The sequence below is a fragment of the Tenrec ecaudatus genome, chromosome 17 (genome assembly GCF_050624435.1).
Source record: "Tenrec ecaudatus isolate mTenEca1 chromosome 17, mTenEca1.hap1, whole genome shotgun sequence".
NCBI lineage: Eukaryota > Metazoa > Chordata > Mammalia > Afrosoricida > Tenrecidae > Tenrec > Tenrec ecaudatus.
In genome coordinates this window covers 86,010,809-86,082,588 of record NC_134546.1, presented here as the reverse complement: position 1 = coordinate 86,082,588, position 71,780 = coordinate 86,010,809, and the positions used below count along the sequence as shown (strand labels likewise).

The window sequence follows — 71,780 nt, the reverse complement described above, 5'->3', positions numbered from 1 at the left end:
TGTGAACACACACCAATGTCTATTGAAAGGAATCTTATTAGAAGGTCCTGGGTGTAGTGGAACAAATATGTGGAACAAAGCTCAGAATCATAAACAAGGCCAGATTTACTGATACGATAGGGATTGATGACCCCCCTGGAGACCTTGGTCCGTAGTTACCCTGCAGATCTAGAATGGAATCCACCCCAACAGCCTCATTTTCAGTCACACAATAGATGGATCAATCAGGAGAATAACAGCACTAGAGAGTTTGAATCGCTAGTGCCACCTTAGGACCCTCCACCACTTGAGATAAAATGGGAAGCATTTCTCTGAGGACAAAGTTCAGCAGGCTTAGGGAGGAAGGGCAAATGGACTGGGGAAACACAGGGGGAATCTCCGCCGGCGGGAGGACCATCAGTGACATGACACAGAATGTGTCTGAACTCTTGAACAGGAAGCTGATGGTCTACTTTGTAAACTGTCCCCCAATGAACAACCAGAAGGTTTACAAAGAAGGCCTGGGCTTCGAGGCTGTTGACTGCAGGCATGCCAATATCATGCATGAACTCCATGTCTCATCCATAGTTTCTGGACTCTGCTATGTGGGGACTTGGAAAGGTGCCCCTTTCCAAGCCCGTGAATCAATGGACCCAATGTCCTCTGGGGCCCCTGGGGCCTGTGCTGTTGCAGCATCAGGCACTAACCTGGTTCTGCCTCGTCTTTCTCACTTGTCCACCAGGGTCCCTGCACAGCTGCTGCGTGCCTGTGAGCACAGCTGGGGCCCCAGGATCATGGAGAGAGTTGCTGGGGTCATGCCATCAGCCCTGACTCCCCAGGCTGCTCGTACACTCTACCGGCTCACACAGTCCTAGGGGGTCCCTGTGGAGCTCCCTCCCCGGCCACTTGTTCCCGGCACCCAAGCTCTGCCCCTTGTCTGTCCTGGCAGTCAGCTACTACCCGAGTTCTGCCAGGAGCATCTCCAGACCTGCAGAGACACCCGCAGGGACACGCAGTGTGGACACACTCAGCGTGGACCTCTATAGGGACATCTGTACTGTCACAGACAGTGTCCTCTCTTTTACCTCTCTGGCCTCTAATGGTTACACAGATCTCACACACAAAATTCATGATTAGAGGGTTTATTAGGAAGATAACTTGTAAGGCCTGAAAGAAGTGCTTAGGGCTGACTTGCTTATTAGGGCAGGTTACAAAATTCTATCAATTGTGCTCATAAATGTCCAAAGGGCATATCACTGTGCTACAAACCGTAACCAAAGGCAGTCAGCTTGAGCTCAGTGGGTCAGCAAGCTCAGCTCCCTGAACCGTGTCCATGCCATTCCAGCAAGCCTCAGCCCAAGGGCACTCAACTGCTCTTCTCAGTGATCACCATTCAGGGCCCAGAAGAGCCCTCATCCCCAAAGCAGCGTCCTGCACAAAAGCAATCAGCGGGTTGGGAGGCCCTTCACTGTGCTCCATGCTCTGGCTCCTGGTGCCACTGCTGTCCTTCCGATGTTATAGTTGTCTCCTGGATCCAGGAGGTTCACTATGAAGGAATCTTGGGTGCAGAGGACACTCTGCACCCCTGGATCTTGCTGAAAATGAGAGCTCTGCTCCTGCTTCTCAGAGGGCCCAGTTTATACACAGCAGGATGTCGCTCCAGGGACTTCTCTTCCCAGTTATTCATAGGTAGACCCTCTCCGTCACTAGCCCCCTCTTCTTACCAGACCTGTGCAGGGAAACGTTTGTTGGAGGGAGTCAAGGGACTTTGGCTAGAAGAGTGACATTAACTAATTCACTGCCCATGGAGGCCACCCTCTGGCTTTTTAGCCATTGTTGTTTTCATACTGAGAGATTGAACTTTCCCCCATCCTTTTGTGTTTGTGTGTATGATTGAGAATACATTCATCGGAGCCTGGAACCTGACCACTTTTTGCCTTTATATCCCTCCTTTTAAAGTATCAAACTTCTAAATTACCTGTCCCCAAACAACTCAGTGCTGAAGCTCCAGGTGGTGAATCTTCATTTCTGCTAGAGCCTTTGGCCATCGACATGCAGATGCAAAGTTCAAGTTATAGAAGGCCAATGCCCACTGTGGACATCCATAGGGACACCTGGTGTGGACACACTCAGGGATATCTGTGTGGACACAGGGACATCTGTGTGGACACACTCAGGGACATCTGGTGTGGAACAGGGACAGCTGGTGTGGACACAGGGACATCTGATATGGACACAGGGACATCTGCGTGGACACACTCAGGGACATCAGTGTGGACACAGGGACATCTGATGTGGACACAGGGACATTTGTGTGGACACACTCAGGGATATGTGTGGACTCAGGGACATCTGTGTGGGAACACTTAGAGACATCTAGTGTGGACACACTCAGGGACATCTGTGTGGGCACACTCAGGGACATCCGTGTGGACACAGGGATATCTGTGTGGACACAATCAGGGATATGGTGTGGACACAGGGACATCTATGTGGACGCAGGGACATCTGTGTGGGCATCTGGTTGGACACATTCAGGGTCATCTGTGTGGACACACTCAAAGACATCTGGTTGGACACACTCAGGGACATCTGGTTGGACATACTCAGGAACATCCACAGGGACATTCCATACAGGCACTCTCACAGTCACCCAGTGTAGACATCCTGAGCGACATCCAGGTGGACACCCTCAGTGATACTTAGGGACCCCCAGGGTGGACATGCACAGGGACACCCAGAGTGGATATGCACAGGGATCCCAGGGTGGACATGCACAGGGATCCCAGGGTGGACATGCACAGGGATACCCAGAGTGGACATGCACAGGGATCCCAGGGTGGACATGCACAGGGATCCCAGAGTGGACATGCACAGTGATACCCAGAGTGGACATGCACAGGGACACCCAGAGTGGACATTCACAGGGATCCCAGGGTGGACATGGACAGGGATCCCAGGGTGGACCTGCACAGGGATCCCAGAGTGGACATGCACAGGGATCCCAGGGTGGACATGCACAGGGATCCCAGAGTGGACATGCACAGGGATCCCAGGGTGGACCTGCACAGGGACACCAGGGTGGATATACATAGGGAGAGCTGGCGTGGACACATTCAGGGACTGTAAGTGTGGACACATTCAAAGACAGCTGGTGTAGACAAACCTAGGCACACCAAGTGTGACCACCAAAGGAACACCCACATGAGTGGATATCCACATGAGAACTCACTCGGTATGGACAACCCAGGAACACCCAGCGTGGACACCCAGAGGTATATCCACAGGAACACTCGGTGTGGACATCCATATGGACACCCAGTGGGGACACACTCCAAGTTACAGGACTGCCCAGTGCTGACATTCACAGGATACTCAATGTGGACACTCTCAGGGCTGCTTGGAGCTGATGTGCTCCTTGAGACCACTACCATTACAGACAGGGAGCTGTGTCTTCTGGGTTTCTGGGCCATTTCCCACCCCCACCCCAGGGCAGGTGCAGGGCCGCTAGTCTGGTTTCTCCATCCAGACTCATTTTTGGCAAACTTGGCCCTTGGGGGCTCATGCAAATAGCTGTTTGTTCCACACCAAAAACCATGTTTCTCTCTCAGAGCTGTTTCCAGAATTAGCTTCGGCTGATACCCCACCTGCAGTCACAGCCCCACCCCTGCTCCTCAGCACAGCCAGGGTGCTTGGGAGCCCAGCATCCATGACCTTCCACTTCCCTAGGGCAGATCCCACCTGATCACCATTTGATTTATTGAATTAAAATGATGCCCAACTGTGTCCATCCAGGAGACCTGGGTCCCTCCAGGTCTGTTAAGCCACCTCTTCTGATGAGCCAGTCAGGGTGCAGGATAGCACCGATGAAACACACAACTATCCTCTAGTTCTTGATGCTTCCTTCCCCCCATTATTATGACATCAATTCTACCTTACAAATCAGATTAGACCAGAGCATGCATACTGCTACAGATAAGAGCCATCAACACAGGGAATCCAGGATAGATAAACCCCTCAGGGCCAACAAGGAGAGTACAGATAACAGTAGGATTAGGGGATGATGGGGGTGGGGGGAGAAATAGGGAATTTATCATAAGGATCAATCTAAAACCCCTTCCCAGGGGGCCAAATGACAGAAAAGTGGGTGAGGGGCGATGGAAGACGATGTAAGATATGGAAATAATAATCTATAACTTATCAAGGGTTCATGGGGGTTGGGTGGGGGAGGGAGGGTGAGGAAATGGGGAGGTGATATCAGGGTCTTAACTGGGAAGAGAATGCTTTGAAAATGATGATGGCAGCATATGTGTAAATGTGCTTGACATACTGGATGAATGTATGGATTGTGATAAGAGCCCCCAATAAAAGTATTAACACAACAAAACAAACAAACACAATAAAACAACAAAACAAACCCACTGATTCCTTTCCTGCCCTGGGATAGAGAATCCATTCTAAATATTGGTGGGGAAGGAAGGGATTTGAGGATTCAGGGAATAGCAGGAGTTGTTCTTGTGCTTTTTTTTTAAAGGAGTTTTATTAGCACTTTATCCACACGTCATACAATTCAATAGTTCAGTCATATCAAGAAGAGTTGAACAATTGTATATTCAATTCTAGAACATTCTCATCTTCCCTTTGTAGTCACTGTGATTCATGTAATTATTTTTCCTAATTGTGGCAAACCTATGCACAACAGGATATTCTCCAGTTCCACAGCTTCTGCCTTTGTGGGTAAGTGCCGTGGATTATACTCTCTGTGCTGGCAGCCTCTGTTGCCATCCTCTTCCAAATTATCCTACCACCCTTGACATCAACCAGTGCCCCTACAGGAGTTGGGGTTTCAGGATCATAGGCCCCTGAAGCCATTCTAGCACCCCCAGGAGCCCCAGGGCTGATGAGGGTAGAAGTGGACCTATAGACTCAGTGCCCAAGACCCTCAGCCACTGACAAGAGGCACAGCAGTAGCACCAAGGACCTCTTTGTTAAAAGGGTACAGCATAGGTCTCCAGTCTGCAGGGCTGGGTGGTCCCCCTATGCAGATAATGACACATCAGGGCTGTGGGGCTAGCCTGAGGCCACACAGGGATGGGCAGTGGAGACAGGGTTGCTCTAGGCAAAGGTCCATGGGTATGAAAGGACAGAAAAAGGGACAGGACAGGATACAAGCAGGGCCAACAATGAGGGCATGGCGCAGGCCAAGGATTGGGTTGGGGCAGAAAGCAGGAGAGGAGCAGAGAAGGACACCAACAGGAAGGGGACAAGCCATTGGGACAGGCAGTGGAGGCAAGGTCTCTCCGGGCACCTTCAGGTTTACAGTGCGGCGGGGAGGTGGGGGAGGTACCTGAGGCATGGCTGGCTCATCCCTGCCCAGCCCCCATCATGTTTGTGTCCATGCTGGTTCTCCTACCCAAACCCTTGGCCTTGCCCACATCTCCTGCCACTGCCCCTGCCCCTGCCCCTGCTTCCTAGACCATGCGCTTCATCTCTCTGGTGTCCCTGTCTCTGAACACCTGTGCCTTTACCTTTGCTGTCTCGTCCTGTGTCTCTTACTGTGTTTATCTTCATCTGCCCCAATGCCTCTTTCCCCTGCAAGTGCCTCTGCCCCTTAATGTCATTCCATTGTCCAGTCTCTTTCGGTGGTTTCCATGCCCTCTGCTCCAATTCTCCATCTCTGCCCATGCCTCTTATCATGGTCCCTCATTCAGCATGTGTATCTCTGTGAATGTCTGCATCTCTGTATCTCTCTCTCTGCCTGCTCATCCCCTCCAGCAAGGCACGCTGCTGTTTTTCCAGCACTGCTGAGTCTTTTCACAAACTCCCTCCCCCGCCCCCCCCCCCCCCCCCCCCGTCATGGCATCGGACTGTGTTTTCACTGTCTCTCCTTCTGCCTGTTGGTTTTTCTCTCTAGAGCAGTTTCCCAATTCAGCTTTCTGAATGCATTTATCATGTTACCAGTTTGATTGACGTCTACTTCACATATCATAGAGTTCAACGATGTTAATATTAAAGAGAGCTGTGCGGTCATCACTGCCACCAATTTCAGGACATCTCCTTCTTCTTTGCACTCCTTATTAACCCCTCCAACCCCCACCTCTCCTGCCATAACCCCAAGAAACCAAAATTCCAGTTACTTTCTTTCTTTTTTTTTTTTTTTAGTAAGTCCTCCCAGTCCTGTTGCTATCAATTTTCAGCTCCTGGCTAAAAAAACTCCAGCCAAATTTTCAAACATTGAGGGGTACTCACTTCAGGACAGGAATAGCATTCCCAAAAATCTGGATGTAAGGAATTTGTTCCTGAGAAGAATGTGTCAGTATGTAAACAATTTATTCTTAGGAAGAATGTATGACTGAATTGCTTGACCTATTGGCTAACGCCCACTCCCCACCCCACCCCCAGCCAAATGGCTGAATTTTAGATCTTTAAAGACTTATCAGGAGCCCTGCTGATGTAGTGGGCTGCTGCTAGTTGAACTGCTAACCACAAGGAAGGTTAGCAGTTCAACACTACCAGCTGTTCTTCTCTCCAGTTACTTTCTCTATAGCTGTCCCAATCCCAGATTTCAAAAGCAAAACCCCCTCAATAACAGTAACAAAATAAAACAGCAAGCATTAGTCGAGAGGATAACAGAAAATACAAACCAGAATAAGTTTAAAATAAGTCAGAAGGGAGAACAAGTGATAAGGTGTTACATTTTAACCCGCTGCATGAGCATTAGTCCACTTTCCAGTGTACTCTGTCTGACAGTCAGGCTATTCACTTCCCTGGACTAGGTATGGTGAGAGGAGATTCACTGGCTGTTTAGTTCATGTGGGGACCCTGCCAATGGATTTTGGGCTTTCACTGTCACCTGTTTCCTTCTGCAAACTGGGTATTCAGAATTTAAACTCTTAGTACCATTGCTTTCCTCCGACTTTGGATTTTATTATTGACAGTTCTTGAATCACACAGGCTGGTGTGATCACACAGAAGGTGTGCTTCTTCCACGTGTAGATTTAGCTTGTGTACTTGTTTTAAGAAAAACCCTTCAAGGCCCCAGACATTACTCTTTCTGATCGCTGTGCGCCATCTGCCCTCTTCATCACATTTTTCAATAGCACCCTCATCTTCAGTGATTTCTTCATGAGGGCAGATTTCGAGTAGGGCCATGTCATAGCACTAGTTGTTCAAGTGCGAGATCAAAATCCATTCATGTAGCTGTGGCTTATATATGTCCCTGATCCACTTTAGAGCCATCATTGTGCTTTTGCTGGGGAACATCACAAATGATCCCCATGGCACATATGGTCATTTTATTTATAGTATGATTAATTGAGTCAATGTTATAGAATCTAAAATATTGTTTAGGAAAGGACAGCCTTTTCGACCAAAAGAAATGGAGTGTTGATATAGATAGTTAAAGATAAAAATCTCAAGTGACTGATCTCTGTGTACACGCATAGTGAAAGTTAGAGATAGGGCAGCACTTTCAATGCCACTTGTTCACCAAGGCAGAACCATGCCTGCTAGATTCAGTCATCAAAAGCAAAGAGAACATGAACATAGCAAGGACATGGTCGTCCCGGGCCACCAGTCATTTGGCGTCCTTAAAGCAAGAGATCCAAAGTCGAGTGACTTCCAAATCTACCACCTTGGGATAGCAGTCATCTGTGTGGTCTCCCCCGAGGGTGTTTCAGGGAGTCTTTCAGATGAGCTTAGTGTAAAGTCCAGTTCGCCTAGTGGGGTTTCCACATCAGCACCTTCAAGTGTGGTCTATGAAGAACATTGTACACCTCCAAATGGCAGAGCCTCAAGTCCTGGTTGTCCACAGTATGCAGCCTGGCTCACCAAGTGCTGGAGAGAAACTAGGTCAAAGTGCCGGATGAGGAACCTAATAGCAGGCATAATCGCAAACACCATTTACATCATGCCGTTGATTGTCATCCCTTATCTATCCTTCCTGTGGTTCTCATTTCTAGTCACCGTTCTTTCCTACCCCTGCTGACCTTTGGCCGCAGACAAACGTTGTCCCTTTGATATCGAACAGTTGAGTACCCTAAGGTGTGTGTCCTTCCCTCTTGTTACTCTCCCCCATATAGACTGGAAATGGAGCCACTGGGATGGGGGTGAGGGGGGGAGGGCACGTTCACTTCCAGACCTGAAGGGTGACTGAGGGTCATAGTGTCAGGGGATCTACCAATCTCTATGGGACCAGTAACCTTGGACTCTTATATGATTTGGGGTTTGTTCCACATTTTTATTCTACTATACCCAGGGCTTTCTAATGTGACCTCTTTCAGAAACTAGCAGCTTTGGTGTCAGTGTGTGAGCTGGTCTGTGATGACTAAGTCAACCCCCTCCTCTTTCTTTGTTCCCCTCTCCCCCACCTTCTCCCAGCACCTGGGGGACAAAGTCAGTGATCTGACCCTGTGGCCCCCATGCCCAGTTAGGGCAAAGCCAGTGGCCCCCTTTCCAGTCCCACAGACCTTGCTACTCACAAGTCCTGTCACTCACTGTCCCCTCCCTGTCCACCACACCTCAAACCACCAATCTCTTCCCCGGCCAGGTGGCATAAGCCTTGGCTAGACCCAGGACATCCAGTGCCCACACAGGGCCCATCCCCAGTGCTGTAAGACTGCACCTTCCCAGTTCCCATCTCCTATGAGCTCTGGTAGCGTGTGAGGGCAGCCTGGTCAGCACAGCTTGGGAGTCCGGGCTGCAGCAGGGAGGATGCTGGGAGCCAGCACCAGGAGGGTGGACAGAGCAGCACCGTGCAATTCACAACCCAGAAAGATCCCCATGACACAACCTCCCTTTCCATGCTCCTGGGGCCGGCTGTGCTTCGCAGGCATCAGGGGGCTGTGGAGAAGTGTTTCTTCTGGAGGAAGAACCCCAGTATGAAAATTGAGGAGGGAAAGAGGGACTAAATGACTACTGTTTTCAACCCAAAAATGAGGGAGAAGCTGACCATTGTCCTAATCTGAAGCAGGGCACGATGAAGGGAGCCTGGAGGCTGCCGGACCCACTTGTGCCGAGGGTTAAGGGTGGGAGCAGCATTCTGAGTCCTGTGCCTGTGGTTGGAGACCATGGGTCAAGGCATGGTGACCACGTGGGATATTGACAGGTGGGCAGGCAGAGGAACCTCCTGACTTCTCTATATGCCTTGAACAATACCTGTGAGCTCAGAGTGAATCTTCACCGAGCAGCTCATCTGTTTTCCATTCAACAAGTACGCTCATTTGATTGATTGCCATCCACACTATGGGACATCGTTCTTCCCACTGCTTCCCCACGTCTCCTGGCCCCAGCCCGCCTGCTCTGCTAACCGGGCAGGGCGTTGTTCTCACACAAATGCTTCCCTTTGGAGCTCGTGGAGTTGATAATTCTCAGGTGTGTGGACCTCCCTAATGCTCCCCCAGATGGGATTGTGGTCCTTAGTGGAACACTGAGTTCCCCACTCTCAGCTGTGGATCCTTCCTGGGTGGTCTGCATTAGCTGAAGACCCGAGACCCCATGAATTGGGGCTGGGTGACTGAGGACCCCTGGGATGGCCAGGCCAGACCTCAGTGAGCACCGCTGATGCTGTGTCTGTCTCTGGACATGGACTCTCGCCTCTGTGGAGCCACCCTTGGCCACCTCTCCTGTCTGCATCTGGGCCTTCCCTGGGATGTACCCTGCAGGGCCTGCCCCACACTGCAGTCCCCTCCCCCAGATCCCCAGCCCGTGTCCAGCACCCAGTGGGAAAACCCCCTCCCAGGACGGGATGGGCATTGCCTCTGAGCAGTGGGTCCTCTGAGCAGGGCTGGGACTTGGAAGCTGCACCGGGCATGAAGCTCAGCCTCATGGAGATGTTGGGGGGAGAGCCTCAGGGTCAGCCCTGAGCCCAGGGGCTCTGAAGGGAGGATGTTTGTGTCAGTGAGTGTGTGTAGAAGTGTGTGTGAGTGCATATGGGAGTGTGAGGCCTGTTCAAGTATGTTCCATGTGTGTGAGCAGTCTAGCAACGGTGTGGCAGAGTTGTGTGTGTTCATTGGAGTATGTGGGCGGGGTGTGTGTTGGGTGTGCATGTGAGTGCATGAGCATTTGTGTGAGTGTAGATGTGTAAATGTTCTTGTGAGTGTGTGCACCTGTGTGTTCGCGCTCATATTAGTGTGTTGTGTGGGCGTGAGAGAGTGGATGCATGCGTGTGATGTGTCGGTGTTTTTGTGCGATAGTGTGTCTGTTGTCAATGTACGCGTGGTTTCGTGACGATAGAGGGTGGTCAGTGTGTGCGTAGAAGTGAATACGCATCTGTGTCCAGGGGTGTGCATACATGTCAGCACATGACTATGCATCTGTACATGTGCATGTATCTTAATCTGTAGAAGGTCCTGAGCATTGTGTCTGTGAGTGTGTTAGGCTGTGGGTGTAAATGTGGCTGAGATGTTTACGCGGCCTTGTGGGGCTTGTCTCTGTTCGAGAGAATTTCTAGAGTATGCCTGTGAATGAACGGGTGGCTGTGTGTTCCTCAGTGCGAATGTGACTGTGTCTGTTGGGTGTTTTCCCTGAATGTGTGATGGTGTGCGGCTGTCTCTGTGTGTGTGCATTCTTTTTTAAAAAATTTATTTATTTATTAAACATTTTATTAGGGGCTCATACAACTCTTATCACAATCCATACATATACATACATCAATTGTATAAAGCACATCCGCACATTCCCTGCCCCTATCATTCTCAAAGCATTTGCTCTCCACTTAAGCCCTTTGCATCAGGTCCTCTTTTTTTTCCCCTCCCTCCCCGCTCACCCCTCCCTCATGTGCCCTTGGTAATTTATACATTGTTATTTTGTCATTCCTTGCCCTATCCCGAGTCTCCCTTCCCCCTTTCTCTGACGTCCATCTCCCAGGGAGGAGGTCACATGTGGATCCTTGTAATCAGTTCCCCATTTCCAACCCACTCACCCTCCACTCTCCCAGCCTCGCCCCTCACACCCTTGGTCCTGAAGGTATCATCCACCCTGGATTCCCTGTGCCTCCAGCCCCCATATGCACCAGTGTACAACCTCTGCCCTATCCAGTCCTGCAAGGTAGAATTCGGATCCTGGTAGTTGGGGGGAGGAAGCATCCAGGATCTGGGGGAAAGCTGTGTTCTTTATCGGTACTACCTCGCACCCTGACTGACCCATCTCCTCTCCTAAACCCCTCTATGAGGGGATCTCCAGTGGCCGATACTTGAGCCTTGGGTCTCCACTCTGCTCTTCCTCCTTCATTCAATATGGTATATATATATATATATATATATATATATATATATATATATATATATATATATATATATATATATATATACACACACACACACACACACACACACACACATATATACATATACACATATATATATCTTTTTTTTTTTTGCATGATGCCTTATACCTGGTCCCTTTGGCACCTCGTGATCGCACTGGCTGGTGTGCTTCTTCCATGTGGGCTTTTTTGCTTCTGAGCTAGATGGCCGCTTGTTCACTTTCAAGCCTTTAAGACCCCAGACACTATCTCTTTTGATAGCCGGGCACCATCAGCTTTCTTCGCCACATTTGCTTTTGCACCCATTTGTCTTCAGCGATCCTATCATGGAGGTGTGCAGCCAATAATATGATTTTTTGTTCTTTGATGCCTGATAACTGATCCCTTCGGCACCACTCGATCACACAGGCTGGTGTGTTCTTCCATGTGGGCTTTGTTGCTTCTGAGCTAGATGGCCGCTTGTTTATCTTCAAGCCTTTAAGACCCCAGTCACTATCTCTTTTGATAGCCAGGCACCATCAGCTTTCTTCACCACATTTACTTGTTCACCTGCTTTAGCTTCAGCAGTTGTGTCGGGAGTGTGAGCATCATAAAATGCCAATTTAATAAAAGAAAGTATTCATGCATTGAGGGAGTGCTTGAGTAGAGGCCCAAGGTCCTTCCGCCACCTTAATACTAAACCTATAAATGTAGACACTTAGATCTATTTCCCCATCCTAATATATATGTTTGCATGTACATGCCTTTGTCTAGACCTCCATACATGCCCCTTGATTCCCAGCTCCTTCCTCCATCTCCCTTGACTTTCCTCCTGCCCCACTACCATGCTCCGTCCCCACCTGGGCTACAGCTATACCTCTTCTCTACGCAACCTTACCCTTGATCTTTCCCCACCAGGCCTGCCACTCCCCCCTCACTACCATTTTGGGTCCCATGTTATTCCCTTGTCCCTGTGTTTGTTAACACTACTTCCTTACCCCCCTACCCCTCCCCGTCCCCAAATCCCCCTGGACCTCTCTGTCCCATTGTTTTTCCTCCAGATAGTTCATCCAGCCTGTCCTATTCAGACAGACCTGTGGAGACAATAACATGCACGAAAACAAGACAGAGGAAAACAAAGCAACAGTATACAACCAGACAACAAAACAACAAAAACAAACCACTGACAAAGAACAAAACAAAACACTTCACAAAAGAAAAGCTTGTAGTTTGTTCAAGGATCGTTTGCTGGCCCTTAGGAGTGTTTTCCAGTCCAGTCTGTTGGGGCACCACGCCCTGGCCCCAAAGTCCTCTTTCAGCATTCCCTGGGGACCTTGCCACTCCATTCCCTTGCTGTTCCACTGCACTCCCCCAGTGCTTTGCCTCGGTGTGGTGGGATCAGGTCAGGTGCAATTCCCACACTGTGTCTCCGGTGCTGTCCCCTGTATCGCCCTGAGTCACTGAGGGGCATCATGTCTCATAGTAGGGCTAGGTGTGTGTGTATTCATCTGCGTAAATCCCTCTGTGAGTGTGCATGTGTGTCAGAGGCTGATTTCCCTGAGTGCGTGTATGTGCGGAGATCTATGTGTGTGTTTGACTCTGTGTGACAGTGTGTGGATGGATGTCTGTGTGTGTACATTTGAGTGTGTATTTAATCGGTGTGAGAGGACTTTGGACTGACTCTCTGTGCCTCCATTGCTGCCCATCTCAGACCCTGTTGACATCTATGTTGGTGCCCAGATCCCCTTGTTATTTCCCCTCTACCTCTGTGAGCATGTCTTCTCCCGTGTCTCTGTTGTTCTCCCTATCTCAGTATCCTCTAGTCCCATCTCTCTCAGTCTCTGACTCTCCTCATCTTTGTCTCATCTTTTTTAGTCTAATCTCTCTCCAACTCTCCTTTTGACCCCATTCTCTCATTCTTTGTTTCTCCCAGTAAATGTGTTTCTGTCACTCCTTAGCCCCATTTCTCTGTCCCTGTCTCCACTCATTTTTCTCTCTCTCATGTGGCCCCCTTTTCTTTTAGCCTGTCTCTCCCCAAGATTTTCTATGATTCCCCTGTGGATCCCAATTCTGTTTCTGTCTTCCTCTGTCTCTGTCTCTCCCATATTTCTCTGTCTCTGATTCTCTCCATTCTTGTCTCAGCCATTGTCTCTATTTCTGTCTCTGTGTCTGCTTCTGTCTCTCCTGCAGCCCCCTTTCATTTCAGTCTCTGTCTCTCCCTGTCATTATCACTGTCTCTTTTGTAGCCCCCACTTATGTCTCTGTCTTCCTTATTTCTGTCTGTCTTCCCTGAGGCTCCATTTCTCTCAATCGCCGACTCTTCCCATATTCTTCTTTGCCTGTCCCACTGTCGTTCCCCAAAATTGTTATTGTCTCTCCTGCAGCCTCTTTCTCATCCATCAGTCTCTGTTTCTTTCCATCTCCATCTCTGTCTGTCTCTGTCTCTCAGTGTCTGGTATTCCCTATCCTTGTCTCTTCTCGCCTCTTCTTCTGTCTCCCCCTATCTGCCTTTGTGTCCTGTGTGGCCCGATGTACCATAATTTCTCTTAGTTTCTGTCTCTTGCCATCCTTGTCTCTGCCTTGGTGCCCTGCTCCACCTCCCATCTCTCTCCCTGCCTCCTCTGCAATCACCTTTGCTACCAGTCTCTGTCTTGCCCCATCCTTAAGTCTGCTTTTGTCTCTCTCCATCTCTTCTGAACTGTCGCTCTCTCTTTGGCAGCCATATTTCACCCAGTTTCTGTGTATCCCCATCCTTGTCTCTGATTTTGTGTCCATTTCTGTCTCTCCCATTTCTGTCTGTCTCTCCTTAAGCCACATTTCTCTCAGTCTCTGTTACTCTCCATCCTTGTCTCTGCTTTTGTGTCTATCTCTGTCGCTCCCATCTCTATCTCTGTCTCTCCTGGGACCCCTTTCTCTCCCTTTCTGTTCCTCCCTTCCTCATCTCTCCTATGACTCCGATTTCTCTCATTGTCCCTGCCTTTCCCTAGCCCTGTCCTCTGTACTGCTCCCACAGCTCCTGTTTCTCCCATGCCTCTTTCTCTGACCCCATCCTACCCCTTTGTCTGTCTCTCTGACCCATCTGTGATTTCATCTTGGAGCTCCAGGGCCTGCATGCTGGTCCTGCTCTGAGATGATTCTGATTGACAGAGAAAACTCAGATGAATGCTTGTCCTGCCTGTGGCAGCAGGCTGGTGGAGAGTGAAATCCTTGGATCGTGCCCTGAATTCAGAACCACGTTGGGGGCCCAGGCCTAGAGCATCAAGGCAGGGGGTATGGGATGGGACACAGGGGTCTGCTCTCTGCATGCCAAACATCCTGGTTCTGGCTGAGGCCCCTCACAAATGGACTCTGGAATACTCCTGTGCACGTGTAGGGATGACACATGCAAGAATGCTGGACATAGCTGACCCTGGCAGACTTCGGCTGACCCTGGGCTAAGCGGGCCTACCCTGGGTGACTTGGCTAGAGCAGATGACCTTGACTGGCCCAAGCATGACCTTACATGGCCCTGTGTGACCCTGACTAGATGTGTTTGACCCTGGATGTCCTGGGTGACATTGGTTAACCCAGTTGATGTTGGTTGTGGCTGACCTTGACTGGCCCTGAGATGACCTTGGCTGACCTGGATGACCCAGGTTAGTGTGGAGTCAGGACTGAATCCTGCAGTGGGCTTGGGGACAGCTCCCTATGCTGGAAAGCCCCCACTGAGCCCTGGCCCCTCTCCCAGTCAGGTACAGGCCACCAGGCCCCATCTCAGTTTCAGATCATGATTCTCAGAAGGGTATGTGCCTTCTGCTCAGGACACCTGGACTGGGCTCACAATGACTCAGAGCAGCTATTTTGGGTGTTCCAACAGGTGACGGGGATGCAGATGGCTTGAGAGGAATAGAAAAACACGAGAATACAAACAACTTTGTTGACCTCTAGCCCCTCCAGTCTCCCACTCCCTAGACCCTCCACTACCACCTCTGAACCTGGAGACCCTCATAGCCTGATATGTGGTGGGAGTGCACGGATACTGTCTAAACTGGCCTGAGTTCTGATTCTGGTCTGTTCCAAGCCAAGTCTGCTTGGGTACTATGAGCAGGACAGGGGCCCCTGGTCAGGTCAGGGGCAGAATGACCAAGATAGGGGCCTGACCAGGCAAGGATAGGGGTCTAGAGGTAATGTTTTGACACCTGTGATCAGTAAAGGAGCCCAGTAATTAGGATAGGAGCTCATTGGTAGCGTTAGGGGTTGATAATGAAGATTGAGATCAAGGGTTCAGGACAGGGCTGTGGATTGAAATCAAGGGATCAGGCTGCGATTACAACAGGGGCCTAGTTAGGAGTGTGAACCAATGGTCGAGACTGGGGCACAGTTATCAGCACGGGAGTCCTGTGGTCGGGATAGGAGCTCAGTGTTTAGGTTTCCTGCTCAGGAGAGGTCCTGAGTGATAATAACAGGGGCCCATTGATCATGATTGAGGTTGAGGAACCAGGTCTGGGGTGCCCCTTTATTAACATAGAAGACATGTGGTCAGGACAGGGGCTCGGAGGCCATATTTGGGTACAGTGGTCTTGACAAGGTCCCAATGAACTGGAAAGGGGCCCATTGGTCAGGAGAGGGGTCCTGTGAACCTGATAGGGGCACATTGGTCATAACAGGGGCCTAGTGGGTAGGAAAGGAGATTAGGGAGTATATGATAAGGACAGAAGTCAAGGATCAGGACAGGAACAACTGTGATCATATGTACATGTATTTATATGTTAAGTATTATGGTAGCAGATGGATATTGGACCTCTACTCAAGTACTCCCTCAATGCAAGAACACTTTATTCTAATAACCCGGCATTCCGTGATGCTCATCTTCCCGACACGATCACCGAAAACAAAATGAGTGCATAAGCAAATGTGGTGAGGAAAGCTGATGGTGCCCAGCTATGAAAAGATATAGCTACTGAGGTCTTAAAGGATTAAAGATAAACAAGGAACCATCTAGCTGAGAAGCAACAAAGCCCACATGGAAGAAGTACACCAGCCTGTGTGATCATGAGGTATCGATGGGATCAAAGATCCAGAACAAAAGATAATGTTGATGGGAATGAAGGGAAGTGTGCAGTGGAGACCCAAAGCCCATCTGTAAACAATTGGACATCCCCTCAGAATGGTCTCAAGGAAGGGACGAGTCAGTCATGGTGCTGTATAGCATCGATGAAGTATACAACTCTCCTCTAGTTCTTTAATGCTTCTCTCCCCCCAACCCCCCACTATCATGACCCAAATTCTACTTTAAAAATCTGACCAGACCAGAACATGTACACTGGTACAAATAAGAGTTCACAACACAGAAAATCCAGGAAAGATAAATCCCTCAGGACCAATAATGAGAGTAGCAATACCAGGAGGGTAAGGGTAAAGTGGGGGAGAAAGGGAGAATTGATCATAATGATCTAAAACCCCTTCCCAGGGGGACAGACAGCAGAAAAATGGGTGAAGGGCGACAGCAGTCAGTGTAAGACATGAAAAAATAATAATAATTTGTAAATGATCAAGGGTTCTTCAGGGAGGGACAGTGGGGGAGGGAGAGGAAAAAATGAGCTGATACCAAGGGCTCAAGTAGAAAGAAAATGTTTTGAAAATGATGGTGGCAACAAATGTACAAAATGTGCTTGACACAATGGATGGATGGATGGATGGATGGATGGATGGATGGATGGATGGATGGATTGTGATAAGAGCTGTAAGAGCCCCCAATAAAATGATTAAAAACAAAAAAATGAAGGCTGAGTTTTCATGAATGTGTCCCAGTGGTCAGGACAGGGGCTCAGATATCAGTTCAGAGGTCCAAGGTGCAGGAAAAGGCCTATGCGATAACAGCAGGGGCCTACTGCTGAGGGCAGGGGCTGAGGAACCAGGCCCAAGAGTGAGGGCCCAGGAGAGGCTCCTTTGTTGTTGTTAGGTGCCATTGAGTTGGCTCTGACCTATAGCAACCCATGCCCAGCAGAAGGAAACACTGCCTGGTCCCATGCCATTCTCACAATTGCTCCTAGACCCCAGCCCATTGCTGCAGCCACAGGGTCAAGCCATCTCCTTTTTCTCCTTTGCTGCCCCCCTACATCACCAAGCATGATGTCCTTGTCCAAATCATGTAAGATGAAGTCTTGCCACCCTTGCCTAGCAGGAGCACTATGGCCACGCTTCTTCCAAGATAGACCCGTCCTTTAATCAGTCCATCGCACGTTCAGTCTCCTTCTCCAGCACCATAATTCAAATGCGTTCATTCTTCTTCAGTCTTCTTTATTCAGTATCCAACTTTCACCCACCTATGTGGCCATGGAAAATGTGTGTCCTGGATCAGGCACACCTTAGTTCTCAAAGTAGCACCCCTGCTTTTCAGTACCCTGAAGAGGTCTTGTGCAGGAGATTTACCTAATGCAGGATGACTTTTGTTCTCTCAGCTTCTCTTTCCATGAGCATCGACTGTGGATCCAAGCAAGACAAAAATCTTTGATAGCTTCAACGTTTCCTCCGCTGATGATGCTGACTCCTCCTGTGGTCCTCTTTATATTGAGCTGTGAGCCATACTGAAGGGTAGAAGCCTTGATCTTTGTCAGCAGGTGCTTCAGTTCATCCTTGCTTTCAACCAGCAAGGTTGTGTCATCTGCAGATCATAAGTTTTTTTGTGTTTTTTTAATCTTTTTATTGGGGCTCATAAGGCTCTTATCACAGTCTGTACATACACCAATTGAGCAAAGCACCCTTATACATTCGTTGCACTCGTCACTCTCATCATTCACCTTCCACTTGGGTTCCTGGAATCAGCTCGGGTTCCCTTTTGTTTCCCGTCCCCCTCCCTCCCCGATCCCACCCCTGGTCCCTTGATAGTTTATAAATAATTATTATATCTTATCTTACACTCCCCGGTGTCTCCCCTCACCCGCCTCCCCATTGCCCATCTCCCAGAGAGGAGGTTACACATAGATCTCCGAGATCGGTTCTCCCTTTCTACACCCCCTTCCCTCCTGGTGTCGCCACTCCCACCGCTGGTGTTGAGGGGTTCGTCTGTCCTAGATTCCCTGTGCCTCCAGGTCCCCACTGCACTGCTGTACATCCTCTGGTATAACCAGGTCCGCAAGGCAAGGTAGAATTGGGGTCATGATGATTCGGAGGGGAGGAAGCGTTCAGTGTGTAATAAGCTTTCCTCCCATCCTGATGCCACATTCTTCCTCATAGAAGCCCACTTCTCTGATTACTTACTTAGCACACAGATCGAGTGTATAGGGTGAGAAGATACAATCCTGACAGCCACCTTTCCTGATGGTAAACCATGCAGAATTCCCCTGTTCTCTCTACACAACTGCCTCTTTGGTGCATGCACAAGTTCCTCAGGAGCACAACGAAGTGTTCCGGAATTTCCCTTCTTCTCAGGGTTATCCATCGTTGGTTAAGGTGCACACAGTGGAGGCCTTGGCAGAGTCAGTACAGACTGTGCTCCTTTGACAAAATGAAACTACCATCGACAGGACATAGTCCCGATAGACATGTCTGGAACCTAGTGGTTAAACCAGGGGCCCAGTGCTCAAAGCAGGGGCCGAGTGAACAGAACAGGTCCCGGTGTACAGGAAAGGAGATCAGTAAATAGGACAGGGGCCCGATGACTAGGACAAGGGAATTGGTATCAGGTCAGGGTTGCACTAGTCATGCTGGGGCCCAGTTATCAGGACAAGGAGCAATGACCAGGATGCTGGGTACCATCGAGTCAGTTCCTACTGATAGGGACCCTGTCTGTGCACAATAGAAAGAAACACTGTCCGGTGCTGGGCCATGCTCACATTGTTCCTATATTTGAGCTCACTGTGGCAGCCATTGTGGCAGTTCATCTTGTCGAAGATCTTTCTCTTGTTTGGTTTTCTGCCTTTTTAGTTTATCAAGCATAATGCCTTCTGGGGACTGATCTCTCCTGACAAAATGGCCAAAGTTTGTGAGCATGTGAGATAAAGTCTCACGACCGTTGACTCTGGCGGTTCATGATCCTTTCAATCTTCTTCACCAGCACTATAATTCAAATGCACCAGGATGGGGGCCCAGTGATCGGGGACAGGGATCCAGTGACCAAGATCAGAGGCCAGTTATCAAGACAGGGCTTCCTTGATCATCTTTGGGGCCCAGTGATCAGGACAGGGAGCCAGTGACTAGCTTTGGGGCCCGCTTATGAGGACATGGTCCACTGGTCATGTTTGAGGCACAGTGATCAGGGCAGAGGCTCAATGATCAGGAGAGACAGCCAGTGATCAGGACAGGGTCACAGGTATCAGGACAGTGTCTACTGGCCATGTTTGGGGCCCAGGGAGAAAGTGAGAGAGTCAGTGAGCAGGAGAGGGGCCTCATTATTAGGCGAGTGTCCACTAATGTGTAAGGACAGAGGCCCAATGGTTTGCACAAGGAGTCAGTGATCAGGACAGGAACCTAGTGGTTGAGACAGGAGCCCAATAGTAGTAAGAATAGGAGCCTAGTTACTAATAAAGATGCCGCATGCACAGGAAAAGGCCTGAGTAGTAGCAATAGGGGCCTAGTTGTCAGGCATGATGAGACTTGAGGAACCAGGTCTGAGACTGAGTGCCTAGGAGATGCTCCTTTAAAAGACAGAAGCTCAGTGGTTGGGACAGGGGCCCAGTGATCAGAGCAGGGGTTCAGTGGTCAGGAAAGGGGCCCAGTGGTCATGTAAAGGTTCTCTTGGTCAGGGGAGGGGCGCAGTGATGAGAACAGAGGCTCAGTGATGAGGACAGCAGCTGGCATTTAGGGCAGGTTGAGTGGTCAGGACAGGGACATGAAGTTGTGGGACACTGGCACAGTGGTTACACGTTGGGCTGTGATTTTCATGGCTGGCATTTCGAAACTGCCAGCATCTCCTTGGGAGAAAGACTGGGCTTTCTACTCCCGTCAACAGTTACCGTCTTGGAAACCCACAGGGGGTGGGTCGCTGTGTGTCAGCACAGACTTGATGGCAGTGAGAGCGTGAGTCTTGTGCGCAGGACCAACCACAGCCCTTGGTCTGGTTGGGTTATTCTCTTGGCTTCCTCATCATTTCCTCTAAATGGACTTGGCCACATCTATACTTCCATCTGAATACCCACAGGCATGCGTCTCTGACACTGAATCCCAGTCAGGGACTGAGTATCCAGTAAGCAAGAGAAGCATAGCCTTACTTGTGTCGACTCATTGTTGTGCAGTGAATGGCTTCACATGTGTTTCACTACAGTGAGCACCAGGAAGCCCATGCTCAATCTTAACCACGGTGGAACTCTACCCTTGTCAGGGATTGTAAGTGCGAAACGAAACTTTGATTCTCTAGGAAGGTGCTGTGGGGTTGAGAGAGAGGCAGGTGCCAGCAGTATCAACAACCAGAATCTTTAACATGTGTGTGTGCACGCACATGCGCAATTGTTCACTACAGATCTGTGAGTAAGCACAGCTTGTTTATTGGCAAATAGGGCCTCCATTTCAGCCCTCTCCCCACTGGGAGCTGTTTGTTGCCCAGGGCAGATTCTCTGAGAGCGGTGGGGCTGCAGAGCAGAGCTGATTTCTGGCTTCTCCAGGACTCCATGGTGCTTCCCCCTGTGGACAAAGAGGCAGCTGCTAGTGTCTGTGCAGGGAAGGTACCGAGAATGAGCAGAGTCCTGCTAATGGCCATTCTACCCCCATTCTGCCTCCAACTCCAGGGAGCGCTTCCTGAAGGAGTCCTGTTGTTACTGCTCTGGGAAGCATACGTCTTGTCCCTGACTGGATGGCATTGGTGCTGACCTCGGCATCTGCCCATGCCCTCAGTGACTGTGATGGGACCACCTCTGAACACAGCAGGATCAGCCCCAGGACTATGCCACCGCCCTTCCAAGACCTTCCTCTCTGCTTTCCCGGGCCCAAGACACACCTGAACCTGCAGGTCCGGTCAGTACTGGGGACCCTCCTTGCTGCCCTGTGGGCTCCAGATGCTGGTCACAGTCAACACTGTGCTGTAGACAAGGCTGAGCAAGAAGAGTGTGAGCAGGGTGACCGTGGTGGGCCATAGACTGTCCCCGGGTGCCTCCTCCTCCAGGCTGTCCTGCAGCAGGTCCAGCACAAGCCATGGGTGTGGCTCTCTCCAACCTACAAGACAGGTGGAGTCTGACAAGGTCAGAGTTGAGTGGGCAGGGGCCCATGCCCAGGCACATCCTGCATCAACCCCTGTGGTGGCAAGGCCTCCATTTCAGATTGGAGACTTGTCTCAGCAAGGACCAGGCAAGACGTCTCTAAGGAAGGGGCTGGTAGAATTACTTTCATGGGGTGGGAGGGCAGGCAAGCTTTGAAGTCCCAAGCAGGGTCACAGGGTCTCAGCCTCGCCTACTCAGCAAGCACTTCCCTGGGCTCTGCTGCAGAGCCGTGGGCCTCAGGTGCCACAGAGAACCGAGACACAGTCAGTCCTCAAGTCCCCAAGGAGCTCCAGATCGGAGTGTGCCATTTGGTGTGCCAAGGGGCATGCCCATAAGCCCTCATTACCCTACCAGCGTATGTGTAGGGAAGACCAGGTGAAGTCCACTCATACTGCATGTCTTCAGGTACCAGGGCATGAGCCACTGGTGTCCAATGGGGTTTGGACCTACTAGTCATATGCTGTTATCTCCAATCCTTTATCTGTCCAACTGCCAACCATCCATCCATCTATCCACTCATGACGCATCCATCTGTCTGGATGGATTCATCCATACATTCACTACTCATCTGCTCTCCAATCCACCTATAAACCCACCTAGTCCATCCATCCATCCATCCATCCAACCATCCATCCATCCATCATCCATTTATTGACCCATCCATACATCCATTTACTCACTGATCCTACCTTTTATCCATCCTATCACCATCCCCTCCTCAGTCTGTCCATAAGTCTGTCCATCCATCCATCTATCAATCTGTCCACATGTTCACCTACCCATCCATTTATCCATCCAATCACTATCCTCTTCCCAGTCTGTCCATAAATTCATCCACCTATTCATCTATCCATCCATCCATCCATCCATCCATCCACATGTTTACCTACCCATCCCTTTGTCCATCCAAACACTATCCTCTCCCCAGTATGTCTATAAATCCATCCATCCATCCATCCATCCATCCATCCATCCATCCATCCATCCATCCATCCACCGACCCATCTATCTGTCCACATGCTCACCTACCCATCTATTTATCCATCCAATCACTATCCTCTCCCCAGTCTGTCCATAAATCCATTCATCCATCCATCCATCCATCCATCCATCCATCCATCCATCCGACTGCCCACCTACTCACTCACCCATCCATTTATCCATCCAAACACCACCCACTCCCCATTTCTTTCATAAAGCCTTCGATCCATCCACCCATCCATGTAACCCTTCACTATGCATCCTCCATTTATCCACTCATAAATCTATCCTTCTATCCATCAGTTCACCCACCCACCGCTCATCCATTGCCCCATCCCCCCCAGACAGCTATCCATCTACACATGCACCATCTGTCTGCCAACCTAGATATCCATTGTAAATGCTATTGTCATCCTATTATGTGCTTGCTGCGTACCTGCTGGCCAAGCCTCACTAGCAAGTCTCCTCTTCGCCCCTTGTGGAAAGCCCCACTGTTAGTTCACATCCTTTCGCTGGCCCCCAAGGGTGCCTGACATGCCTTCTCCATGGCAGGGCTTTCCTGCTTGACCTGCCACTCTCTAGTGACCAGGGTGGGAAGGGGGCTCCCACCCTACTTGGCCCTGGGAGTGGAGAGAGGCAGTTCCCTTGGAGAGACCAGGAAGATTCTCAAACAAGAGCAGGAGCCCCACTGCCCCCTTGTGGGAGGGATGGTCCCAGGTGTCTGCATTTCAGTCTAGGGCTGCCCTCTCTGCGTGGTGCCTCACCAGGTGCCCTTTCTATGGAGAACCCCAGAAGCCTTGGCCCAGCTGAGGGCATGGGTTAGGAGTGCTCTCTGACCCGTTCTGACCCCTTGCCCACCCCTGTGCCCTACTCTGTCTGTTATTTGGGCCATGTTTTAGCTCAGGACGGATTGAACATTGGAGTCTCGGGGCCCAGGAAGAACCAGACACAGCCTAGGAGGCATGTGTGGAAAAGACCCTGCACAAAGGGACGCACAGAAGGGGGCCCAGGAAGGGCCTTATGCAGTGGGCTAAGCCTCAAACCTCAGACTCTGTGGCAAGACAGGGAACAAACCTGCTGTGACATTTGCTGGGCACTCCCCTTATCTTCCTGGAGCTGACGGCTGGCCTGTGAACTTCCTATACCTGCAGGAGTTGCATGTGTGCACATATATGCATACATGTTCATATGTGCATGTGCAGCCATGTATTTTTGTGTAACTGAGTTCATGTGAGATGTGTTCACATGAGCTCATGTGTGTAACCATGTGTGCACATGTGACATGTGTGGACACATAGATCTATGTGTGCGTGCACACAATCTATTCATCTGTGCATCAACATGTGCAACCAAGCACACACACACACTAGTTACATGTATATGTATGTAAGCATGTGTGTAGCAGCCATGTCTCTGCATATGTGGGTGGGTGTGGACACAGGTAGTTACATGCACATGTGTGTGCACACAGCCATGTGTTTGTGCATGTGTGCATGGGAGAGTGCATATGAGAATATATGCATGAATTAGAAACACATGTACATATGTAGATTCAGGTAGGTGTATGGGTGTGCACGTACACAGCCATATGTAAGAGTGCATGTGAGCATGTGCGCACACCTGTAACTGTAGGTGTGTGTGTGTAAATGTGTGCACATGCGTGTGTCACTGTGTATGCATGTGCATATGATCATATGCAGACGCATGCAGATTCTGGACATGTGTGAGCACATGTCAGTTCATGTGTGTGCATGCAAGCATGTGTGTATGTGTACGTGCACACCTATGGGCCTGTGTGCACACATGTGTGTGTGACTTTGTGTGTATGTGCACATGCCTGTATGCCCATAGAGCTGTGTGATGTGGGAAGTTGGGAAAAACTCTGCTCATTCTGTACACGTCAGTGAGCAGACCTGAAGACCGGGAAAACTTCTGGAAGTTTCAGGGCCTGGTCTGCATTCACTGAGCCAGTGAGTCGACAGCCTGGGCTTGCCTTTCTTTCTAAAGGCTCCCTGGAATCCAGCTCAGGCCATTCTCTGGGTACCCCCTCCAGTGATATTAGTTCCTGTGCAGCCTTTCCCTGTCTCCCCCTCCACTGGGGGCAGCAAGAGGGAGATTTTGGAGATACAGATGGCCACATTTCTGCCCACTGCTGTCCTTCTCAAGGCTCCATGACCATTGGGGTCAATTCCAGGCTGAGGCCACCCTGGTCTGCATCTGAATCCCTCTGAGCAATGTCTGTACACAGATACACACACGTACACACACATGCTCTCCCATTTATGCACACGCGCGCATGCACACACACATACAATCCAGGGTGGGAAGGCATGTGGAGGCACTAGCTGAGCAGGGAAATTGAGGCCTGATTGGGTCAGGGCAGAGGGCTGCCCCATCTTCCCTGCCTCTGCCCTACCTGGGCATGCTGCCAACCCCCGGCGTGGACAGACAGGTGGCTGGACGGAAGAGAAGGGCTTTTTTTCTGGTGGAACACAGAGTTTATTTGAGGAGCAGGGTCTGGGCTCAGTAGCAGGTCATATCCCCCTCAGGCATGACCAGAGAAACGTTGACTTTGGTGGGTTTACCAGCCAACTTGTTGATGCTCCTCTGGGTGAAGGCCGTCGGCAGGGCCTCGTGGCCAACCATGCAGGAGAAGTTATCTCCCTTCTTCCAGGCCTCGGCCGAAACGCGCAGCAGGCTGGTCACGGCATAGGTGGGGGTACCCTGGATCGGCTCCTGGCGGGCGTCCCAGGTCACATAGTCACTGGTGGGCACCTCATCTTTCTCATGCATCCAGCGTACCAGCACATCCTGGGGGCTGAAGCCACGTGCCACACAGGAGATTGTCACCAGCTCGTTCATGGCCAGTTCCTCAGCCGAGGGCGGCTGCATGTACACCTGAGGCTGGAATTTGTGCCCTGTAAATGAGAGAACAGGTCTGGCACTGGGAAGGCAACCTTACCTGGACTCAGGGTCCTCTCAGTAAGCCCCACGTCACGGGGGCTGCACTCCTCTGGTCCAGCATCTGCAGCCTACCTGAGTTTTTGGAGATCTTGATCGGTGCCAGGCTTCTGGCCTCGGGGTGGGTTGCTGAACATGTGAAGACCTGGCCGCGGTTCCAGGGATCTGCACAGCCAGGGAGGACGCTGGACACTTTGTAGCAGCCGCAGGAGTCCTGCTCAGGGGACCCCTGCACAGCATCCTTCCCGTTGGAGGGCTGCCAGGTGAAGGTGGCCCCCTCAGGATTCCTGAGGCCACTCAGTGTACAGGTGAGCTTGGCATCGGAGCCAACGAGCAGGTCTTCCAGGGCTGGTCGGCTCAGGGACAGGCGTGGCTGGCAGCAGCTGATTGGCCTTGGAACTGAACGAGACCAGAATGGGTGAGTGTTTGTCCCTAAGTCCCTCCCTTTTTCCCTCCAGCCCCTTCCGGTGCCCCCTCCCTCCTATCTTCTCTGCCACCCCTCACCCTCCAGCTCTGTTGCCTGTCCTCTGACCTTTGCAGGGCACCCTGGCCACCTGGTCCGGGCTGTCATAATGCTTCACATGGCACTGGAGGGCTGAGGTGTCTGGGCACTGGGCGGCTGGCAGTGTGAGCTGGCTGCTCATGGTGTACAGCTCCCCAGAGGAAGCCTTGACGGCAGGGAAGTCTGTGACAGTCACGCTACCCCCATTGTGTGTCCAAGTCACATTCACGGGTGCCGGTGGGAAGAAGCCCTGGATCAGGCAGCCGACGACCACAGTTCCATCCTGGGTGGCACTCGAGAGACTCAGTGGGAAGACATGGGGCGTGGCCTTCGGCTCTGGAGCATATAGGATAGACTGTCAGAGGGGCTGGACATGGCCCTGTGGTCTGGCCCATGGGCCCATCCACGTGGAGTGCTTATCAACCGGCACATAGCGCTGTCCAACCCCCCCTTTCTACTCCTGCGCTCCCCTGGATGCATGCAGGGGCCACACAGAGTACCCACAAAGCTGCCTAAAGTTGACATAGTTAGTGGGCCTCTTACCAGGGATTTGAACCTGCTCCATGGTTTAGCACAGCCCCATTAAGTATATGATCCATGCATAGATTGCTAGGCAGGTGCCAGGACAAGATACATGGCAGAGACCTTAGACAGAAGCCTTGCAGGACCCATGGACAGGGGCCTCCGACTGGACTGGGGGCATGACCTGTGGGCAGAGACCTCAGGAAGGACCCTGGACACCATGCAAGGACAGAGGTCTCTGCCCCCCAGAGACAATTCATGGACAAAGCCCTCAGGCTGGGTCTGGATGTGCTCTATGGACAAGCCCCGGTTCAGGTTGCTCAGTTCATAAGCTTTGCCACTCACTGACCATGTTGAAAGTGCCCCATGCTACCGCACTTACTGTGAAGTGGGTACTCCACACTCTGGGACAAGGGAGGGTCCTGAGGGGACAGTCCCTGGGTGAGGCACAACCTTTGGCCAGATAAGTTTATGCCTAAATCTCAGTCAGTGTAGGGGCAGCACCAGGTAGTACAGGGAGCCTCATTGTTTCCACCTCTCATGTTACCTACAAGGCTGCCAGGCAGACCTTCCTCCCCAGCACACGGATCCTACCATGGCCCACACACATGTAGACCATGGAGAGCTAGGGCCCAAATTCTGGGAATACAGCACTCTCCAACTATTTCCTCCCCCCAACCCTCACCCACCTCTCCTGCTTACACGGGACCAAGTCCAGTGCAGCCAGTGGGCCTGGCCCAGTTCAGGCCAATCAGGCATGCATAGCAAAAATCCAGTTCAGCTCTGCCTTGCCAAGACCAGCCCTGAAAATCCAGCTCAGCTGAGCTCAGTCCAACCCAGGTCAACGCAGCCTTGCCAAACTCATTTAAGTTCAGACCAGTGCAGCTCAGACGAGTTCAGCTAAGCCCTGAGGACTATTCCAACCCAACCCAGCCCAGTCTAGCCCAACCCAGCAGAGCTTTCCCTTGCCAGCTCAGCCCAACCCACTTCAGCTAATCAACCCCAGTTCAGCCAAGCTCAGCTTAGCATGGCAAAGCCCAGTCAGCCCAGTTGAACTCATTCCAGCCCTGCCCAGCTCAGCCCAACTGATTCCAGTCAACCTTCTCTAGCTGGGCCCTGTCAGTCCTGCTTAGTCCAGCTCAATTTAAGTAACTCAGCAGCCTGGCCCAGCTCATCCCAGTTTACCTCAACCAGCTAAGCCTAACTTAGCCAAGCCCAGTCTCATTCACCTTAACACAGCCCAGCTAGTACAGCTCAGACCAAATGACCCTCCTCAGCCCAGCCAGCCAAGCTCTGACTGGCTCAGCTGGCCCAGCTAGGTCAGTCCAGTCCAGGCCAGCTCAACCCAAACTAACCCTGGTAAATCTAGCTCAGTTCATTTAGCAGAACTCAACTCAGCCCAGTTCAGCTCAGCTCAACGAGCCCAGTCTAGCCTAGCTCAGTTCAGTTCAGTTCAACCCAGTCCAGCTCAGCTCAGCTCAGCTCACCCCAACTAGCTTAGCTCAGCTCAGAGAAGTTCAGTCTAGCACAGCCCTGGCCTGCATAGCTCACCCAGTCCCACCCCATCCTGTCCAGCTCAGGCTACTCTGCTCAGCTCATTCTAATCTAGTTTAACTCAGTCAGATCCCAGCCCAACCCAGCTTTTCTGGTCAACCCAACTCATCCCACATAAGCTGGTTCAATCCATTCTAGTTCCAATCAGCTCATCCCAGTTCAGCTTGGCACAGCTCAGCTCGGTCTAAGCTAGCTCTTGTAAGCTTAGCTTACTCAAGGAGCATAATTCAGTTCAACCCAACATTGTCCTGCTCAACCCAGCTCCCCCTAACTCAGCCCACCTCAGCCCAGTTCAGTCAGTCCCGCAGAGCCCAGATGAGTGCATGTGGATAGCTCAACATCGACTGGCTCAGCCCAGGCCACCCTAGCCAAACACAGCTTAGCCAGTTCAGCCCAGTTTAGTCCAGCCCATGTAGCAGAGTTTAGCCCAGCCCCACCACACCTTTCTCAGCCCAGTGCAACTCGCTTCACTTATAGCCCAACCAAGCTCATCCCAGCCAAATCCAGTTTAGCTCAGATCAGCTCAGTCTAGCTAATCCAACCAGCCCCGCTCAGCCCAACCCAGCTCACTAAATTCAAGACAGATCAGCTTAGCTCAGTCAAATGAAGCCAGCTCAGCCTAGCTATCCCAGCTCAGCTCAGCTCAACTCAGCTCAGCTCAGCCCAGCCCAGCCCAGCTCACCCTAGTCAGACCCTGTTAGTTCATCTCGGCTCAATTTAGCCCAGCTCAGCTCAGCTCAGCTCAGGCCAATTAGTCCAGTTCAGCCCAGCTCTGCATAGCTCACACCAGCCAAACCCCGCTCAGCTAGTCCAGCTCAACCCAGTGATCCCAGTTCAGCCGAGCACAGTCCACTCCAGCCAAGCCCAGTCAGCTCAGCTCAGCTCAGTCCAGCTAGTTCAGTTCAGTCCAGCTATTCCACCTTGGCCCAGTCAAGCTCACCCCAACTGAACCTAGCTCAGCTAGTCCAATTTAGCCCAGCTATCTCAACTGGCCCAGCCCAGCCCAACCCAATCATCTCAGCTCTGTTCAGCTGAGCCCAACTAGTCCAGTTCAATCGAACCAAGCTCAACCCAGCTAGTCAAGTTCAATGAAGCTCAGCTCAGTCTAGCTAGTCCAGGTCAGCCCCATGATCCCAGCTTACTCCAGGGAAGCCCAGCTCAGCTCAGCTAGTTCAGCGAAGCCCAGATATCCCAGCTAAGCCCACCCCAGCCAAATCCAGTTAGCTCAGCTTAGCCCAGTCCAGGCCAGCCCAGCCCAGCCCAGCTCAGCTCAATCTAACCCAACTAACTCCAGGTAGACCCAGCTCAGCTCAGCCAGTCCAGTTAAGCCTAGCTAGTCCAGCTCAGCCTTGCCCAGCCCAACCCTCCTCAGCCAAAGCCATCGACCTAGTCCAGTTCATCCTGACTAGCCCAGCTCAGTCCATTATAGATCATTGCAGTCCACTCCCAAGTTAGCCCTGGAAGCCCAGCTTAGCACAGCTTACCTCATCTCAACCCAGCTCAGCTCACCCCAGTCAAACTCGGCTCAACCCAGATCAGTCCATTAGCCAGACAGTCTACCCCAGACTAGTGCTGCTTAACCCAGCTCAGCTCAGTCTAGCTTCGATTAGCTCAACTTAGTTTAATTAGCCCAGTTCAGCCCAGAAGAGCTGAGCCTAGCCTAGTCCCACTAGCTAAGTTGAGCTAAGCTCAGTCTACCTAAGCCCAGCTCCAGTCAACATAGCTCAACCCAGCTCAACTCCACCACCCTGTTCAAATCAATCTAGCCTAGCTCAGTCTGATCCAGTTCAGTTCACTTTAGTTCATTCTGCCTCGCCCAGTCCATTCTAGCATAGTCTAGCCAACTTTCCTAGTCAGCCCTGCACACCACAGCTCACACCAGTCTCAATTTACCCAGATCAGCCCAGCCAGTCCAACCAAACAGAGCTCAGCCCAGTGTCTCATTCAGCTCATTCCAGTCATGTTCTTCCCCGTGTTCAGCCCATCCCTACCCAGCTTTGACTCTCCTCTCACACCCACCTGCCCTGTGGTCTTCCTGGGTCTCCACAACCTCTCCTGCCTTCTTTCCCATTGGTGTGTCTGGTCTGGGTGTCCTTCATCCTCCTGATCCAGGAAGGCTCCGGAGTAGCTGGCCAGGGCTACACAGAGGCCTCATTATTTAGAGGTGGAGAAGGAGAACTAAGAGCTTTTGGGACCCACCTGCTTAAGGTTGCTGAAGGGTCCCACCTTTTGCTGAGAGGGACCTTGGCATCTTGCTGGCCAGGCAGCGCCCACACTGCAGGTTCATTCCCATGACCCCCAGCTTACCCACCTCAGAAGTGGCTGGAAGAGAATTTGAGGCCCAAACCTTCTCCAGACTCCGCCCTCGTGGCCATGTGGCTTCCGTGAATCTCTCTGCCCTGTGCTGGGCTAGGTGAGACTAGTTGGGGTGATATTGGGTCCGTATCTTCTGGGAGAGGTTGGCTGGGGGGGAGGGTCTATGTGGCTGTATGTCTGGATCAGTGTGGTCACTCACTGACTTCCTGTTCCAGCAGACATGGCTACACCTCCACGTCATGTCTGGTCTGTGGTCTGGCTGTGGCAGGGCCAGGTGTGTGAGGCCCAGGCTGTATGCCGCCCCCACCCACTGATCCTGCCCTGCCTTGAGGCTGTGAGAGTTGGAGGCTAGGGGTATGATGGAACCATGATCCAGGTTGCTAACCACAAGATGAGGTTGGGAATAGATGTCAGGAAGGCGAAATGAAAATACACACTTAGAGACAGAAATAGGCCCAAAGATGAATATAGAGAAATTGAGCAAGCACTGAACAGGATTCCAAGAGGATCAAGAGAGGAAGGGAACACAGAGGGATAGGGCTTGCCTGACCTTAATGGGCACGAAATAACTGAGGCAGGGGGACAGAAGGACAGGGATTCTGACATGAAAGCCTCAGGGAAGACACTCAGGGAGACCTTCAGGGTGATGAAGAATGAGCCCTGAGCTTATGTGGTTAGAGCCGTACCAGCCGCCCCTCAGTAACTGCCATGAAGTGTGGTTTCTCTTTCCCCCACTAAACTGATGGGCAGCTGTTTGGGACTCATCCACATCAGAAGGCTCTACCTGTCTCAGAGGCCTACAGGTCCAGATTGTGCTAAGTTCCAAGGCATAGCCTTTCCCAACATACAGCCTGCCACCCCCACAGTTCTCTGCTCAAGGCTTTCCTCTCATGTGATCCTCAACCTGTAGCCCCGAAGAGACTGAATATGTCATGGCCTGTGTGCTAGTGTACTCTTGTTCATCCACCACTCCACCCCTGGCATCCTCCTCTGGAGAACATCCTTTCTGGGCACACAAGAGGGAAATTAGACCTTGTTTACATGAACATTTATTCATCAAATCACCTATCCATTTTCCTGCCCGTATTCATTCTTTCTGTAATCTATCCATCCATCCATCCATCCATCCATCCATCCATCCATCCATCCGTACATACACCAGCTGACCCAAACATCCATACATCCATCCTCTCATTGTCATCCAACCATATCAATATCCACCCATCCATGCATGCATAGTTGAGTTATTAAGACACACATAGGACCTACATAGTTTATGCACAGCACTGTTGACATTGGGAGGGAGAGTGAACAGTCAGGTGTAACAATTCTGTGTTTTGAATTGAGCTGTAGGCTCTGGACCCTGGGCTGTGGCCTGTTGACTCTGTGTCTGGGTTAGGTTGTAGGCTGTAGGTTGCTGGCTAGGCTGTGAGTTCTGGACATACATCTGTTCAGGCAGTTGTTTATTGGAAAAGAGTGATTGGGTGGGGTCCGATGTGATCAACACTCCTCCTCTCTGTCCCTCCCCCACAACCATTCCAGGTCACCCAGGAGCCTATCTCCCAGTGGGGGAGATAAGTAGAATCATTAAAGGATCCCAGTGGATTCTTTGAGACATGGGACTGGAAATCAGTCCATAGGAGCTCCCCTTGGGGAGTTCACCTGCTCCCTCTTTCTCTTCCTCCCACCTTGGAAGAGGGGGCAATCTTTGGGTGGTTGGTCCCTTTCTGCTCATACACAGGTGGAGAGTGTGGTCCCCAAGGAATGCCGCTGGCCCTGGTCTGCATCAGCAGCCAAGGTGGCCAACACCAGCTTGGTAACCCCGTCTAGCCCACTGGCTACAGGATGTTGCTGTAATCATGAGAGTCCTGGAGCTCCTTCTGGGCCACGGCTGAGAAGACCCACTGTACCTGCAAAAAGGTCAGAGGTGAGATCAGCCCATCAGACCGGCTCTCTGCTCCCTACCCTCACCCCCACCCCAGCTCAGTTGCCTGTGCCCTCACCTTGAAGAGAGTGATGGTGGCACCGTAGCTCACGCTGAGCAAGAAGAGAGTGATGAAGATGCAGGTGCCGGTCCACAACTCCTCCAGCTCCTTGCTCTCGTCCTCTTCCACACACAGGTCTTGAAGGTCTAGCTCTGGGGAGATGAGCCAATTAGTCCTGGCCCAAAACAGTAGCAGAAGAGGGAAGATCCAGGCCCCTCCCTGGAGTTAGCAAGGGTTCGAGTCTTCTGTCCCGATTGGGAGCAGGGGAGGAGGGGAGAATGGAGCTTCTCACTGGTTGGAGCCCAGGGTAGTAGAAGCTCCATTTGGAAGACCCACAGTCACAGACCTTCAGTTGGTCACGGCCCCGTGGGAGCAGTCCCCATCCTCTGTCCTTTCCTGAGCCAGCAGCCTTCATTCCCTGGATCTCGGATTTGGCAGTTACGGGCCTCCTCTGACCACTTCTCCATCTGCCCCTTCCTAGACGGCCTTGAATCGATTGCCTGTGCACAGCCCCAGCTCTGCCTCTCCCAGGCCCCTGCTTGAGAAGGACCCTGCACCCACCAAGGCACCAGGGCTGTCAGGCCAGTGGTCCCTTCTACATAGCTTCTGGAGCAACCATGCCTTCTTCTGATACATCTCACCTCATCCAGCGTGGCCTCATTTCTGCCCTGGGAAGCCAGCTCCCTTTCTGCCCTGGGAGAGCAAAGCCAGCTCCCTTTGCCTCAGGAGCAGATCTGAGACCACAGCCCACTCAGGACATGGGACAGGCTCGGGCCCCATGAATCAAGTTAGGACCCGAACCTATACCTCACGATATCAGAGGTTCTTACTGTGTGGAGCCAAGGCTAGGTGGGTGAATCGACATCCAGGCTAGGTCTGAGCAAGCCCAGAGCATTCATTAACTGGGTCATGGCCACCCACACTGTCATGGTTCCTCTTCCTTCTGTCGCCTCACCCTGAAGGTAGGCCTTCTACAGTGGCCTAAGCCCTGGAGCCACAAAAGCACGCTCACCTTTTCTCTCTTCCTCCTGCCTCCACCCTCAAACTATCTCCTGTCTCCATGGGCCAGACTGAGATGGCAACCAATAGAAAGGGGAAGCCCTTCCCTCTGTCTCTCTGGCCTAGGGTTGAGCCCTCTCTCTCTTGTCCATGGCCCAGTGGGGAGAATAGGGAAGATGAAGGTCCCAGGGATCTCAGCTCGTAGGGCGTGCATAGTGCCCAGACATGTGCAGGCTACAAGGGGGAATTTCAGTGCCTGGGCACGGGCTGGCATGTCTTCGGAGCTGTGTGTGTAAGCAGTGTGTATATTGGGTGCCTGTATTTCCCGTGTGCATCTGACGGATGCTTCCGTGCTTGAGAAGGAGTCTTGGGACTGACCGCTAATGGGAAGGTCACCAGTTCATTTCTATGACTGCTCCGTTGGAGAATGAGGAGGCGGTTCATTCCATAAAGATGTGCAGTATCAGAAACCCTCTGGAGGGTATGTAGGGGCCCAAATGGCCTTGACGTCAGTGGGTTTACTTTGGTTTCACTTGTGTGTGTGGTTGAGAGTGCATGTGTGTATTTGTTTGCATGTGATGGATGCAGTGGGTTTGATGTCTCTGTGTGTGATCTGTCTGGGGAATGTGTGGGTGTACTTTTGCCTGATGAGTATATGTGTGGTGAGTTTGTTGTGGGTGGTTAAGTATGATGGGTCTGAGATACATCTGTGTCATAGGTTTGGGGTGTGTGTGTGAGATGGATTTTGGACATGAGTATGTGGCGGGGCTAGTATGTGCAGACTTGTGTGTATTTGATGAGTCTGCATGTGCTTGTATGATAGATTGAGCATGTGTTTTTGTTATGGGCTTGGTGTGCATGCTTGTGATGGGCCTGTGGCCATGTGCATTACAGAGTCAGTGTGTGCGTGCACACACGTGTATGATGGAGTTTATGTGGGATTTGATGAGCTTGTGGTGTATATGAGATATGATGAGCCTGGGTGTATGTGTTATTACGTCTTTGGGTGTGTACCAGGTGGGCATTGTGTGTCTGTGTGTGTGTGCATGTGGTGGAGTGGTGTATACTCAATGTGGGTGTGACAGGTTTGGAATGTGTGTGCAGGCATGATAGTCTGGGATATGTGTCTAATGGGATTTGAGTTTTTGTGAGGGAGTTTGGCTGACTGTGGGGGTCTAGTGCTTGTGTATATGTGTGTGATAGGTTTGGTATATGTATGAAATTGTGAGTGTGTGTTTGCATAAGGGGCTTCAAGTGTATGTATACTATTGGCTTGATAGGGACATGTGTTATAGATCTAGGGTGTGTGGAGTATGTGATGGGCTTGGTGTATGTGTGTGGTGGGTTTTGTATATGTATAAAATTGTTAGCGTGTGTTTGCATAAGGAATCTCAAGTCTGTGTATACTGTGGGCTTGAGAGGCACATATGTGATAGATATAGGGTGTGTGTGAGTCTGTGATGGGCTTGGTGAATGTGTGTGATGGGTTTGACGTGTGCATGTATGAGCGACTTGATGTACGTGTGTTTACATCATAGGTCTAGAGTACAAGTGCAGGTGATGGGCTTTGCGCACAAATGTGCGATGGGACTGAGGTTGTGTGTAATTGTGGTATGTTTATGTGGGATGTGTAGTTTAGTCTCTGGGTGTATATGTGATGGGTTTGTCATATATTCATGTATATGTGATGGGTTTGTCATATATTCATGTGGCATGAGTCTATATGTGATGGGTTTGCTATGATTGTGATGGTCAGGAGTGTGTTTGAATGGTGGGCCTGGTGTGTGTGTGCGTGTGTGTTTTGGGGGTGCACACAGCTTAAGTGATGTATAAGGTGGCCTTGGTCCCTCAACCCTGGTCCCCAGGAGTTGGCATCAAACTCACCTCTTGTTCTGGGTGGGTTTCTCATCTCCAGTCACACACCCAAGGCCCAGAACAAGCTCTCTGTTTGTGCCTGGTGAGTGTGTGTGTGTGTGTGTGTGTGTGTGTGTGTGTGTGGTATGCAGACAGGAGAAGTTTGCTACTGGAGTTACCAGAGAAACCTGTGAAGGATGAGTGGCCGCCCGGCTGGTCTGAGGTCTCTGTTGCAGAGAGGTGGTAGCGCAGATGTGGTCTTCATGAGATGCTGAGGTGGCTGCCTGGAGCCCCGCTGTGGGGCTGGGGACACATGTGGCATGAGGAAGTGGGTGTTCCCATGAGTGACTTCGGCCCTTTGGCCTGGGTGTTACCCTCAGGACTGGACCAGACCTGGAGTGGGGTGGGAATGGGAGGATATGGCTCTGAGTGACCTGGCTGTGGGGAGGGCGGGTCCGAGATCATGTCTTGTGCTAAGGTTTCCTGGTGGGGTTGTTGTGTGTGTCAGAAGGTGTGTGCATGGTAGGTTGGCATTGTGTGTATGATTGCGTGATACCCTATGCAGTTGGGCACAAAAGGCAGTGGGTTCAGGGATGAGAGCCCCATATGGGACCATCTATGAGGGTCTCACTCCAGGAGTTTCCCACCTTGACGACGTTTGTCTGCCCAGTCAGACAGGATGCAGCCACTGTGAGAGCAGAGTGTGACTCTTTCTGGCTGGGCAGGCTCAGGAGAGAACGTGGCCACAGGGGCTGGGTCGAGGCCTCACTGGGCTACTCCTTAGAGGATCACTTATTCCGGTCCTTGGGACCCTTGTGATCAGGCCAGACCCAGAGTGGGGTGCAGAGGGCAGGTCTCATGAACTGGGCTAACAGACACTCTCAGCCACTTAGGTGGGCAGATGGTGTATCCTCAGCTCCTCTTGCTCCTACCCTGGGATATCACAAGGCTCAGGGCCAACATCTGCTCACTTCCCTCACACCCCTCCCCCAAATAAGACCAGCCCAGGGTTCCAGATTGGCTCTGGGTGTTTATTGGGGTCGTTTCCTAGGGCCATTACACACCAAATGAAGGGTCTGACTAGCTTCCCACACCCTCTTCAGCAGACAGCACCCAGGAGCATCAGGGCAGGGATGTATCAGTTACCGGAGTCTTTCGACACCGTTTTCTCAAGAATCCTCCCATTCAACAGGGCCTCGTGGACCACACGGCAGGTGAACTTGTTGTTCTCCCAGGCAGGCATCTTGACCTCCAGGAGGCTGAAGGTGAAGAAGGCACGTTGAGAGCTGCTGGTCGGGTAGGGTCCTGTGGTGTGGACGTGGCCCTGGTCTGGCTGCACGAGGGCCTGGTTGCTCAGCCACTGCACTGTGATGTCAGCAGGGAAGAAGTTCTGGGCTAGACAGGTGAGGGTTATCTTGCTATCATCTTCCTGGTTGAGTGCCTTGGACAAGAAGAGCTCGGGGGCCAAACGCTTGCCTGTGAGGGAACACGTGGAGTCAGCAGGGCCACCCCACCCGAGGCCCCTGGCCCCACCCTTGGCACCCGCAGGCTTACCCTGGGCCTTGGTAATCGACTGCTCTATTTCCCTGGGCAGGTCAGGATGGGACACTGTGCAGCGGTAAGTCTCGCCCTGGATCCAGTCCTTGGTGTCCACGGGAAGCGTGGACATGGCAGTGATCGTTGCATTGAGTTGCTCCTTGACAACTAGTCGGCTAATATTCAAAGGCTTCTCCCTGTCCCAAGACCAGGTCACATGCAAGTCCTTTTTACTGGTCAGGTCAATCACCAAGCAGACAAGCTTCGTCGAATTGTTGATGTACAGGTCGATGGGACTCGGTGGGAGGAGGTAGACGCTCACTCCCCGGGCTTCTGAATCTGTGGATGGGCAGGGTGATGTTATGGAGGCATGTATGAGACCCTGCACCCCCCTCAGACAGGGCAGGGACTGTACCTATGCATCTCCGGGCACTGGCGAGATATGGTGTGCCGTGAATGGTGGCACGGCAGGTGTAGGTCTTTTCATGCAACCATTGGTCCTGGGTGATGTTGAGCTCACTGTAGGTGGAGGCCAGCTTGCCCTCTATCTTGGGCTCGGCAGTGTTTGGGTAGAGGTCCTTGGCCTCCTCCCCATTCACCAGCCAACTGACCTTGATGTCGCCCAGGGTGAAACCGGTGATGAGGCACAGCAGATGGATGGTGGACTGGGAGTCACCCCCGGGGTGGCAGGCGGTGTGGAAGAGCTTTACAGAGGGTGAGGTGGCGCAGACTGTGGGTGAGAGAGTTGAGTGTGAATGGAGGGCAGCCCTGTGGGTGGCCAGTGGATCTAAGGCCATCAGCCAATTTTAGCAGGAGTTTTGTTCACCTCCCTGACCTTGATGCTCCTCATCACCCAAGGCAAGTCCCTTGTGCTCCTGCCTTTGTGGGGACAAGCGTGGGAGGAGACTCCTTCTCAGCATGTCAGTTACTGAAAGCTCTGCCTCTTTAACTGTTGTCCCTCTTGCTATTACTGTGGCTGCCGCAGGGCGTGCTCACCTGTGACGTTCTTGTGGATGATGGAGTTGGATGGTTTGTGCTCCACTCTGCAGGTGACCTTCTCTTTGGCGAGCTCACCCGATACGGTCACCAGGCTCACGGTGCTGTAGTGACTGGAGGCCTCGTTGAAGGTGGAGGGGAAGACCACCTCAGTTCTGTTCAGGGAGCCTGTGGCCCAGGTTATTTCCACTGGTTCTGGGAGGAAGCCCGTAACCAAGCAGCCCAGGGTTTTGGGAGTTTTGTCATTGCAGCATGGTGCCAAAGGGAAGACGGAGGGTCCCTGGGTAGAGGCTGTAGGGACAGAGTCAAGGTTCAGCACTGGTTGTAACCATCATCCCCCAAGGGCCAAGCTGACTATTCTCAGGGCCTGTGTGTTGGGTGATGGGAGGGCTTGGGGCACAAGAGTGTGGTCCTTTCCCAACTGTCTGACACCATGTCTTTTCCCACAAGCCCAGGCCCAGGACATCTGATGACTGGATTCCCTCCATCCCAATCAGAAACTACTGATTTGTTACTACCTTCATGGGATACCACCCTTGGCCCTAAGTTACTGGACCCTGGGAGACTTCTCCCTGAGGATCTGAGGGGATGGCTCATTCACCAAGGCTGAGGATCATTGGACTTCAGAGGCCACTCTCTCCAGGAATAACCATGCTGTTTCACAGACCCCCATCACACCCTGGAAACCCAGAACCCCCTGCACCCCCACTAGGAATCCCCAAGCTCTTCCCTCTGCCTATCCACCTGTAGACCCTAGACTGGCCCTTTGCCCACAACCCATAGATCCTCTTTAGGGAGTAGGGATCAGAGGACCCCCCTCAAGAATCACCTCGAAATCCTTGTAGGTTCACTGTGGGAAGTCCCATTGCTGCCCACTCTGGCTCGCTGCTTACTCAGGACCTTGGGCTCAGCTTTTCAGCATCCAGACCACTCTGCTTTGGTTGGTTCCTTCATCTCACACTCACCTGACTGGCTAGTCCTCCAGGTGTTCTCCCCTCCCTCTTGGCCTTCACCAGTACCTGAACTACTCATCTTTCTGGAAGGGGCAAACTGGCCCTAACACCCATGGAGAAAGGGTAAAGACCCTACGAGTCCTCCTGTAAATCTCTTCTTCCAAACATCATGCTGGTGGGCATACATGCCAGCCCCTGATCTTCCTTGGAGCCCCAGATATGCAGCCTCATCCTACCCAGGATTCCCAGCACAGCTCTGCACTGAACCTGGTGGAAAGTTAAAAAAAAAAAACCCACAGTGCCGCTCTCACCACTCCTCTCAGCTCTGTGCACTCTCTGCCTAGTCTGGTCTGCCCATGCCAGTTCAGTTTAACCCAAATTAACCCAGAACAATTCAGTTTAGCCCAATACATTTCAGCCAAGCCCAGCTCAGGTTAGCCTGACTCTGTGCATGAAATCCAGTTGATCAGAGCCCGAATGACCTCGCATTAAAATCATCAGAACTGAACAATGACAAATCAATCCAGACGAGTTTTGCTCCCCACAGTTCAGCCCAATTTAACCCAGGTAGACCAGCTAAGTCTAAGTCAGTTCAGCTCAGCCTTGCTTGATAGTAGCTGCCCTCATTCAACCCAGTGCGGCCCAGTCCAGCCAAATCAAATAGATGCATATTCTGTCCAAGTAGAGCCTCATTCATTCCAATTTAGTTCAAGTAGTTTAGCCCTACCTAGCTCAGTTCAGATTATCCCAGCTACTCCCAGTGCAGTAGCTTAGCCCAGCCTAGGCCAGTCTAGACCACTCGAATCAAGCCAAACCCAGATCAGCCCTACCCCATCCAGCTCAAAGCCAGATCAGAGTTGGCTAGCTCAGGCCAGAACTGTTCAGATTAGCTTTACTAAACCAAGTCTGGCATCCATCTCAGGCTAGTCCTGTCTAGGCCAGTCCAGGCCAGTGGAATGCAGGTTAGCAGGTACAATTAGCCCAGGCCAATTCAACCCAACTGAGCCCAGCTCAGCCCAGCAGAACTCAGCCTAACCCAGCCTTGTTCTCCCCAGTCTGCTTCAACTCTGATCAGGTCGGCCAAGACCAGTCCAATCTGCCTAGTCCAGTGCATTCTAGCCCAAGTCAAGTAGATTTGGGTTAGCTTAGTTCATTTCAGTTCATCTGAGTGCAGCCCAACTCAGGCCAGACCGTCTTGCCTGGCCCAGTTAGACTAGTGCAGCCCAAGCAAGCAAGACCGGTCAGAACAGCCTAGGTCATCCTAAGTCAGGCCAGCCTAGCCTGCCTGAGTCAGCTCAGCCTATCCCAACTATCCCACTGAGCAAGTCACCCAGGCCAGGCCAGGCCAGGTCACTTCAGCTTAGTTGAACCCAGCTATGCTTACTCCAGACCATCTCAGCCAAGTCCAGCAAGCCAACCTTAACCTAGCCCAGGCCAGTCCAGCTGTCTTCAATTCCAGTAACCCAGTCTAGCCAAGCCTAGCTCAGCCCAGCCCTACCCAGTCTAGTTCACTTCAGTTCACATGATCCCAGCTAAGCCCAGTCCTAGACTTCGCATTCCAGCAGACCCATCCAAGTTCAGCCCAGTCCATCTAGCCCTTCCTAACCAAGCCCCATCCAACCCAGTCCAGGCGAGCCCAGGCCATTCCATTTTACTCCAGTGTAGCCGAGCCCAGCTCAGTTCAGTATAGGCCAGACCAACCCAGCCCAGCCTCGCGGGCACATCCTTGCTCAGCTCAATCCAGCTTAACTCAGGACAGTTTAGCCCAGCTCATATGTTTTCAGCCAGTCCAGCACACCCCATCCTAGCCCAGCACAGCAGAGCTAAACATTAGCCCAGCCCACCTCATCCCAGTTAGTCTAGCTAGCCCAGCCCAGTCCAGTAAAGTGTAATCTAGCCCAGATTAGCATATCCCAGCCCAGCTAACCCAGCTATCTCAGTCTCCAGTCAGCACTGCCAACTTCACCTCAGTACAGCTCAACTCAACCCAGTTTAGTGCAGCTCAGGCAAACCAGTCAAGTCCATCTCAGTTTAGCCCAGCCCAACCCAGGCTACCTCAGTGTAGTTTTGTTTAATCAAGACTAGTTGATCCCATCTCAGGCCAGTCCAACCCTCAGCTCACACCACCCAAACAAAGGCAGGCCACACTCAGCTCAGCTCCTATCAACGATTCAAGTCCATACCAATCTAATTCAGTGCAAACCAGATCAGATTTGCCCAACCAAACTAGGTCAGTCATCCTAGGCCAGTCTAGCCCAATTGTGTAGAGCTCAACTAGCCCTGCTCAGCTCAGCAGAGCTCAACCTAACTCTTCCTTGTTTGGTCCAATCAGTCTATTGAATGCAGAATGGGCCAGCCTAGTGGAGTCCAATCTGGCCAGCCGAGGTCAGCACACTACGGGGCAGTTCAGTTTAGATGAGTTTCGTTCATTTCTGTTCACATGATCAGAGTTCAGTTTAGGCTAGGCCATGCCAGGCAAGACTAGCACAATTCAACCAAATGAGGATAGGCAGGTCATTCTAGGCCAGCCAAGGCCAGATTAAGCTAGCACAGCTAGGCAACTCAGCCTAGCCTAGCTCAACTCAACCCAGTAAGCCCAGCCTAGCCAAGACCATGTCAGCCCAGCCCAGCCCAGCCCAGTTCAGCCCTGGAAATCCAACCTAGCCCAACTAGTGTCTTTTCAACAACCCAGCAAAGCCCAACACAGAGTAGCTCAGCCCAGTCCTGGCCCACCTCAGTCTACTACAGCCACCCTGGCCTAGGCCAGTTCAATTTAGCCTAGCCAAAACTAGCATATCCCAGTCCAGGTACCCAAGCCAGGTCAGCCTAGTTTAGTCCAGCTCAGACAAACCAGTCCAGTTCACATCAGTCCAGCCCTGCCCAGACAAGGCTAGCTTAGCCCAGCCCAGTGCAGCTCAGGCTAGCCCAGGCCTTCTCAGCCGAGCTTGCTAACCCAGTTCAGTTTAACCTAGATAAGACAAATATAGCCCAGCCCCGTTCATCAGCCTATCCCAGCCCAGCCCAGCCCAGCCAGCCCAGGACAACCAGTCAAACCCAGTTCAATACAGCAAGGTCACCAATGAAGCAATACAGTTCAATCTGATGAAGTAGACTAAGATAATTCTTATAGCCCTATCCAATTGTATCTAGCTTCCTCTGTCTAGTTCCCCTCAGGTTAATTTAGGTCAGCCTGTCTTAGCATAATCCTGAACATTTCAGCCAAGTCTCAGCTAACTCTTATTAGATCAGTTTCAATTGCTCTGTCTAACTAGACCAGACAGCCTACCCACCATAGGGAAATCTATCTCTTTCAGCTCAGTTCAAGCTCAATTAAGCATTGTTTGGGACAGCCCAGTTTAGTCTAGCCCAGTCCAATCAACAATAGCCCATCAAATCCACCTAACCCTAGTTTATTCAAACTAGGCAGAGTCTAGCCGATCCCAGCCTAGATCAGCCAGGAATGACTGAGGACTACCCAGAGTGCCCACTATGACCCACCTGAGCCCATGACAGTGTATTGGCATTCATATAGCATAGTGCACTCTGGTAGCCATGCTGAACCCACCCATCCCAGTCCTACCTAGCTGGATCCAGGCCATCCTGTTCTTAGGCAAAACAGCCAGACGCAATGTAGCCCACTTTGGCCCAGGACAAAAAGCTGTAGCCCAGAAGCTGTAGCTCAGGCCTGCTTCCATCATGCATTTCAGCACAGGGACAGTTCCCTGGTGCTACATGTCCCTCCAGGAACTAGGAAGGCAGGCCCCAGCTCCAGCCTGTAGAGGCCAGGTCTCCCCCACCCTGCCCCAGCCTGACTTAGATCTCGAGGGAACTTGGAGTCATCCTTAATTATCTTCCCTGTCCCACCCGAGGTCTTGGCCTCTCCAGGTTGGCATCAGGCAATCTCCTGCCTCCTTGATGCTCCATGCCCTGATACAGGGGATAGATGATGGAAGGTCACTCCCAGTGACCAAGAGTTGCCGTCCACATGAGGGAAGGGGACCGCCGGGATGTACGCTCCTTCCCCAGCCACCGCAGGTTGTCTGGTCCTCACCACCACTCGCTTGCTTCAGCCACTCTGTCAGGACTCCCAAGGCCGCCAAGATACTTGAGGTGTGGCCTCCCAACTGGCTGTGTTTGTCCCCAGGCTCCAGGGATACTCTGAAGACTCCTTCCCCGGAGCTGCTCCCAGACAGAAGCCGATTGTTAGAAACCATTGCTGTTATTTTTACATGCAGAGAGGAGGGCTGGGGAGGTAGGGAGCTTTGCCTCAGTGCTCTCAGCTAAAAATGGGGTGGGAACCCCCGGCGCCCCCTGCAGCCCTGGAAGTTCCCTTTTCTGTCTGTTCTTGGGAAGTCTATTGAGGGCAGAGGGGTCATGGGAAGGCTGGACTCAATGGCCCTTTTTGGAAGCACCCTAGTGTGGCAGGTGCTTATCTTTCCACACTGCCTGGTTAAAACTCCAGTACCCTGATGTGCCCCCATCAGCCCCCTTGTTGCATGGCGCAGGAAGACCTGGCAGCATGGACAGGCCATCGTAGGGTCAGCACAGGGCTCCGGAGGAAGGACGGCCAGTGGGCAGTGTCTGGAGCCTGTTCCTGGAAGCGGGACACCTGGAACATCACCTTGTGTCAAGCAGCCTAGTACAGACAGCTTTTGCAGGCTTGCTCCCTTGAAGGGCTGCCTGTTGGATTACAGGCCTGGTGGGATTGACTCATGCCAGGGAAACTGAGGCATGGACGTCAGACCCAGCCTTACTCCTGTGCTTCCTTGGACAGGTTTTCCTAGGCTGTACTGCCCCATTCCTGTCCCATGAGTGTAGCACACATGGAAGGACATGTGGGTAGCACTGAGTTCCCTTCTGAGAGCGACTGTGGTAGTTATATAATCTGGTGCCAACTAGTGAAGGGTTGGGATTCTAGCCTGTTAATCAGGTCACAGCTTGATGACCTCATCTGGAGGTGCTAAGGAGATAAACAGCTCGCTGGAATGTCCCTGTGAGGTATTCCAGTTGAGAAGACACTTGGAGCTCCCATAGAGCCTTGGAGCTGAAGGAGCCATGTTTTCTCAATATTAATTTGCTCTTGTATATAAAGCTCTTTCTTATTGTGTTAGTCTGGGTAAACTAGAGAAACAAATCCACAGAAACTCATATATGTATAAGAGAGAGTTTTATATATAGGGTAAGTGTACATTCAGAAAGCATCCCAACCCAGTCCAGTCCAAGCCCATAAGTCCAACTTAGCCCACATGTCCAACACCGATCTACAAGGTCCTCCTCAAACTCACAAAACACACACAATGATGCCCAATGCAGGAGGATCATAGGCCAGTGGGTAGAAAGTCTTTGAATCCAGTGGCAGTGGAAGCATCTCAGCGCTGGCAGGGGTCTCCACATGGCTTCTCCAGAACCCAGGGCTGCATCACGGTAAGTCCATGTGGCTTCTCCTCAGGGTTGTCTCACAGGAAGTGAGCCTTGCCAGCTAAGGCAGCAGCACATTGGTCTGACCATTAGAGAACAAGAGACCAGATAACTAGAAAGGGGAGATTCACCGAGCCATTTATCATTCCACCCTTCATTTAATCCCACGTGAGTTTATCAGCCAGGTTGGCACAATAAACCTTAACTATCTCATTTATACACATACATATGTCTATGAATTTGTTTCTCTGGTCTACCCAGACTAAGACAGCGACTATAGAAGGGAAGGCACAAGGCTTGCCCAGGGAGGGTCTCCTGTGCAGAATGGCCTCGTATGAGAACCCCAGGGCCCCAGAGTCTGCATGCATGCAGATGTCGGGCTAAGTGGAAGTGGATACTCTATGCAGCTCCCTGTTTGTGCTCCCAGGCCCAGGACCTTTGGAGCAGGACTTCAAATCCCAGCAGCTTTCCCCAGGTCTCCGTAAACATATCGACTTCTAGTGGTGGTGCTTCTGTTTGGGGTGACAGTGGATGATGGGCCTTATGGAAATGGGTTCTTATATCTACTTGTCTGCTCTTTGAACCCATGGTTCTTGGAGGAGAATGCCATCTACTTCCCTTTACCTTCTCATGAGACCCAAGGTCGTCATTCCTTTATTCCAATGCTGTCCTGCACTCTCTCTCTCTCTCCCCCCACTCCCCACACCATGCCCCGGGACTGTGAGTTTACCTAGCATCTAGGAGTATCCATGTGACCTGTCCCTTTCCTGTCCAGGGAGTAGATCTTGGCCTTTTCCTGCATGGTCTCTTTCCGGGGTAGTTCAGGAGGCTTATCGCCCAGCCTACTTTTGGTTCTCATCTAACTTTGTAGCTATTCACTTCTGCCCCTGTTGTATGTATACTGAAGCCAAGGTCTGGTTCTGTGCCCAGAAGTCCCGACTCCTATGGCCCATGGTACCACTCCTTCACTCCAGGATTAGGACAGATGGTGCATCTAAATGTGTGGGTGTGCGTGTGGGTGTGCGCGAGCGTGCTCTTGTGCTTGTACTGTGTATGCGCCTTCCTTCTTAGTCCAGCCATCCAACCGCCTTCTCCGGATGGGGAGGAGCAGAGTGAGGGGAGGGTGCTTCCCTCATATCAACATGTAGCTGACAGTTGGGGCTAGTCCACTGACCATGAGCACTCACTGCGTGCCACCACCAAGCCAGAGCATGTGGTGAGGCATAGCTGGGAGACTGGATTTGGGAAGAGCTGTCAGCTCAGTCTGTCTTGTTCCAGGCTGCTCCTGAAGCCAGCTGCCCTGGGTGGATCCCAGAGAAGCATCTGACGTGGACTGGGAAGTCCACGGAGCTGAAGGTTTTGGAGACCAGCAAGATACTAGGAAAGCCTAATCGGACAACAAGGGCAATGGGATATTCTTCCTGGGTTCCTTCCTCTCCACCAAGGGAAGGCTCAGCTTTCCAGCCCTTAGGTGGTCTCAAACACAGTTCAATGGCTGCCTTCCCAACAAGGATGCCCTTGAGCATTGATCTGTATACATGTGTAATTTGTATAGCACTGTGGTTCTCAACCTTTCTGATGCCACAACCCTTTAATACAGTTCCTCATGTTGTGGTGACCCCCAGCCATAAAATTATTCTCGTTGTTACTTCATAACTGTCATTTTGCTACTGTTATGAATCAGGCGACCCCTGTGAAAGGGTCATTCGACCCCCAAAGGGATCATGACCTACAGGTTGGGAACCACTGATGATAGCATGACATGTAGCATGCTATCTCTTTGTGTTCATTACCTGCTCTGTAATGAGCTTGAGCATATCTCCAGGAGGCCGTCTGGACATCTTTGTTTTCACCATGTTGTCTCTTATCCTGGCCTCTGGAGACCACGTGCATTGCGTATCCACACACGAGCTTTCAGTTGCTCTCAAGTTGAGTCCGACTCACAGTGATGTGTGTACCACGGAAGGAGGCCCTGCTTGGACCTGGTCCATTTTGGCCCTCGATGTTATTTATGTTCAGGTCCATCGTTTGGACCACTGTGTATTTTGAGTGCCTTCCAACCTTGGAGGCTCGTTTTATAGCCCTCTTTCAAATAGTATTTTGTTGTGATTGATAAATTCCCACCTCCCCCTTCCACCCCTGGCTAATCTTTGGGAATAGATAATCAGATCTTTTTCTATAATCTGTTTCTTCTGGAAGCTCCATTGATATTTCCTCAATATGAGTGGTATTTAACATATCAACTGGTGGCGTAGATTTCAGCGTCACAGCAACATGAAATTCACAAAAAGAAGATAAACTGACATGCAGGTGGTGGGTCACTATGCATACCTGGACCTGTTTCCGAGTTCGGTTTTGTCCCTTGAACCTGTTTGTTTATGCAGTAGTACCATACTTTGTTTCTTGTGTGTATGATCATTTTTAGGGGTCACTTGCCCTGAAAAAGTGCTTCATTAGCTATTCTCTTTTCAATGCTGTCTAAGCTATCTGTGGATCTCATTCAGCTTGAATTTTGATTGGTATACATTGAATAAATGGATCTGAGCGAAAATAATAACTTTACTCTGAAATGTCACATCACCTACGAACAGAATGTCTGTCACCAGGTATTGAGATTTCACTTCCGGGCATTAATGGAGTTTTAAAAATGCTTTTTTAACCACAAGGTTACTTGGCATTTCTTTTCAAGTAATTTATGCTTTTGTCAATTGAGTAATTTTTTAAAAATGGAAGTGTCTTAGTAGGTGCTGGCGGGCAAGGAAGAGCCTGTGCTAAGTAGGACTAGCTTTTGGGGACCTTGCTGTCATCGACTGTCAATTCTGGGGGTTCCATGTAATCACATCATCGTCAAACAATGATGACATCTTCACTTTCATTGCTTACATCTCTTTCCCTTGCCATATAGAACTGGTCAGTGCCTCCAGTAATACATTAATGAGCATTTTTCAAACAGTTTTGACCACAACTCTTAGTATATATGTTATAGATAGTGATATAACTGAAATTCAATTTTCATGGAAAATCTCAACCTTTACTATTTCCAACACATAAACTAAAATAATCTGTTTTGTTTTTATTAAAAAAGGGTTGCTGTAACTCTACTTTGACTTCACAATCCAAATATGTTAGGTCACATATTTGAAGCGCACTTTGCTAAGTAAGTAGTAAGTAGCTTTGGTTGTGTAATGGGTTATATGTTGGTCTATTAACTACAAGGTCAGGAGTTCAAAACCACAAGCTGCTCCTCAGGAGAAAGATGAGACTTTACACTCCGATGAAAATTTACACCCTTGGTAAGCCAAAGGTCAGTTCTACCATGTCCTAAACTCTAGGACCTAGAGGGTTTCTATGAGTCATCAGAAGAACGATGTCAGTGAGTTTGGTTTTGGGTTGCTGAATAATATACCAGTGCATTCTTGTCTTGTCTTTTATCTCATAAGGCTGCCTTCACATTTCTCTATTCATGGTGTTTGCTGTAGTTTTCATGGCATTTAAAAAATATTTTTGTAAATAATTAGCAGATTGGAGTTTAAGAGAAAATTCTTTCCATAGTGACTCTATTGGCTGTCTTGCAGAAATATAAAATGCATTATCTTAACCTATTTAGATTCAGTATTTTCCATACTCATAGAAAGACTCCCTAGTAGCACGGTGGGTGAGGCATTGAGCTGCTAAATGCAAGGTCAGTCTTTCACCCCCACCAGCTGTTCCAGGGGAGATAGAAGGGACTGACTACTCCTGTAAAGACTTACACTTTCTTAAGCCCCATGTAGGGTCATGATGAGTCAGAATCAACTGTGTGGCAGTGGGTAACACATGAATTGATATTGTTGTTAGGTGATATCAAATTGGATCTGACTCATAGCAACCTATGTACAGTAGAATGAATCAACTGTCCGTCCTGCACGGCCATCACAAACGCTATGGTTGAGCCCACTCTTGCAGCCACCATGCCGGTCTATCTCATTGAGGGGCTTGCTATTTTTACTGGCCTTCTACTTTGCCCGATGTGATGTCCTTGACAGGAACTGGTATCTCCTGATACTATGTCCGAAGTATGTGAGGTGAAGTCTCATCATCCTTACTTCTAAGAAGCATGCTGGTTGTACTTATTTCATAAGTTGTCAGAAGCTTGAAAAAGGATATTGCACCTTATTGATCCATCCTTTATAAGATGGTATAAATTGGTTTATACCAGTGGTTCTTAACCTTCCTTATGCCATGACCTTTACATACAGTTCCTTATGTTTGGTGACCACCCCCAACCATAACATTATCGTCGTGGCTGTGGTGCACATTTTTAAGAGTTATGTCTTCTTAGGCTATTGTTCACATGATCATTATGTAGTATCCGTTCTTATTTCTTATTGAGTTGTTTGCCTTGAAGGCTGTTTTCTCAGAGATTAATATTGCTATATGCCTGCTTTCCTTTGGTTGCTGTTTGCTTGGTGTGCTTATGCTCAGCCTCTGGTTTTCAGTCTGTTCTTATCTTTGTTTGTGAGGCGTGTTTCTTGTCGGCAGCCTCCTGGTGGAGTTTGTTTTCTCATCCATTCTGATACTCTCTGTCTCTTCAATGGTGCATTGAGTTCATTGACATTCAGTGAGCTTATTGATTTGTATGTATTTGTTACTGACATTTTTCTCAATATTTGTATATGCTGTTTGTGTGTATGTGCATTGTGTTTAGTTTCTTTGCTCTTTTTTTATTACTTTGTCGCTTTGGATGTTGCTCTGTGTGTTCTTTTCTTTGTGTGTGTGAATAATTGTCTTGTGTGTTGGTTTCATGATTTTGTGTTGTCATTGTTAAATTTGTGTCCATAGTACTTCATTGAGTGTTTTTTGTGTGGTGGTCTTTTATTTGTGGATTCTTTTCATTTTTCCTTGTGTTGTAATAGTTTCATTCCTCCCTCATACTTGAGTGAGATATTTTGGGGGTATAACATTCTAGGTTTACAGTTTTCCCCACTCCAGGACTCTGTACAGGTAACTCCATTGTCTTTGTGCCTGCATTGTTTCTGTTGAGAAATCGGAGGTTATTATCATTGTTGACCCTTTATATGTAATTGACCTTTTTTACTGGCTGCTCTGAGAATTTGTTCTTTGTTGTTGATGTTAAACATCTTGATTATGATTTTCCTCTTGCAATCTCTCTGGATTAGGGTTCTTTTGGCTTGCAGAATAATTATCTTTTCAACCTTTGAGCATCGAGGGGAGTTTTCTTGCAGGGATTCTTGGACTAGTCCATGCGTGGATTTCTTTTGTATTGTCCTCATCTTGAAGTGACATGGCTGCTGCTCCTTTTGATTCTGTCCTACATTGTTCTCAAGCTTTTGCATTTTCTGTATTTGTTCTTCTTTTAGATTGGAGTCTATGGATTCATCCTCAAGCTCACTAATTCGGGTTTCCATCTACTCAATTCTGTTTCCACATTGTTTTATAGAGTTGTGTAACTCTGCTATTATCGTGTCTGAATTTTGTGTTTCTCTTTGGAATTGTTCTTGTATGTCACATAGTGAAGTTTCTAGCCTAGCTATTTTTTCCCACTTTTCCTCTCAGACTTTGCTTTCACCTGTTGCATGAGTGCAATGATCACTCTTTTACATTCTTTTTCTGATCTTACAAAGCTTGTTTAGATTTCAGGCATTTCATTTAGGTCTGGTTGACATTTGGTCATTTGTGTCCATTTCGTTTGTTTGTGTTTTGGTGTGTGTGAACTGATATCTTCTGTTGTTTCCTTGGCATCTTGGTGTATCTATTAGGGGTAATTGGGAGGTTGGGTTATGTGGGAGTTGTTAACTCTATTAAGTGGTGCAGTAAAGGGGTGGTAGACACTTTGTATTATGTATCTGGGGGAGAGTGTTAAATTAATTGCTAAAGTGTTAGAGGGCGAAGAATGAAAGGAAAAATAAGCAAAATGAGAGTGATCAGGTAGTGTTATTTGGTAAGTTAAAATACAGGAAATTAGACCCCCACAATGCCTATTTTGAAGTGACAGGGAAATAGTATTTGATTAAAAAAAGAATAAGAGAAACTATAAGAAAGATAAAAAGGGCTATGAAATAAGTTTAGATATTAAAGCTAAGGAAGAAAAGGGCAAGATACAAAATATTCAAAATAAAAACAAGACAAAACCCAAACTAGATTAAGTAGTGGGAGAGCTGTTAATGAACGTTTGGACTCTGACCCTTGCCCAAGAGCTTTGTCTCTGATGTGTGTGTATACTAGCTTGTGGGGTGATGATATGTTGAAGGACTAGAAAACAAAAAAGTAAAGTAATAATTTCCCCCTGTCCTTACATATACCAACCAATGAGGATATCCTGATTAAGGATGAATTATAAGAATAGTTCACAAGTGTGTTTTAAAGAATATAGGAATGTTAGAACACAGAGCAACAGCAATACAAACAAAAGATCAGCTGGGGTCTAGACCTTGTCAGGGGGGAAGTCAGGACTGTGTGGAGCAGAGGTCTTTTAAGCAGTAGCTGGTGGTATGTTGTTTTAGTACCTCGTGATCATATAGGATGTTGGAGCAGGGTTGAGATTAAGGCTAAGGGAATGACTAGTGTCTGGTATAGCTCAGAGTCTTGCATTTTTATGATTCAGAATAATTATCTTAAGGGTATAGACCAGAGGTGGATCAGGTCAGAGGGCATGTAGTTTGCTCTTCTCAGATGATGGAAGTGACCAAGTTGGGGGGTGGATGGAGAAATGGGGTCTCTATCTGCCCCCTACCTAGGTGGTCTAGGTGGGAGGAATGCATCAATAACCTACTTAGAGGGTAGGTTGCTTATCTGACCAGTTTGGAGTGGTGGACAGGGGCTGGAGTCATGAAACAGCTTTCAAATAGCTAGGCATGTGAGTTGGGACCAGCTCTGGACCCTGAAGCTTTAAGTCCTTGTCTCATGCCCAAGCTCCCTGCCTGTGTATTGTGAAACCTCTACTGCAGTTTCTACTTGTATTGTTATGCTAATACCTTGTTAACAAGCCAGGTATATGTTAACTGCAAAGAAATTAAAAATAAAAGCCTGAATGGCTGTGGGGTGTGTGTGTGTGTGTGTCTTAAAATGGTACAGGGACACATGCAGAGAAGTACCTCAGGGAAGGACCATTCCTTTTTACTGAGTGGGCTAGAGCTCCCTGGCTTGTGTGGAGAGTTAGTCCATTCACTACGCCCACTCCAGGCTGCCCCGTAGAGTTAGCCCCACACAGTTCAGATAGGCTGGTTGATCCCTGTTATTGGAGAGTTAGGATTGTGAGGGTGTCAGAGCAAGACTCCCTTGGCTTGGGCAGAGAAGCAAACCTATTTCTTTTTTATCTCAGCCCCGAGCCTGGTCCTGCAGAGCTATGTCGCTGATTTGGGAAGAATCTGTGCTCTGCGGGCTAGGATTGAGGGCCATGACAAAGGAGAGGTTTGGGCAGACGTTGCTGCTCTTTTGTGTAAATGGTATTTCTGTCTACTTATCTTTGTGCTGAGGATCATGCAGTCTGGAAGTTAGGCTCTCCCACTCCACAGCCCCTCTGCACTGGTCTCCGCAGAGTTCCCCCACTTTGTGCTACTCATTTGCCATCTTGCTCAAGACCCTAAGCTCTTTCTTTCTGCTAGACAATTTCACATTTCCTTCGTACATGCACAGATATTAGTAACCTTTTGAGAGGAATTTATATAAACATCTTAGTGTCCTTCTTTTGTGACTTGCTTTTGTATGTACAGTGCAACTTGAAGAATCCAGAACCCAAGTAAGGAAGACTCACAAATGAAGAGATTTCAAAACTTGGTGGAAAAATAGAATTGGGAGAGAATGGAACATTTATATGAACGTTTATGAATTCTCTTACTAATTTCCACTAAAATGAGTGGTGAAAAAGTGGTCAGAGTGCCTCCTGTCAAAGTCAGAGGACTTGGTAGACTTGGAAACATTTGGCAGCCCTGTCAATTACTGGGTCCCAGAGGCTTCACTGCACATCTTTTTGTAACTTCCAGTTGCTGTGGAAATACAGCCCTGCGTTTCATTAGCTGGCTCCTTTAGCCAGTAAGATTTCAGTGAGCTGCTTGAGTTCTAATTCCACCAGGCTACATGGGCTAGAGGGCACTTTCAGACAAATATTTCAGGGGAATAATCCTCTCCAGAGTCAGGTTGCTTTTGACCATGCTCTGTACATCCAAATAGTTGTTATTTTTTTCTTTTAATAATTTTATTGGGGACTTGTACAATGTTTATCACAATAAAAATAGTTGTTATTCTTTAAAAATAATTTTCTGAGCATATGTAACTGTGCTTTTTCAAATGTCTAGTCTAATATAACCTACTGAATTACTGTTGGAATCAGAACTACTTTCTCTAGCCTGTTTTCTCATTTCCCTCTCTCTAATGGCTACTGTGGTTTAACACCTGTTTCAGATGTTTCATGCCCGTTTGGGCATCTGTTATAAAGTCCCTGTTCAATCCCCTTGCCCACCTCTCTATGGAATTCTTTGATTTCTAGATTTGATTTTCAGGAGCATGCTACATACCCTGTATATATTTTAGTTAGACATATTTATAGGTGAAGATTGTGAAAGACTTTGAAATGGACCAAACGAATACTGGTTTCCTTGGTGGAAAGGAAGGCCTCGTCTGGCACACCATTCTTGGTTATTTGATTCTGTGGGCTCTGAGTGTATCTTTCACTGTCTTTGAGCTACTTCACACTTCCATACCCACTGCCACCAAGCTGATTCTGACTCGAAACAACCTTAACTAGGGTTTAAGAGAGGGTAAATCTTTATGGGAGCAGATAGTAGATGACCTTAATTTTGTCCCATGGAGAGGTTGGTGGGTTTTTACCGCCAACCTTTTGGTTAATAGTTCAATGCTTACCTAGCTTTGGATAATTGGTACTGGTGTAAATTTGGTTCGGTGGAGGGACAATTGAATTCTCCTCTCTTCCCGTGGAAAAAGACATTTATTATGCATTTATAATTTTTTTTGCATTCCTGATTCAGCTACTTAAGTATAGGGCTTTGAATGCAACTTTGAAGTGAGTATAACAACCTAATGAACTAAACCACTAAAAACAAAATCCAAAACTCATCTCTTTATATCTGTAGGAAATCTATAACTTTAATATGTTGTAAATGTCTTATCTCATTTGATCCTAACCAACCTAATTGTCCATCAGATTTAGTCTTCTTTGTCCTAGAAAGACAGAAGTCCAGGGATTGATGGACAGACTTGATATCCATCAGACTGTTCTCTATGGATTGGCTCCATGGACACTTCTTTGGGAAAGGCTTCCCTAATGTCACATACTGGATTTACTTTCTCCTGTTATGTGACTTTATAGTCTCCCATACATTCAGTAATATCACTAGCTTTAATTGTACTTGAATAATTGTGTTTTGGGACTGTGAGCTTGTTGTCAAGCTATGAGCACACACTCTAAATTCTTTGCAATGGAAGCCCTATCTATGCTTGATGCCTAGTGATAGCCAAATGGATGCCAAGTCACTATTTGGTAAGTACTTGCAGGGGAAAAATGGATGTTGTATTCCCAGAATTTTCAAAGGCCTTCAGTCCTCACTCACTATTTGTGAACTTGAGAAACATCCGTAGGGAGTTTTAATAGCTAGGTTGAGCCTTGCTCTTCCCTTGCACAGGAATTAGATCGGACGACTTTCTGGAATCTTAAGAAGCAATATGGCAGCATTAGAAGGCATTTGAACTTTGGTGCCAAAATAAATGAGTTCAAGTTGTTGCATCCTACCCACAAGTAGGGCGCTGCTGACTCTTTAAAACCCAGGTTTCTTCTAGTAAAACTGAGACAATGACCGCTGCCTCTTGAAGGGGTATTATCATCATGACAGAAGAAAAAAATCTGTTAGGGATTGAATTGCTTCCCCAGAAGGCTAGGTTGAGGTCCTCACCCTATACTTGGGATCGTGATCTTGTTTTACCAAAACTTGGTCTTTTATTTAACTTTAGCTGAAGCTTTGGGCTGCTAACTGAAGGTCAGTGATAAACACCCACTTCTGAGGGAGGAAGGCGAGGCTGTTTATTCCATAAAGACTGGCAATTGGAAAAACATTACATAGGATTACTGGGAGTCCGTATTGAGTTGGTGGGAGCGGGTCTTTGAGGTTAGTCTGAGTGAAATCGCAGAGGAGTAAGATGTGTCCTGCCCCTTATGCCCCTGAGTCTTACAGCAGGAAGCATTGTGCTGAAGAGCCAAGGCAGATGTGGTTACAAACCAAGGAATGGCTATTAGATGCTAGGTGAGAGACATGGAAGGAATGAGCATGGTCAAATCCCTGATTTGGACTTTAGCCTCCAGAACTTGAGGCAATAATATTATTTGAAGCCATCCATGTTTTAATGGCCCTGGGTGGTTAAGGCAGTCTCAGGGAACACTAAGGCCAACACTCTGCAGACATAAAACAGGATTATCATTACATTTTAGCACTTGATCAAGTTTCTCCCATACTGAACACGTATTGGATGATGCTTGTATCAGTCAGATTGTCCTGGGACATGCTGTGTTAATAAAAACTCCCCAGTGAAAATGCCTTGCACCACCATAGCTTAAATCTCTCCCGTTTCCAAAACTCCTGCAGTTGTCTGAGACGGCATGAATCCGCACTCGGTGCTTACTTTTGATCTGGGAGCCAAGCTGAAGGAGAAATGCTTTCTGGAACATGTCAGCTGCAGGAAAGAGTGAAGGAGCAATAATGGAGCTATTAGGTAAATGATTTCAGCTCATTGCCCGATTTTCACCCCTAACTCACACAGAGACCTGTGAGCTAAGACTATGGAGAGGACCATGTCTGGGCGGATGTCCCACGTAGCCTGGGACAAAAAAATATACACAACTGAACACTGAGCACATGGGAGAGGGAGGGACACCATAGGGACCACGGAGAGGCAGGCACCCCAAGAGGTGGATGGACCGAGGCCCCAGGCAGCTTTGAGGGAGGCACTGTTTCAGGTGTTTTTTAAGAAAAAAACAACAAAAATATCGTGTTTGCCTCGGCAGCACATATACTAAAAAGAAAAATATACAGCCAAGGTGAGGGGAGAAGTTGTCTCATTGATACACAACATTGTAAACATACATGGTCTGATGAATGCATGTCTGTCCATCTGGTCAGTCTGGGAGCTTGGTATCAGGAGCCTAATGGCCCCATCTCCTCATCTCCTCAATCTCTGCTTCACTTCAGGAACAGTCTGGAAGAGCTGCCTCAACTTCCACTCTGGCTCCAGAATTCCATGTGTGTGTGTGCACGCACGCGTATGTCTGTGTGAGTATGTACTTTTATGTACATGGGGAACCTCTGCACAAGGGACTGGTCTCTCCTGATAACATATCCAAAGTATGTGAGACAGAGTCTTACAATTCTCATTTCAAAGGAACAATGACCTACCCTCACCCACCATTCACTGCAAAAAATGAAAATAAAGTTGTGATGATGTCCTGATTCTGTACCTGTGAATGTGACCATGATTGTTAGACTTTTGCTGCCAGTTTGGCAGTTGAAGCTTCCCCCATGATGGGATCTAACATAAAGCAAGAATTCCCTTGATGGGATCTCGTGTAAGCAGCATGTAGTTGAAGGAAGATTAGTGTGGAGTGCTGCTTCCTTAATTAGATCACAACCCAGATGCAACTGGAGGAGGTTTCCTTGGGGGTGTGGCCTACTCATATACAAGTTGGCCCTGTGGGGATGCAAACTTACTTCTGCCGACTCTGAATTTTGTTCGTCAACCTCTGATTCTTTGGACTTCAGTCAAAGATCTGTCAGATTGTCTGTGGATCCCAGCATCCGTCAGTTCCCTGTTGACCTTGAACTCAGTTGGCTGGACATCCACCATCCTGTGGGCCATCTGCTTCCTGGTTCTTCAGCCCCTGCAGCTACATGAGTCAGGACAAGCCTCTAGCTTAACATATGACCCACATCCTTGTACTTGGCTTGACTTACTCACTTCTACAACTGTGTGAGCAACTTTCCTGATATAAAATGATCTCACTCTCATTATTTTCTAAATATATATAGATATTGACATGGATATTGGTATAAATAATAGAGAGATTGAGATATATTGTTCTTGTTAGGTGCTGTCAAGTTAATTCTGACTCAGAGTGACCCTCTGTATAACAGAAGGAATCAATGTCCAGGCCTGTGCCCTCCTCACACTTGTTCTTACTTTTGAGCGCAGTCAGATTCTAGCAGGTAGGGACCCAGGCCCTAGGAAACCAGACACGAGACTTGAAATCTGAGTGCTTCAAGATTAGTTTTCATTTTGTCAAAATAAAACATAACAAAACACAAAACTTCTTTCCTCCCGAGAGCAATTAGAACTTGGTACACTAGAGACTCATCTCAGCAGCGATCCCTCCTCCTCCTCGGGAACTCACGGGTGCTGGGACTTACTCCCTCCCAACCTCACCCTGGGACCTCTATTCCTGGGGCCTCACCTGGGGCCTCAATTCCTACTTCCTAGTCACCCTTTAGAATCCCTGGGTGTAGGACAGATAGTGTCGCATGGTGCAGAAACCCCATAACCTCTCCGCTGTTTCTCAAGCCACCCTCTGTTGGGGCACATTTCCTACATGACACATCAGCGCCTGTAGAGCAGGGAAGGGGTGTGCTACCAACCCATGGGCCCTTTGTTATAAACACAATAACATGTCCGCCGTGTTTGCTTTCCCTGTATTACATAGTGGTTCCATACGTGATGCTGGTATATTACTAACTATGCTCTCCACCTACTTCATCCACCACGACCTCAAGAACCCGCCCCCTTTTCCTAGTGAGTCACACTTTCACAAAAACTTAGCCAGTAATAGCCCAATCTTAAATCTCCCTTCTCCAATTTAGCAAAAATCAGTACATTTAGCCAGAAAGCCTCTTATTATTAGTGCTACTACTTAAACCCTACTCTTGTGCTTCATTCTCTGCTTGCTCCTACCCACCCAACTCCATCACTTCTCCCTTGTCTCCACACCATACGATTTCCTGTCCCCATCCAGTCTCCCTTTGCTAACACAAAAAGACAACCCTCACCCCCACCCCACCCCGAACCCTACACACCATCTACAGCTGGACCACTGTGCCGCACAAACAACAACCAACACCAGCAACCACAAAAAATCAAGATAAACAAAAGTCAAGCACTCAAGATTACCCAAGCACAATGAAATGCACTGAAACAGAAGCACTGGAACGACTCAGAAGAGAATACAGAAGAGTGATGTTTATGGCTGTGGTAGACCCCACCCCTCCAGGGAGGGGGAGAGCTTTCCTTGAGCCTTTGTGCTTTATTTTTTTAAGATAATTTTATCGGGGGCTCTTACAGCTCTTATAACAATCCAAGCGTCCTTGTGTCAAGGGTATTTGTACATATGCTGCTATCATTATTTTCTAAGCCTTAACTTTTAATTTTAGCCCTTGGTATCAGCTCCTCTTCAACCACTCCCCCCATGACCTCTTGATAAGTTATAAATCATTATATCTTCATATCTGACACTGACCACTGTCTCCCTGCCCCTGCGTTTCTGTTATTCATCCCACTGGGGGTGGGAGGGTGTTAGGTGTTGTTCATTGAAATAGTTTCCCCCCACCCCCTTCCCCACCCTACCTTCCCCTTCCCCTCGTGGTATCGCTACTCCCATTTCCATTCCTCAGGGGTTTATCTGACCTGGATTCCGCATGTCGTGAGCTCTTATCTCTACCAGTGTACATGCTCCAGTCTAGCCCAAAGTGAAAGGCAGGACTGGGGTCATGATCGTGGGGTGGGGTGGGGTGGGGTGGGGTGGGGTGGAGTGAGGAAGCCTCAAAGCACCAGAGGAATATTGTGTGCTGCATTGGTGCTCTACGGCTGACTCATCTCTTCCTGGTGACCCTTCTGCGAGGGGATATCCTGTTGTCTACAGATGGATTTGGGGTGAGCCAATGTGTTCTAAGCATGCTGCAGATTGAGTAGGCAGCACATCTGATGCCTCCCTAGTGCGTCTGCAGTTTGTTGGAGAAGGAAGCAGCCCAGTGCTGGGCAGCCCGGGGGACCTCTAGCTGGGGCAGGGAAGAGAGTGCGTGCAGTGTGCTTCGGCTCCGGTGGCGTGGCTGATCTGACTGTTGGGACTGGTACGTTACCATAGAAAGATTACCTCTGTGAATAAGGCTACTGCTTAAGGCTATTTTATTTTAACCGGAGAGCAAAAGCAACACATCCACATGAAAGAACATCCAGGGGCTGCAGAAAAGTTTAACAACGCCAAGACATGACACCGCTAATGGCCTGGCCCTTCTTTGGGCTGTTCACTTCCATTCATGCCGTCTACTTTCCATCTTAAGATTTGGACTGGGAAAGCTGGCCCTTTGGAGGCAATATTCTGGTGGGCATCTCGTGGACACGGAGAAAGGAGAAATGGAGTCTAGAGGGATGATGGAACTCAGGCCCGCTTCCCCTGGGCAACTCTTGCAACTCATCTGGCCTAGCTCCCCATCAGGCTCCTGCTGGCCTGACACCCACTTTTGGTGTCTTGTCATGTCTTCCCACCCCCATGCTCTTCACTCTTGGCTGCGCTGCTGTCCAGGGATACAGGATAGCCACTGTGTATGTCAGGTCCTGACCAGTTGGGGCACTGGTTACCAGGTATCTTTCAAGGAGGCTGCTTTGTGCCTTGCTTCTAGAACTTGATGCCTTTCTTGACGGGCACGGATGCCCATTCTCACCATCAGGCTCTGCCTTATATTGCCCCACACTCTTTCCGGGTGCCTTGAGTGGAGGAGACCTGGACATGTGGGCTGGGTCTGAGTCGGTGGCTGTGAGATGGTCAATGACCTGGATGGGGCTCCTCTCCGGGCCACAGTGCAACAGAGCCTGTCCCTTGGGCTGAACCCCACATCTGATAGCAACACACGAGTCTAGATTCTGATGGGAAGCTCCTTTCCCAGAGCCACGGACTGCAGCTCACAATGAAAGGGAGCTTGTTCCTCAGGCCAGGGCCACAGCAGTGATGAGCAGTGGGAGGTGGGGGTGGGGCGGCATGTTAGTCCAGGCAAACTAGAGAAACAATCCAGAATACTCATAAGTGTGTAAGAGAGAGCTTTTTATCAAAAAGTAAGTATGCATCAATGAAACATCGTAGGCCAGTCCAGATCAAGTCCATCAGTTTGATATCAGCCCATAAGTCTGATATCAACCCATGAATTCCTCTTCAGATTCACGCAGCACATAAAATGATACTGAATGCAGGAAGATCACAGGCCAGTGGGTAGAGAGCCTTGTGGATCCAATGGTGGTGGACACATCTCCAGGGTGCTGGCTTCCATCAGCGAGCTTCCATGTGGCTTCACAACAGGATTGGGAAGCAGAGAGAGGGTGTATCCCACCTCCAGGGAGAAGAGATGAAGTCCCAGAATCCTCAGGAGAAAGTCACACCCATGAGGAGGGATCACCAGACTGTGACCTGATGCACAGGCTAGACTTCACCCTTTTATGGTTATTTATCAAGTTCATATGAAATTACGTAACTACCACAAGTGGTATTCCCAATGGTCTTCCAGGGTGGAACCGGTCAGGCAAGGGCTGGGGGAGGACCCACGCAGTGCATAGGAAGTGCCCCTGTTGGAGTGATGGCTGATAGCTCCTCTGGTACTTGATGTCCCTGCCAAGAATCTTGGAGACCTTGGATCTCTGGAGCTGGGTCTGGGTCCCTGCTCCAAAAGGACCAAGGGAACAGTGTCCTCCTCATGCTTCCCAACAAGCTGACATCCCAGGACTCCGGGTCCTGCTTTAAATGCTCCTCAGTTATGGGCACCGCTTGTCCAGGGTTGTGTTAGTTTGGATAGACTGGAGAAACAAATCTAGGGAGACTCTCAGATGTGTGTAAGAGAGAGCTTTAGATCAAGAAGCAATCATGAATCAATAAAACATCCCAGCCCAGTGCAGATCAAGTCCATGAGTTCAAATTAGCCCATAAGGCCGATGTTCGCCCATGAATTCCTCCTGAGACTCACGTATCACATGCGATGACGCTGAATGCAGGAAGGTCACAGGCCAGTGAATGGAAAATCTTGTGGATCCTGTGGCAGTGAAAACATCTCAATGCTGGCAGGGACCCACAAGGCTTCTTCAGCTCCAAGGCTCAAGCATAGCTCCATGTGTCTCGTCCACATGAACATCTCTCAGGAAGTGAGTGTGTGTGTGTCCTGCCTGCAGTGAGCTATTTATCTCCTTCACACCTCCAAATGAAGTCATCAAGCTGCGATCTTATTCACAGGCTAAACTCCACCCTGTCACTCTTCAGTCTTGAATTGAGAACAGATTACCAACTACCACAAGGATGCTGAGCTTCTCTAACGGGAGGGAGGAGAAGCCAGAGCCAGAGGGCTGTGGGAGGCCGGGCAGCAGAGAAAGTGGTTGAGGGGCAGTGGAGCCTTTGGAAGCTGCTGGCAGGCTGGCTACGGTGTTTCCCTCGAGCAGCTCCTAGGCCGCTTGCCCTCCCGTGTTCCTGCAGTCAGGGACCACCTTTTGTTTCAGCACCACGACCAAGAAGATTCACTTCACCTGCAGGGGACACGGTGGTGACAATGAGCAGGGCATCCCCTGGCCCATCCCTCTTGCTGCCATCCCACCTGGGGTCCACCTGCTCTGTGCACGGTGTCTCTGCTGGCTGAGGAGACCCCGAGGGCGGGCAGTGGGCTGGAGCCTGGCGCATGGCATCAGACATGGTTGGCGTGAGGAGGTTCAAGGAGACAACTGGGGTCAGGGTAGCAGAACCCTGAATGACCACACTGTGGGGGCAGCACGGCCACACTCATTTACCCGGGGACCGAGCGACCCGCCTTCTGTGTGTAGTGGTTTTGCAGGGCCTCGTGCATCAGCACGCAGTGCTAAGTTTCTTCGATTTCCCAGTTGCTCGTGCCCACTGTCAGCTTACTGTACATGAAGAAGGTCCCGCCAGCCTCGGCCTGGGAGGGCGTGTTCAACTAGTTGGCCTGGGACTCAGGCTGCTCATTGCTCATCCACTCCACATGGATCTCCTCGGGCTAGAATCTATTCACAAAGCAGACAAGGCTGACCATGTTCTTGTCCTTCTCAAGGATGACCGGGGCCATGGTGTACACTCGAGGGGCCGGAGGCTGCCCTGTAGGGGAGGGGGAAGGTGTTAAAGCCATCATAGAGATGGGGGCAGCCCATGCCCGCTGCCCTAAGACTTCCTGTCTTACCCTTGGCCTTGGAGACAGTCCTTACAGCAGGGGCAGGAAGAGCCCCGTTGTTGACAATGCACTTGAACTCCTTGCCAGAGAGCCAGTCCTGGTGCAGGATGGGGAGCACGCTGGCCACGCGGGAGTTGCCATTGTACTGCTCCTCCTGCGGCCCGTCCTTGGCTGTGTGCACCTCTGTGCCATCCACGAACCAGCTGAACTGGACTTCAGGGTCATCCTGGCCCACGTCCAACACCAGACAGGCCACATCCGGGTTTCGGGACATCATGAGAGTGTCCTTGGGCTTGGGTGGGAAGATGAAGATGGAGGGTCCTCCCAGATTTTCAGGAGCTGCTGAGCAGAGATGAGATGAGTGAAAGGGTGGTAGGGCCTAGTGGGTGCACTGGGCTTGTCCTTCCCCAGGAGCTCACTCACAAAGGTCGTGCTCACATTACCTGCGCATCTGCACTCAGTGGTTGATCTCGAGCTGACATCTGGCACTGGAGAGAGCAGACAGTGTGGGGCAGGGTAACCTTGGTGCAGAGGAGACCAGTGCCCTGGCGAGTGGGCATCAAGGCCAGTTCTTCTTTGAAGCTCTGAGACCCACCACCTGAGCCTAGGCCCAGGGACTGGTCTTCAGGGCTTCAACCTATGCCTGCCTTAGGACTGGCATGGGGACACCAGGGAGGGCACACAGCTGTAGCTCTTTAGGTGGGGAAGAATGGCAGGGATCACCACCCTGCCCTGCACCCCAGGGTATGTCCAGGACTTCAGGAGGACCCTGAGCCTGTCAGCTGTGGATTTGGGATGTGCTTCCTCACTTGTGCCCTTGCCCAAGGCTCACCGATCTTCTTGTCCACTTTGGTCTCGCTGGGCGTGTGGGTGATGCTGCAGCCATAATCCTGGCTGGGCCAGCTGCTGGAGGGCATGGTGACCATGCTGATGAGGGAGAAGTGGCCAGATGAGTGCCGCATGGGTGCGAAGGTGTGCACATCAGCCTGGGGGGCAGAGGGCCAGGATACTGCCACCAGCTCCGGGAAGAAATCCTTGACCATGCAGCCCAAGGTCACCGTGGAGTCAGAAGCATCTCTGGATTTGGGTGTCAGGGTATAGACCGATGGTGCTTTGGGGCTGGCTGCAAGAAAGGGGTCCCACGTGACTGTGTGCTTCCACCAAGTTGGTCAGTCTTCCCATGAGGCCCCACTTCTGCGCTGATGGGCACCATGGGTACCCACCTGATGGTCACAGTGGAAGATCACACCTGCCCAGCTGCCCAATCCCACCTTAGAGCTGCTGCCCCACAGGCCCCATGATGGGCCCACACTGGACTAGCACTTGGGTTACCCACTTCCAGGATCACCTCTAGTGGCTCTAGGTTCACTTCATACCCAGGGCTTCTGTCCCGGCCTGGTCCCCAGGCCAGCTCTCCGGGAGTCACCTGGACAGGCTCTGCCTGGGGGTGTCCCAGCCCCAGGGCTCCTCCCCCTCTGCTCACCTGCCTGCGTCAGACACGAGTGGCCCCAGTTTCTATTCTTACCCTGATGCCACACCAGGTCCAGTATCCTCCCTGGATGCCTTCCCTGCTCTAGTCACCTTCTCTGTCATCCCTGTGCCAGTGCCCACCGCTGGCCCTCCTCCCCAGCCAGGCCCTGTTTTGGGGTGTGTTAGATCTGGTTGTGCTTTCTGCCTGGACCCTAGTCTCCCCCTCTCTGCCCAGAGTGTCTTGGGGCTCTGCTCTTGATTTCCTCAGGCTAGGTCTCTATGAGTGCCCCCCTATTCGCCCAACCACAGGGAAGTTTTCACAGGGCCAGTGTCAGGGCAGGTCCTGCGGCTGGCTCCCTCCCTTCCCTCATGGGCATGACTGCCTCAGCCCCTTCACTGACCTCCACAGACCCAAGAAGAGCCCTGGCCCAGCCCGGTCTCCTGCTTCTCTGAGTCTTGAGCTGCTGGCTCCCTTGGCCTTGATCTTGTGTCCAGTGAGCTCCACTGTGGCCTTCCCGCCCTCCCTGGCCCCTGTCCAGCTCCTCAAAGACCCTCAGGAGGCCCAGCCTTTTTTCCTCTCTGATTCCAGCTCCTCCTCACTCAGTCACCTAGAGCCAGTTCAGGAGCCCGTCCCCTCCTCGGCTCTTCTGGCTCCCAGCCCACCAGCGCAGGCCCAGAACAGGCTTTGTGAGAGGCCAGGCTGCCATCCCCCTCCACAACCCCCACCCTCCCCCGAGCCTGTCCCAAACCAGGAACCTCCTCAGTGGTGCTGGTGCTCTGAGCAGGAGCCTCACCTGGAGGAAGAATATAGGGCTTCAACTACTCAAGCCTGAGCCCTTGACCCTGCTGCTCTCCTCTCCTCTGCTCAGTTGTCAAGGCCCTGTCTCCTCTGTGGGAGCAGCAGGCCTCCACCCCAGCTCCCTGCCCCAGTGCCCACACCCAGTGCCCACTCAGTGCTTGAATTACACTTCTAGCCCCCAACGCTCAGCCCATGACTTCTAGCCCCCACCCCCTCCTCCCAGTCCTTCTCAGCCACCTACCCCTAGCTTGTTACTCACAGACCCCCTGTTCTCACCTTTCAACCTCTACTTCCACCTCCCAACATGCAGCCTATCCTTGTCTGTCCCCCAGTAGCCCACCGTGAACCTCCCTGTCATTCTTTTTTACTGCAAATAGCTGTCCCCAGATCTCCAACCATATCCCTGGGCCTCCTTCCACCGCCCAGCTCCCAGGACCCAGCTTTGAGCACCAGCACCGAGCCCTGGTTCTCAGCTATCTGATAGCTCCCAGAGCATAGTTTAAACTCCCATGCCCAAGCTCCCAGCCCCTAGTTCACAGCTTCAGCAACCAGCCCCTAGGCCTCAGCTATTTCTCCCATGCCTCAGCTTCAGCACCTAGCTCTCTCCCTCCCTGCCACTGGGCTGATACCAGCTCAGAGCAGCCCTCTAGGACTGAGTGAAACCAGCACAGTGGGTTGGTGAGAATGTTCATTTGTATGGAGTAGACAGCATCGTCCTTCTGCCTCGGCAGGGCTGGTGGTTTTGAACTGCTGACCTTGCAGTTATCAGCACACTGTGCCACCAGGACTGTTAGCTACTAGTTCACAGCTCACAGCTCACACCACCCAGCTCTAGCTCCCAGCCTCCAGGACCACACCCCCAGCACCCAGCGCCCAGCATCCAGACTTCGTGCCTACTTCTCAGCCCCCAGAATTCTCCCACTGCCCTCTGCTCCTTCTTCCAATCCCCCAGCATCCAAATCCCATCTGCACTGTCCAGTGCTGAGTCTCAAAGCTCCCACACAGCCCTTAGCTCCCAGCACCCAGCTCCAGCTCCCAGCACCTGACAGGCAGCACCCAGACATTAGTACCCAGCTTTCAACACCCAGCATCCAGCTCCCTGCAACTAGCACGTATCTGCCAGCACCCAGGATTCATTCTCCAGTGTCCAGTTCCCAATACACACCTCCCATCACCTGGGACACCCCCCCCACACTCAGCCTCAGAGCTCCAGCACCCAGCTCTTACCACCCAGTTAGTTCACCAAGACGCTCAGCACCCGTCCCATTGACTCAAGCTCTCAGCTCTTATCCCTCAGAGCCCAGATCTTAGCACCTAGTGCCCATATCACAGCCCCCACCTTTCTGCCACTACCACCTAGTACCTGTTCTCAGCTCCTAGCTCTCAGGACCCAGACCCAGACCGAGACGCTCAGCATTCATTCACTGGTCCCGAACACCCAGCTTTCTTCTGCCAGCACCCAGCTTTTAGCACCCAGTTTTCGGTTCCCAGAACCCAGTTTTCAGCTCCAGCATTCAGCTCCCAGCACCCATCACCCTATACCCAGCTTGGGCTCCCAGCTTTCAGGTCCCAGCACCCAGTACCCAGCTTTTAATTACCAGCAATCAACACCCAGCTTCCCAACACCCAGTTTATAGCACTGAACTTTCTCCTCCCAGCACCCAGTTTGCAGCTCCAACTCCCAGCTGCCAGCGCTCAGCATACAGTTTTAGCTCCCAGCATTCAGCTCTCAGAACCTAGGCCCCAGCTGCCAGCCCCCAAGACCCAGCTTTTAGCTCCCAGCACCTATCACCCAATACCCAGATTTAAGCTCCCAGCTTTCTGCTTCCAGTACTTGGCACCCAGCTTCCCAGCACCCAGCTTTCAGTTTCCAGAATACAGCTCCCAGCACTCAGCTTTCAGGTGACAAGTCCCAGCTCCAAGCTTTCAGTTCTGGCCCCTGCCTCCCTGTACATGGATCCCAGCTCCTTGCTTTCAGCTCACAGCCCCCATGTGTCAACACCCAGCCCCCACCTTCCAGCTCCCAGCCTCCAATCTCTATCTGAGCTTCCAAAGACACCTCCCAGATCACTGCTTGTATTGCCCCTCCCACTGTGGTGCCTTGAACCCACCCCCTTTCTCAACTCCCTCCCAGCTGAGATCCTCCAGAGCCCCTGCCAGGCTGCTTCCTGCAGCCCTGACAATCCTGAGCTGAGCACTGGCCCCTGAGCTCCCCAGTGTCAAGATGAGCACTGACCTTCCGCCATGGCTGCATCTCACAGCTCCATGTCTATTCCCGGGATCCATACCCCGTGTCTCTTGTCCCCCTTTTCTGTCTCTGGTCACTAGTACTAGCGTTTGTCCATAGGAACACCTTACTGCCTCTACTGTCCTCATCCCTGGCTGCACCCATTTGATGATCACCCTCGGGAATACCACCTCAGACCCTGCCCTGGGATGGCTGTGGGTGACACATGTCCGAGTGGGGCTCTCTGGACACTGGGGAACCCCTCTGTGCTGAACCCGCCCCACCAGGACTGCTACACTGAACACCTGCTCTCTCTGCCCCTCGATCCTGCGCAGGCCTGCCAGGCATTGTTTTCTTCCCTTCTTCCCTGGAGTCCTTGCACCCCCATCCCAGCACTGTCTGCAAGGATCCAGAGCCCATGCACCCCCAGCCCTGCCTACCCTGGGCCCCTGCTACGCTGGCATCGCTGCATCCCAGCCACAGCGATGAGGTCCCTGCAATGGGCAGCTCCCACTTCTTTGTGGTCACCCCTTCAGTCTGCTCGGCCTGGTGGCTCCTCTGCTTGTCCATCCAGGACCTACCTGGTCCTGGCAGCTCCCCCTGAGGTCCCTCAACTCCCCCTCCCCTGGATGAGTCTCCACTCCCTAGGGGCGGACCCCTCCAAGGGCTGAAACCACTAAGAATGGGATTGAAAACTGCTGGCACTGCTGGCTTCCCCCAGGGCCCTTTTCATCTGGCTGGTTTCTGTCTCAGAGTGTGTGTGTGTGGGGGGAGAGGGCCGGGAACCAGACCAATCAGGGCATCTCATGTGGGCTGGTGGGGAAGGGGTGGTCTCCCTGGAACCAGGGAGCTGGGGGTTGCAGGCAGAGGCCCCAGACACTGTGAGCTGCTTGTAGGGCCCTCTCCACCCCTGGGGTGCCCACACCTGCCTGGCCTCTTTCTGCGCTGGTTTGCATGCAAGGTGGGTTGCTTGGGGGTCCAGAATGGTCCTGGCACCCGGTCCTGCTCAGCCCTTCACCCCCTCCCTCCCAGTCCCAGGGAGCAACCTGCACCTCTGGCCTCAGAAGGAAAATCTCTCTTTCCCTGTTAAACCATTTTATGGGCACTTCATTCACCCATCATACAATTCAGTAGGTCAAGCTCCAAAAGAGGTCATCAAGCTGTGACCTGATTGACAGGCTAGACTCTACCCCTTCTTCAAGTTGACAGTAGATTATGTAATAGCCATAGTGTAGAATCACATCCTCTTGGAATAGAGCGAATTTTGCCTCTTTGCCAATTTATATACTTTAGATTTCTTTAGTTGGTTTATACTCTGGCTAAGTATTCCGACACAATATTGAATCAGAAGAATAACATAGGGATTCTTGTCTGGTTGCCTTTTGTAAGGGCAATCCTTTCTGTTTCTTGCCATTGAGTGACATGTGGACCGTTGCTTTTGTTAACATGGCCTTTATAATGTTGCGGAGCTTCACTTCTGTAGTTGAGTGTTTTTTATCAGCAATGGATGTTGGCATATATCAAATGCCTTTTCTGCATCAATTGATATGACCATATTACCCCTCAATTGATTTTCTTAATTTATGTGGTTGAGTAATTGATTATTATTATTTCTCATGTGTGAACCACCCTTGCATACCTGGTATGAATCACCCTTGGTCGTCATCACTTTAGCCTGATTTATCAGGATTATTCTGGCTTTAAAAATGATTTTAAGAGTTGGCCCTTCTCTTCTTCATTATGGAATATAATGAACAGGAATGATGCCGACTCTTCTTGAGTATTTGGAAGGATTCTCCAAGGAAGCCATGAAGGACCACACTTGATTTGGTTGGGAATTTCTTAGTGATCTGGTCAATTTCTTCTTTTGCTGTAGTCTGTTCTACGTTTCTGTCTTTGTCTGTATTAACTTTGGTAGGTAGTGTTTCTCTAGAAATTTCTCCACTTCTTCATGATTTTCAAATCTGCTGGGTCACAGCCATTCATAGGATTATTTCTGGTTTCTTTTGGTTCTGATGTGACACCCTCAATTTCATTTGTTTATTCCTCTCATTTGTATCTTCTTTCCTTTCATTTGGCTGACCAGTGATTTGCCAATGTTTAAATCCGTCCAGAGAACCAACTTCTTGGCCTGTTGGTCCTTTTTATTAATTTTCTGTTTGCAAATTAATTTATTTAAGCTCTGATCTTCATGGTTTATTTTTGTCTTTGGCTGAAAATTGATTTTATTTTACATGTTATGGTTGCTAGGTGTTTTGCGTTGTGTTGTTGTTTTCAGTGTTTTCTCTCTCAAAATCTGTTGTATAGTGACCATGTATCACTGTAAAGGCCTCTCAGTTCTGAAAAGGGGTGGTGACCCCTAACTTTTGGCATTTTGTGTTTGAATTTACATTTGTCTCAGGAAATACCAATTGTTGATTCTCATATCTTCAATAATGTTAGGGTCTCGTCCAGCGAGACCCTCATGTGGTGACCCGGAGAGGCGACGAACCTGGATGGAAGAAAGACACAGAGACGTGGGGCAAGGCAAGTGCTGATCAAGCCCGTTTATTTTGCCAAAACTCGGGGTATATATTTACAACAGAAAAGGAAGTGGGAGGCACATATTTTACTGAAGCATACTGTGTAACAACCAATCGGCTACATGTTCCTGATAAGGTAAAAAGGGTGCACAACAGTACTCAAAGACGTCTGTGGTGAAGTCTGCATGCAAATTAAGGCTTACCGGGTGAACTTATCACTATGTTCCTAATATGGTATATCTGCAGTTCAATGGGTGCTCAGTACTTTGACTAATGGCAACAAGGTCAGTTATCGCAACTGCCCATGCTACTGAGCACGTAGCTTGGAATGTGGGGGCAAAGTTGGGCAGGAAACAAAGCCTTGCTGTTAGAAAGCGGCCAAGTTTCTGCTACGTGTCTGAGGCCAAGGTCTTAATGGCTATCGGCTCCCAACACAATAACACAGTAATTTTTAAGCTGGGTGATGTTCAATTTTTGTGTATTGGTTTTCTCCCTTGAGCTTCATATTTTTTTATTTTCCATCATATATAATTCTTCTCTGAATGACCATTTGTAGTAAATCAATGCTTTAAAACCGTTATTGAAAGCATTTCCATAAATTTTATTTCCAACACAATTTTACTGGGAGCATATGATTCCTGTAGTTCAATGACAGCAAGCAGTATTGTACAATTGCTACCACAATCAGTTTCAAAACATTTTATTCTTTTTGGAACTTCTTGGCATCAACTCTTCTTTACTCCCATGTCACCCACTGTAGACCCCAGGAACCCTTATTCCAATTGCTGTCTCTACAGGTTAATCAATATGTGTTTCATATATCAAAAATCATATATTAAACATTCAAGTGGGTTAACCCCAATAGCAAAATACATCTGAGTAAACCCTGTATGATAAACAGAGAAATAAAGAAATGAAAAGAAAAAACCCTACTTGATTCAGAGGGGGCATCAATTAAGTTTTAATTGTTCAAGTCGGTTTTTCATTTTGGTCCCTCCAAGTCATCGGTATGATAACCAGTTTCATCCCATCCCTCTACTGTGGATAGAGGGGAATCACCAGAGGCCTATTTCCTGTGCAGATCCCTATAATATGTCTTGGGCTTTCACTGTCATCCATGGCCTTCTGCAAACCAGAATCTCACAATTAAGGCTCAGATACTATACCCTTCTTTGGTTCCAGATGATAGAATTCACAATCCTTCAGCCATTCACATTGGTGTGATTCTTTCATGTGGATTTCGTTGACATTTTACTTTGATGGCTGCTTGTTTGGAAACACGCCTTTAAGATGCTATTTTATTTGATAGCCGGGCACCATCACATCTCTTTACCACATTTGCTATAGCTACCATATACTTTTTGTTCCCTTCCTGAGGGTGATTATGGAGTAGGTCTTGCTTTTTTGTCTAATGTGTGGTCTGTTTATGAGACTTTCCAAAGTATGCCAACAAGAATGCCTGTTGTGCTGTTGTTGGATGTTGTTTTGTGAATTTTTCTAAGAGATCAAGTTGGATACTTGTTGTGTTAGTTCTGGTTGACTGGAGAAACAAACCCAAGGGCATTCGTGTATGTGTAATAGAGAGCTTTATATCACGAGTAATTAATTATATATCCAGCAAAAATCCAAGCCTACTTCAGATCAAGTCTGTAAGTCTGATTTTAGTCCATAGAGTGAATACCAGTCCCTAAATCCATCTTCATACTCATTCAGCCACAATGAAATGATGCAGAATGCAAGAAAATAAGAGGCCAGTGGGTGCAAAGTCTTGTGCAAAGTTTAATCATGGTGGAAGAATCACAGAACTCTTGGTACCTCTCAGCATGGTGTGTGGCTCCTCAACTGGAAGTTGAAGAAATGTAGAGAGGAAATTATGACCTGGGAGGGCCATTTGTTTTGGTGGCATCTCTAAATGAGGTCATCCAGCTCAGACCTGATTGACAGGCTAAACCACACCCCTTCACTTAGATATCTTTAAGTTGACATGAAAATGTGTAACTACCACAATTGGGTAACTTAGTTCTTGGATGAATGTTTTTGTTGAATTTCTCTCTAGGTGTTCGATCCTTTCTCCATGACAGTGTAATGCAGTCCCCTCCTATTCGTATCTTGTTTTTGTTGCTAGTTGCTTGGATTTGATTCTTATGCAAAGCTACCCAAAATACAGTAGAACACAGCCCCGGTTGGTTCTGTGTCATCCTGAAATTTTTTCTTAGGTTTGACTCAGTGTCATTGAATCAAATAATCTTGTTGAGGGCCACCCTCTTTATTGATGCCCACTTACACTCTAACTACATGGTTTTAAAATTCTTTCTTCAAATGTAGAAATCATGTTTTATAATTTTTAGGAAAATGAACCTAGTTGCATGGATATATATTTCACATACCATCCAATTGAAGGGTTTAAATATATTATAAAGGGTTGTGCCATCCTCACCACAATCAATTGTAGAACATATTTTTATTGCTTATACTCATTATTATTACCTCCATATTACTCAACAATCACCCTACAATAATCATAAGAAATTATGAACCTCATCACTGTCTCTGTAAATTTACCTAATCTGGATTTTACACAAATAATATCATACACCTCCTGCCACACACCCCCCCATGTTGCAACAATGACAACACAGAAAACAGAAGAACCTCCGTCCAATATTTCTTGTTGTTGTTAGGTGCCATCAAGTTGGTTCCAACTCTGCGTATCCCTATGCACAACTCTGCGTATCCCTATGCACAACAATATTGCCTGGTCCCGGACCATCATTACACTGGTTCCTGTCCCTGAGCCCATGTTGTAATCTTGGTGTCAATCCATTGCCCTGAGGGCCTTCCTCTTTATCAGAGCTCCTCCATTTCACAAAGTGTGATGTCATGCTCCAGGGACTTGTCTCTCTGACAGCATGTCCAAAGTAGGTAAGACTTAAGTCTCACTGTCCTTGCTTCTAAGGCGCACCCTGGTCTTGCTTCTTACATACAGACCAGTTTGGCCTCTTAGCAGTGCATGATGCTCTCGATATTCTTCTCCAGCACCACCATTCAAATGCATTGATTCTTTTTCAGTCTTCTGTGTTCAGTGCCCAACTTTCACATGCATGGAAGGCAATAGAGAATATCATGGCTTGGGTCAGGCACACCTTAGTCCTCCAGGTAAGATCTTTGCTTTTCAATACTATAAAGTGCTCTGGTGCAGCACCATTACCTATTACAGCACGTCTTTCCAACTCTTGACTGCTGCTTCGATTGTGGATCCAAAAAAGGCAAAATCCTGGGAAATGTCAAACTTTTCCTCGTTTATCACAGTGTTACATAGTTGCCCTCATTTGAGGATTTTGGTCTTCTTGCATTGAGTAGAAATTCAGATTGAGGACTGGAGTCCTTGATATTTGCCAGCAAGTGCATCAAGTTCTTACTTTCAAGTAGGAAGGTTGTGTCATCTGCATACCACAGGTTGTTCATCAGCCTCCCTCCAATCTTGAAACCATATTCTTCTTCAAATAATCCAGTTTCTCTGATCATTTGCTCAGTATGCAGATTGAACAAGTATGGTGAGGGTTATAACCTTGAAACACACCTTCCTCGATTTTTAAT

At 49.8% G+C, this 71,780-nt stretch overlaps 1 pseudogene and 2 gene segments (V, D, J or C); all 3 read right to left on the bottom strand.

Annotated features, from left to right (window-relative positions):
• Nucleotides 1-24,894: 24,894 nt before the first annotated feature.
• LOC142430567 (immunoglobulin alpha-2 heavy chain-like) lies at nucleotides 24,895-26,399 on the bottom strand. The segment is given in 4 exon segments: nucleotides 24,895-25,289; nucleotides 25,408-25,731; nucleotides 25,865-26,170; nucleotides 26,378-26,399. Coding segments are annotated over 4 exon segments (1,047 nt in total).
• A 5,665-nt stretch (nucleotides 26,400-32,064) lies between these two features.
• On the bottom strand, nucleotides 32,065-60,675 carry LOC142430566 (immunoglobulin heavy constant epsilon-like). The segment is given in 7 exon segments: nucleotides 32,065-32,136; nucleotides 32,230-32,363; nucleotides 36,211-36,540; nucleotides 36,619-36,939; nucleotides 37,016-37,330; nucleotides 37,597-37,791; nucleotides 60,513-60,675. Coding segments are annotated over 7 exon segments (1,530 nt in total).
• A 91-nt stretch (nucleotides 60,676-60,766) lies between these two features.
• Nucleotides 60,767-62,208, bottom strand: LOC142430565 (immunoglobulin heavy constant gamma 1-like; annotated as a pseudogene).
• Between the last annotated feature and the right edge of the window lie 9,572 nt (nucleotides 62,209-71,780).